Raw genomic sequence first — 72,089 nt, 5'->3', positions numbered from 1 at the left:
AATATAGGCCGGAGCAATTGGGAAAGCTTCAAAAAAAAGGGGTCAGGTTTCAGTTCATCCTCAAAGGGAGAGGAAAGAGCATTTATGACAGGGAGCCATATCGCCAGGGACCCCTGAAAACAGGAGCGTATATTGGAATGACACTGAGGAAACAGACTCACCCTGGAACACACCTCTCTTCCATGAGGTGGTATATGTCATGGGAAGGCATCCTGTCTGTTTCCACATCTATTACAACTTACCAACCGCACTGGAGGCAAAGTGACATTGATTTTGTTGTTTCAGGTTATTAGCTGTTCAGGAGCCCCGGGGGCAGCAGTGCTGCGTGGGCATCACCGTCAAGAGAATGAGCATGTTTGCTCCTAAGGCCCAGGATAGTTAATTCCACTTCTTCTTTCTGTGGAAAAAGCCCCCCACCCTTAGGGGTGTGGCAAGAGCTGACCTGAGGAAGAAGCTTTGCTCAATAGGAAATGAGCTATGATTGTGAAATGAGGAAGCCCTGCTAAGGTTCAGCTTGATGGTTTTGAATTACAAAAAGAAAAGAATGAGTGAAAAGGGAACATAATAGTGGACAATTGGAAAAACCCCAAATATCCATCAATAAGACATGGGTTAAGTGAATCGTGCTGTGGGCATATTGGGAAGCCCATAGGAACAAAGAGGTAGACTAGGGACCTGGAAATACCTCCTAGCTGCACTGTTGAGAGAAACCAGTTGCCAAAAAACAAGTAAATTATATTCCCATGATTTTTAAAAAATCAGTTAAAAACTCTTGAAGGATCATCACAAGTTAACTTTAATCATGGCCTGTGGAGAGGGGAGTGAAGTTTAAGTGAGAGGGGAGGAACTTAAGTGAGATTTTTTTAGTTTTCAAAAATAAATTTCTAAATGGTTTGAATTTTTACATGTAATTTTTTATTTTTATTTTTTGGCCACGCCACCCATGGGATCTTAGTTCCCCGACCCGGGCCCTGGGCAGTGAAAGCGCCAAGTCCCAACCCCTGGACCACTAGGGAACTCTCATGTTCTACATGTTTTAGACCTATTATTAACTTATTTAATCCACCCAATAAGCCTATTTTATAGATAAGGAAACTGAGGCACAGAGCAGTTAAATAGCCCAACCAAGGACATGCAGGTAATACATGGGAGAGCCAGGATTTGAACTGAAGTCACCTGGCTCCAGAATTTGTGCACTAAACCACCTCACTATTATGTCTCTCAGTGGACCATGTTGGGCCATTGGATGTTAACCATAAATGTAATACGATCCCAGTTAAAAAACAAACCATATGTATAGAAAAAAATGGAATTCAAGTCTCTAAAGCTATCCTTTTAAAACACTGATCCAAATATTCACTGGGAATTCCAGCTCAGATGGGATAATTCAGGAACGAATTAAGTGATTTCAGAGCTCAAGGAAAGCCTCGCTTCTCTCCCCTACTCCAAACTGTTGGTTAACATTTCTTAAACAAGGATTAAACGTTTTTACTACCCTATTTGGTTTAACATGCAAATATCTCTGGGCGAGGTATAACTATCTTGGATTTAATTGTCCAAATCTCTGATTTAATACTATTAAGGTGTAAATAGCAACTATACACAAAGATTAGGTTGTGATAGGGAAAGGGAAAAAACAGGCAGGAAGGAGACAGCTTGAGAGCACCACAGAGTTCTTATGTGGAAGGCTGGAGGAGGCAGGTTATCATAAACTAGCTATTGATGACACTGCTTTACATGATACAAGCCTTACGTTTTATTAGCACTTGCCCATGTATTTTACACATTCGATCCTTCCTAGGGCTAGGGAAGATAGATATACCCATTTTACAGAAAAGGAAATCAAGTCTTCGGGACATTGTGGCTTGGTTAATTACCAAGTTGGAGCTGGAACCCAAAACTCATAATTCTCCTTTCAGGACTCTTGAATCACACCTAAATACCTCAGCTACATCACTACCTTGCTCAGGGATAGGCTGGAGCCAGCAGATGAGAGTGAAAAAGTGTAGCAGACAAAAGATCCACGTGTTAAGGGTAGCAATGGGGTCCTGGCCAAGACCCACTGAAGGATGTCCAGGTGGGAAGACAGAGCAGGAGCCCTGGTCAACTAAGAAGCAACATGAGGGTGCCAGATCACAAGGTGGGGGAAAGGCCTGGGGACTGGCACCACGTCAGCTGTGGAGCAGGGCAAGAGTTGACTTCGGCATCCATCTGCCAGGACTTTGCTCCCACTCCATCCCCATTTCTAGATCTTCCTCCAACTCCTTTCACTTCTTCCGTTGCTTCCCTCTCCCACTCCAACTCCAAACTCATATTTGACAGTATTGAAAAATGGGGAAATGCATGATATTTTTTAAAAAGAAAATTGTTCTATCGATGGAGTTGGATTAGTATTCCTATTCATTTGGGTTCCAATTACAAGTCCTACTAATTATTTGAGCTTCTTTCCATTTTATCAGCTAATTAGGATGGGTGAAGCTCTATAAATCAGTTGCTTCACTTCTTAATTAAATCCAATTAATCTATTTACTGCTGCATTCAATCTTGAATTCTTTTCATATTCTCTCTACCTGCTAGTACTACAAGTTTTAATGTTTAAATGATCTCCAGCAGGATTTTGTGTAACTCCCACAGCTTTGACTCTGTGGTCACATCTCCTAAAAAGGCCATTCTAAGGACATAAAGACATGGATATGCTCCCTAAATCCTTGTGATCTGGAGGAGAAGGAAAAATACAAATGAAAATAAATATACTACAATTCCTCCAGGGTAATTGGATGACTCCTGAAACTTCCTGCAGTGTGTGTACTACTGATAGTAGGAGGAGGGGAAAGGCACTGAGAAGGTAAGAAAATTAGCAATTAAAAAGCTATTGTGCATTACAAGGAAGGCATCTCATGATTTTTGTTTTACAGTTTCCACCTTTAATTTTTGCCCTTACTACAGCCCACAGAGTTCTAAAAATCGCCACCAGGGGGCAGGAGTGTGCCAATGTCAGGTGTTTGAAACCGCTGGGTTTGGGTTTCGTAGCAGAGAATTTCCTTAGGAAGGAATTACTGTTCCTACTACACAGGATAAGGAGCTAAGGGAGAGAGAAGTAAAAAGTAGGCAACTCAGCATCATGTGCGTGGCAGAGGTAGGATTTGAACACTGGTTTTGGTAATCCATCCAGCTTTTTTTTTTTAAATAAAATTTATGTATTTATTTATTTATTTTTGGCTGCGTGGGGTCTTCGTTGCTGCGCGCGCAGGCTTTCTCTAGTTGCGGCGAGCGGGGGCTACTCTTTGTTGTGGTGTGCGGGCTTCTCATTGCAGTGGCTTCTCTTGTTGCGGAGCACGGGCTCTAGGCATGCAGGCTTCAGTAGTTGTGGCTCCTGGGATCAGTAGTTGTGGCTCATGGGCTCTAGAGCGCAGGCTCAGTAGTTGTGGGTGCACAGGCTTAGTTGCTCTGTGGCATGTGGGATCTTCCCGGACCAGGGCTCGAATCTCTGTCCCCTGCATTGGCAGGCGGATTCTTAACTGCTGTGCTACCAGGGAAGCCCCCAGCAGGCTCTTTTAGTGCTCACCTGAGTTTGTGGCTTTGATTTCCACATTGTTTTTCCAAAGGTTTACAACCCCCTTTTATTAAAGGCAATAAATTAAGAAAAACTTAAACAATGTTACTGTAACTGCTTCTTTTTTCCTATTTTCTCTCACTTATTCCTAATTTTTGTCATTCACAATTCTTCTTTCATCCCTGGACCTAATGTCAAAGAGAGAGCCTCGTTCCCTTCCACCAACCTTGACTTTTATGTCCCTCAGTTAGGAAATCAGTTCTGTGACAGCTTCTGTTCTGTTGTCTATAATTTACTTTGACGGCTTCAGCAGAACCACAGCGACATAAACATGTGTGAAGTACACTGGATTTACAAGCCTGAGACAGCCAGATGTCCTAAGCAGGAGTGTTTTCTCCAGAGGTGGTGAGCAAAGCTTGTCATGAAATACCTCCCACATTCCTGGTCCAGTTCACACCAGAGGCTTTGTTAACTAGCAAAATGGATGTTAGACATGTTTCCCTTGGTGACATTAGTAGTGACCCAAGAGGTGTGGATTCCCTGGAAATATTGAAGAGCACCCCTGCCATTGCATGGTCAGAGTCACAAGCTGGTGGCCCAAACCCTGTAGAATGGTGTTCTGGGCTTGTCTCCTAAATGGTCCTGTAATCCAGCCACTGACTCAGAAGAGTCTTGGCCCTTTGAGTTTGACAAGATGGCAGTTGAATCCTCACAGGAGACTCATGTTTTATTTGTTTCAAGTGAGATGGAGTTCTTAAAACAACACCCACCTGGGGCTTCATCAAGTCCACAGAACAAGTTTTAAGGCGGGTTTCTAAGCCTGCCTGATAATAACCATTACGTGTGTGTGGCCAGATTTGGGCTGAGACTTGCTTTCATTGTAGCGGCAACACTGTGGGTTGGGAGACCTATGGACCTCATGTGTTATCTACCAGATAGACCCTCATAATTATAAACAGCCCAATTGCCTTGGGTTGGTTCACTATGTTTTGCTTACACCTTGCTTTGGAGAAAATCCCCTCAGGAAATATATCTGCATCTCTTTCCTTCTTGCATGAGGGAAAAGTACAGGGAGGAAGGATTGTCACCTACGTCCCCTCTCCACACATTCACCACTCACTGGAGGAAATAGCTTTCCTTCCTTTCTGTTATTCAGAGGCCTGTTTCCCACAGCTCCTTTTTTTTTTTTTAAACTTTCTCACAGGCAATAGCATGTGTGTTAATAAGCCCCTTGGCAAGTTTTCCTAAGCAGGGTTGTAACACTGGCAATTCACTTTTTGAAAAAACGTTTATCTCAAATGTTTAAAGCAACAATCTCTATTGAAATACAAGATAATATTGAAAAGAAAATAAATGTATTTAATCATTATGGGGTGGCTATTTTTACACTTTTTTTTCTTGGTAAGGAGATGTCTGTGGATTCTAATGGAGTCCTGAAGAGTCAACTCAGGAATTACGACACTGCCCCCTCAACATCTGTCTCCAAATTCACTTCTTTGCTCCAGACTTTCATTATCTATTGTCTACACTGTTATTATTGTCTAGATTGGTTACTATTTTTGTTCCATTCTTCTTTTATTTTATAGAAGTGTAGCAAAGTGCATCAATTTAAAATGTACAGTTCAATGAATATTTACATATGTATACATCTCTGGTGCCCCAGAAGGCTCCCTATGCCCCTTCGTTGTCAATACCCAGCCCCCCAAAGGTTACAACTACTCTGACTTCTATTGATACTACCATAGAGTGTTTCCATCTTGTCTCGAACATAATTGAGTGAAAGAGTATGTACTCTTTGGCATTCAGCTTCTTTGCTCGACACAGGGCAGTGAGATTAATCCACTGTGGCATGTAACAGTAATTCACTCTTTTATATTGCTGTGTGGTATTCCATTATATGAATATATCACAATTTGGTTATCCATCCCTCTGAAGTTGTTGCTAGTGTTTGGCTATTATGAATAAAACTGCTAGAAATGTTCTTGCACTTGTCTTTTGGTGGACTCATTTTCCTTGGAGGTATACTATGAATGGGATTGCTTGGTTGTAGGACAGGCATGCAATTAGCTTTAGCACACACTATCCTACAATTTCCCAAAGTTGCATAAATATACATTCCCACCAGCAATGGAGAGAGTTCAATTGTTCCATATATTCATCAATGACTGTTGTCAGTCTTTTAAATTTGAACCACTGTAGTGAATGGGTATTAGTAAATGATTGCAGATTTAACTGCATTTTGCTTATTTGAACATCTTTTTATGTGCTTATTTGTCCATTTGGATAACCTCTTTTGTGGAATCTTGCTTGTGTCTTTTGCCCATTTAAAAAAAATTAGGTTGTCTTTTTCTTACTTATTTTTAGAAATTCTTTATATATTCTTATAATGGAGCTTTTGTTGACTATATACATTGTGAAAATCTTCTCCAGTACAAGGCTTGATTTTCATTCTCAATAACATCTTTGATAAGCATTCTTAATTTTAATCAATTAGAAGCATCATTTTTTTTCTTTTGTGTATTGCTTTGTGTGTCCTGCCTAAAAAATTCTTGCCTACTCCAAAGTCATGAAGATATGCTCTTATTTTCTTACATAAATTCTATCGTTTCAGTTCTAATGCTCAGGTCTATAATCCATTTCAAATGAAATGTTGCTTATGCTGTCAAATAGAGGATCAAGGTTCTCCTTTTTCTTTTTCTGTAAGAATATCCAGTTGCCGTAGCCCCATTTGTTGACAAGACCATCCTTTCCCCATTGAATTTCAGTGGTGACTTTGTTGTGTATCAAGTGACTCTATATGTGTTGAGTTTATTTCTTAACTTTCTATTCTCTTCTGTGAATGTATTTCTTTGTCTTTATCCCCATACAATGCTGTCTTGTTAATTGTAGCTTTATATTAAGTGTTGAAATCTGGTAGTGTAACTCCTCCAACTTTGATCTTCTTGAATACACCTTGACTCTTCTAGGTCCTTTGCATTTCCATATACATTTTAGAATCTTCCCATCAATTTCTACAAAAAATCTTCCTGGGATTTTGATTGGGATTGAACTGAATCTATAGATCAATTTAGTGAGATTTGACTTCTTAGTAATATGAGCCTTCTAATCCATGAATATTGTATATTTTTCCATTGATACGTTTTCTTTAATTTCTCTTAATATTTTGTAGTTTTCAGTGTAGGGCTTTTGCATATCTTTCATTATATTTATTCCTAAATATTTAGTGTTTTTAAGTTATTATAAATTATATTTTTAAGATTTTCATTTTCTAATTGATCATAAAACATGATCAGTTGTTTTTTGTATATTGATTTTCTATCCAATAACCTTACTTAATTCATTCTTGAATTCTAATCGTATATTTGCAGATTCTTTCAGATTTTCTATGTATATTATCTTGTCATCGGTAAATAATGCCATTTTTATTTCTGATTTTTATGCCTTTTTCCCTTTGCTTTATAGTAATTGCTAGAACCTCTGGTACGATATTGAATTCTGGTGGTAACAGAACCACCAATCAGTCATGTTTCTGATGTTAGGGGGAAGTGCTCAGTATTTAAGCATTAAGTGTGATGATACCTATAGGCTTTTTGGACATAGATACCATTTATTAGATTAATAAGGGTTTCTCTCAATTATTGGTTTGCTTAGTGTTTTATCATTAGCTGTTTATAATTTTGTCAAATGCTTTTTCTACATACTGAGGTGATTCTCCTTTAATCTTTTTTTTGGTGGGGAGGGGAGGCCATGCCATGCAGCATGTGGGATCTTAGTTCTCAGACCAGGGATCAAATCTGTGCCCTCTGCATTAGAAGCTTGGAGTCTTAACCACTGGAACTCCAGGGAAGTCCCTCCTTTAATCTTTAATGCAAAATGTATACTGATTGATTTTAAAATGTTATACTATTCTTGCATTACTGAAACAAATCTGGCATTACTGATCAAGATGTGATATACTTTTTGGATATTGCTGGATTTGGTTTGCTAATATTTTGGTTAGGATATTTATATCTAGGTTCATAAAAGATATTGTCTAATAATTTTCTTTTTTGTAATGTAATTTTTCTTTTGTGACATCAGGATTATCTTAGCATTGTAAAACAGGTTGAAAGTATTCCCTTTTCCCCAACTCTTTGAAAGTATTTGAACAATATTGATATTGTTTCTTTCTTAAATATTTTGAGTAACTCACTGGGGAAGCCATCTGGACATGAAATTTTCTTTGTGAGAAGTTTTTATTTTTTAATTTAATTAATTAATTTTTAATAAATTTATTTATTTATTTTTGGCTGCATTGGGTGTTCGTTGCTGCGCACTGGCTTTCCCTAGTCGCGGTGAGCGGGGGCTACTCTTCATTGCTGTGCGGGGCTTCTCATTGCAGTGGCTTCTCTTGTTGCAGAGCACAGGCTCTAGAGCGCAGGCTCAGTAGTTGTGGCGCAGGGGCTTTGTTGCTCCGTGGCATGTGGGATCTTCTCAGACCAGGGCTCAAACCCATGTCCCCTGCATTGGCAGGCGGATTCTTAACCACTACACCACCAGGGAAGTCCCTGTGATAAGTTTTTAATTACAGATTCAATTTATAGAACTATTCAGATTTTTTCTTTCTTCTTATATCAGTTTTACCTGTATTTTTCAAGGAATTTGCTAATTTCATCTAAATTGTTCAATTTATTGCACAAAGATAGTTATACCATCTTATTATCTTTTTAATGTTGTAGCGTCTGCAGCAATATTCTTATTTTCATTCCTGATATTGATAATTTGTGTTTTTTCCTCTTTATCAGTCTTGCTAGGAATTTTTTTAAATAAACTTTTTACTTTGGAATAATGTTAGATTTACAGAAAAGTTACAAAAATAGTACAGAAAGCGCCCATACCCCTCTCACCCAATTTGTTTCCCCTTGTCAAAACCACGAAACCAACATTGGTATGTTACTACTAGCCAAACTCCAGATTCATATTTTACTAGATTTTTTTTCATTAATTTATGACCTTTGTTCCAGTATCTGTCCTAGGTTACTACATTGTGTTTAGTTATTAGTTTCTTAGTCTTTCCTTGTTTTTCATGACCTTCACGGTTTTGAGGAGTACTCGTCAAGTATTTTGTAGAAAGTTCCTCAAATTGGGTTTGTCTTACGTTTTTCTTATGATTAGACTGAGATTATGGGTTTGTGGAAAGAATTCCATGAGGCGATGTACCTATCTCATCACATCATATCAGGGGTGCATAATATCCACATGACATCCCTGGTGATGTCAACTTTGATTGCCTGGTTAAAGTAATATCTGCCAGGTCTCTCCACTGTAAAGCTGCTATTTTCCCCTCTTCACACTCTATCCCTTGGAAGCCAGTCACTAAGTCCAGCCCACACCCAAAAGCAAGGGGGATGGGAGGAGCCTAAGCTTCACCTCCTAGAGTGAGGAGCGTCTACATGCATTATTTGGACCATTGTGTTGACACAGGAACAGAAACTGCTCTCTCAGAAGCACATTAAATTAAGAAAACTGAAAACACAGAAAAGAGCTTCTATTACACATGTGCCACACCCTTTTGGTAAGTGCCCAAGTATAGCAAGGAGTACCTCAGGCCTATTTTTTTTTTTTTTTTTTTTTTTTTTTTGCGGTACGCGGGCCTCTCACTGTTGGGGCCTCTCCCGTTGCGGAGCAACAGGCTCCGGACATGCAGGCTCAGCGGCCATGGGTCGCGGGCGCAGCTGCTCCGCGGCATGTGGGATCTTCCCGGACCAGGGTACGAACCCGTGTCCCCTGCATCGGCAGGCGGACTCTCAACCACTGCGCCACCAGGGAAGGGAAGCCCCCTGAGGGCTATTTTAATTAGAGTGGTTCAGTACTCAGCTCTCAAGTATACTGAGGAGAGTCAGGAACAGTGGAGGGTCTGGGAAATGGAAGTGAAGAAAAGTAACTACAAGTGAAACCAATGAGAAGAAAAATAGCTTTATCTGTATTTCCAGGGCTAAGTAGTGCTTGGCACATGGCAGGGGCTCAAAAAATACTTGCTGGATGAATGAATGTCTTAGGGTTGTGTGCCCGTTCCCTCATTATAGAATACTGGAGGGCATGGGGAAAAAAAGTAAGGTATTTCTGTGCATTTGGGCTTGAAATAAACCCCAAGCAAATGAATGAATATTCTTAAAAGTTAACAAACCTGAAAGGTCTGCAATGTTGAAATCACAAGGAAGACACTGAGCTGTTAATTCCGTGATTAGGATGTCAGATTTGAGGATGTAGGGGTAGGATGATGAAGATGGGGTTTTTTTAAGCTCCAGTTGACTGATACCAAGAAACCCGTGGGCAATTCACCAGCAGAGCACCCCTTGTCATGCTCAGTAACTTCTAACCTTCCTCTTGCCCTGTCCTCCTCAGTTACTGTCAGTTGGTTTGTGGCAGAGGGGAATTCCAGCCCATTTTAGGGGCACTAAGCGGGAGGTTCCTGCCCTCTACCCCTTAGATGCATCCTGGAAGCCTGATGAGAAGGGTAGATCTGAAACACACCAGTCTCAGAGGGCTACTGGATCAAGAATGGATATGTATGTGTTGGCTAAGACCTTTGCAGACAACAAAAAAAGATCCGTGTATGTGTTCTCACAAATCTGGAAGCTCACAGTTATACACAATAAGATAAAAGGGGGTAACAGAGGGTGAGGCTGCTCCATCATCATCTTTTGCCGTCAGCAAACCAGGCACCTCCGGATCGCGCTGCTTCTTAACGAGGCTGACCGCCCATTCTTCAGGATTTTATTTTCAATTAATATTTTATTTATAAATATTTATAATACTTGCCTAATTCACACAGAGAGATGAACAGAAAGCTCCTGAGAATCATGGAACGTTAGATTTGTAAGTCACTGAAGAAATGATCTAGTTCGGCCTCCTTATTTTGTAAGTGGGGAAGGTGAAGTCCAGGAGGAAAACGCGTGCCTTAAGGGTCACATCGAGTTAGAAGTCAAGTATAAGCTCACAGTTTAAGGCTCTTTGTTACTCCAGTGCTGCTCTTCTACCTTGGGTAACCTCAGAGTAGATTCTATACCCAGACCTAAGACTGTCCTACCTTCCTACCTAACAGAGCTCAGGAACTGACAGTGGAAAGATTTATCATCAAATAGTTGGTTAAAAAAATTTATCTATGTAGAAAAGAGCAGCTTGGAATTGGGAAAATGCAGATGTCCCATGAAAGATAGAAACTGTTAGCCATTGAGAACTCAAAGGAGGAGGGCCATTCAACTAGCAACCCTCCCTCATTTGATACAAGCCTCCAAAGGAAGCTCTACTCAGTTATCACAAAGGAGGTGCTGAGCACTGTCATCCAGCACCAGAAATTAAGGAGAATCTAGAATGTAATATTGAAACCCAGTAATATGAGAACCTAGTAGTTTCGGCTAGCAACTCAAACTTAAATTGTCCTCTGAAAATGAACAAACCTCACGGACATGAAAGTTCAGGTACCAGCTAAGTCTTAACAAACAAGCCATGCACCATCTTGGTTACCATGCAACAGGATCACAACCCCCTAAATGATTCAGTGATTAGAACTATGAACAAAATACAAAAATAAACAGTTCAACATGTTGCAACGGCACAGGGATTTACATTCATGAGGCAAAGAAATCAACATTGGAAAGCTAAGCCCCCCAAAAGAAGTAAAATTTGGTCATGAACTCACAAAAATACATTCAAGAAAACACCTGAAAATGAAAGAAAAGGGGAAGGGGGATGAGTGGGTGCCAACTGGGGAGAAAAAGATGAAATAAATCAGGAAGGGAAAAGATGATAAATTCAGTGATGACCCAACTAGAATACAATGCCAGCCACCAGAGGCTGAGCTTCTCACATAATTAAAGAAGTATCAGCAATATTCTTCCTTTGAAGCCTGAGAAACAAATTGTACCTGTTTACAAGATCTTAAATGCCAAAAGGGGGAGAGTACTCAAGTTAACAGCTATCAAAAAGAAAAAACAAAATCCAGTTGTTTAAAGATTTCACCAATGGTCTGAATAAACTAAAAAAGTACAAGGAAAGATGTTCTGCCTCCTGCGGGAAGTGGGAGAGTTAAAATACCAAGAGAAAACTCAGTAGTCGTAGAAACCCTCCCCACCTCGAAAACCTCAGTAAAATTACCTGCAGCCAAAAGTAAATCAAGCACATTTTAAAAATATTTTGGGGCTTCCTTGGTGGCGCAGTGGTTATGAATCCGCTTGCCAATTCAGGGGACACGGGTTGGAGCACTGGTCTGGGAAGATCCCTCATGCCGCGGAGCAACTAAGCCCGTGCACCACAACTACTGAGCCTGTGCCCTAGAGCCCGCAAGACACAACTACTGAGCCCATGTGCCGCAACCACTGAAGCCCGCGCGCCTAGAGCCCATGCTCCGCAACAAGAGAAGCCACCGCAATGAGAAGCCCGTGCACCGCAACGAAGAGTAGCCCCCACTCGCCACAACTGGAGAAAGCCCACGCGCAGCAACGAAGACCCAACGCAGCCAAAAATAAAATAAATTAAAAAAAAATTGTACTTTCACTCTCTTCAAAACATAGGACCATATTCCAGGGACTGACTTCATAAGTACCAATTTCTTGTTTGTAAACACATTCTTTATGCCAACAGTTCTTTCACCTGGAAATGCAACTGTTTTTACAAATTCAAATATTTTATTCTTCCTCCTTTTAATCTTTTTTTTCTGTAATTAATTTGCCCTATTGAAAATACTTCCACTGAACTATTTCATGCTTTTGTACATTTTGAATTTGTATTGTTGTACTAAGCTTTTTTAACTCCTTTAATGTTTATGAAGTTGTGATATCTCATCCTTTTTCCATTTTTGGACCCTCTTTTTTTTCATGTGTAATTTCTTCATTCATTTATCCCCATACACATGCCAAATGGTATTAAAGTTCACGTGAAACTGGAACTTAGATAAAGACCTATGTCTCTTTGTCTTATCTTCGGCAATTCGTTTCTCTAGATCCATTGAACGGATCCATTCTCTAGATCCTTTAAATAGATTGATTTTCAAAACTACAATGAGGTATCATCTCACACCAGTCAGAATGGCCACCATCAAAAAGTCTACAAATAATAAATGCTGGAGAGGGTGTGGACAAAATGGGACCCTCCTGCACTGTAGGTGGGAATGTAAATTGGTACAGCCAGTAGGGAGAACAGTACGGAGGTTCCTTAAAAAAGTGAAAATAGAGCTATCATACGATCCAGCAATCCCAATACTGGGCATATGTCCAGAAAAAACATAATTCAAAAAGATACATGCACCCCAATATTCATTGCAGCACTATTTACAATAGCCAGGTCATGGAAGCAACCTAAATGTCCATCAACAGATGAATGGATAAAGAAGATGTGGTACATATATACAATGAAATATCACTCAGCCATAAAAAAGAATGAAATAATGAGATTTGCAGCAACATGCATGGATTTAGAGATTATCATATTCAGTGAAGTAAGTCAGACAGAGAAAGACAAATATCATAGGATATCACTTATACGTGGAATCTAAAAAAATGATACAAATGAACTTATTTACAAAACAGAAACAGACTCACAGACTTAGAAAACAAACTTATGGTTACCAAAGGAGAAAAGTTGCAGGGGAGGGATAAATTAGAAGGTTGGGATTAACATATGCACACTGCTATATATAAAATAGATAATCAGCAAGGACCTACTGTATGGCACAGGGAGCTCTACTCAGTATTCTGTAATAACCTGTATGGAAAAGGAATCTGAAAAAGAATAGATATATGTATATGTATAACTGAATCACTTTGCTGTACACCTGAAACTAACACAACATTGTAAATCAACTATACTCCAATATAAAATAAAATTTTTTAAAAATAAAGAGATTGATTTTGCTCAGCAATTTGTCGTGCCTCACTGTATTTTCATTTTCACCCAATCCACATAATATTAAATCTCTTTTCATCGTGATTATTTAAACTATCAATTCCCAGGTTATATTTGTTCCGTTTTCCCATTCATAATGTATTTATTTATTTATCGTATTTATTCGGATGAATGCTTCAGTAAAATTTGTAGCCATTTTTGCAATTAATGACAGTTTTTATTTCAAAACTGAAAAAAGAAAAAAAAGCTTAATTCAATCTCTGTCACAATGCTCCCCACTCCCCAGCAGATCCAGCTGACAGAGCCGAGCCGAGCACCTCCTTCTGCAAACGTACTGCACTGTAGGTTGGTACTTAACACATGTGTAAGGTCTTTTCTCTGGGATAAGATACATATTGCAGAATATCTGATAGTCTTCCATAAATATTGGTCCAGAAGATAATTTAAATACTGTTGGAACTTCTGGTAAAGAAGAGTGAAGTAACAAAACATCACCTTTAGAAACACAGCTGGATGTAACAAAAAAAAGAACTGAGGGTGATGCTAGCAACAAAGATGTCTGTGCCTCTTTCCCTTTGTCTCCACCTACCAGGCAGTCCTTTAGGAAAACTGTAGGAAATGGAGTTGGGGATGCAAAACTCACGTTTCTTTCAAGGGGAAAGCATAGCATGTTTGAAAAGTTAGAAAACTGGAGGGAGTTTCCCTTTCTAATCGACTGTTACGATCAAAGTGGAATTTTTGTTGTTGTTATCTCTCTTTCAAAGGAAGGATGTACTGTGATGTGAAATACAGGCAACAGAGGAAGATAATATTGTTAAAGAAATCTAGTTCAAGAGAGTCAGGGTTGGCTTGAAAAGTTTAAGAGAAATTTCTTGCAGATTCTCAGAATCTTGGGAGAGGTGACAGATTGCAGCTTGACCACAGTCTTTCCCACAGATCTCCAAAAAATGTTATCTATGAGGAGGGTGTGGGGAAGGTACACGGCCAAACCAAATTTCAAAGGGGATAAAATTGGCCTTTTGAAGAATAGAAGAAAAAAATTGGCCACTGAAAAGCAAGGCGAGGGCAGGCTATTTTATTAAGTGGTAAGTTATGTGGTGATAAAAATAAGTATTTATATCGATTATGGTGCTATAAATAGGCAAATATGTAAATATGTGGCAACCTGTTGGCACCGCCTGTGTGCTTCACCCCAGGGGCCAGGATGTTATTTCAGCTAAATCTCATCAAGCATCTCATAGATAGCTAAGAGCGCATAGCAGCAAAATAAAACAGAATCTGATATTTAAATGATTCTTTCTAACACTGCAAAACTTTGGGGTAGAGCCCCACAAATAGAAGAATTTTAAGGGCATTAAGCAGGGGATAAGTATATTTCTTTGGCAGTATCCCTCTATACGTATTAGCTTATCCTTCCTTTTAAGGTCTCCAACCTTATCTATTCTGTTGTTGCTCAAAGATGTCCTTTCTCTGGAGAGAGATTATTTTCTGGATCCTGATTGATTTGAGAAGCAGCTGAGGATGTGCCCTTGCTGCAACATCTCAAGGAAAAGGTGAGCTGGGTTCCCTCGTGGAGGCTGGCGTCCCTGACCTACCCAGAGGAGCTTCCCACTCCCCCCTGCCCTTTTCCCTTTTTTCTTTATTTCTAACTTGCGTTTTGCAGCACTGGTAAGACAACAGGAAGCCCTGGGCTTCCTGTCCAGGGCATTCAACTGAAGGGATGTACTCACCACATTGATAACAGTAGCCGGAAAAGAAAGAAAACACACCCACCCTCCAGAAGGCATGACCCTCCCCCTCACTCTCCGTGCCCTCCCCGTGTGGCTCCCCTTCTCCTCGGAGCCTCACAGGCTCTATCAGGGTTGCACCATGGAGGCCACTCCAGTGTTCAAGCCAATTTTATCCGCATTAAAATTTGGATTGGCCCTGTACCTTCCCCATGCCCACCTCTCTAACAACGTGTTTTGGAGCTCTGTGGGAAAGATTGTTGTCAAACTGCGTTCTGCTAATGCCACTTCTCCAAAGATTTTGAGACTTTGAAACTTCTTCTCTCAGTTTCAGGAACACGTGTGATACGGTTGTCTAAAGTTATTAAGCATGAATCATTGTGACACGGACTCCACTGGTATCAGTACTGCTATGCATGTTCTTAAATGAAAAATGGTTTGTTGGGTTGCCCTTTATAAGCCAAACACCCTTGAAATCAGCAGGGGAGGGGCAGATTATTTGTTACAAACTCAGTGTGTCCAGTGATGAGAGTTAAATATAACCGAAGTTTGGAATCTAGTTTCCATATTTTTCATATGAAGGGTTCTGGAGGTGGGGCGAGTACAAGACTGAGTGCCTGAGGAATGACCACAGGACCAAGAACAGCCAAAATGCTGCCGAGAATGGTCATTGCACTGGCATGACGATGGGACAAATTAAAACGAGAGCCGTGGCTAGACTGTGTGTGAAAGACGTAAGCAGCTCTTGGGAGCAGTCACTGAAGACAGTTTTTAAGGAGCACTGAGAAGTGTAATTTGAGAGAGACTCCATCTGGAATGTCGAGGCCCGTGCATTGCAGCCTTTCCTGGGGCTTAGCTGGCCCGGGTCTACTACTCCTGGTAACTAATGCTAAGACCAAGAACTGCCTGAGCTCTCAGATGTCCTAGACTGAATGGGTCAGTGTCTTAAGAACTCCTAAGTCTCTGAGGGAGTACCATGTCCACTGATGTTTCACCTAACCTTTCTTCCCAGAGAAAACGCATCTATAAAAGTTGGGTTCTGCATTTGAAAAACTTGGTTATCCCAGAAATGCTCTCCTGCCTGGGCAAGATAGTTTCCTGGTCAATCCCTTCCCCTACAATGAACCTTTAAAATCATGGTGAAAACTAGAGTCCTTTTGCCTCAGCCTTTTGTCTTGATGGTTGAGTGGGAAGATGCTGCATGACTGACTGAAGGAGGAAGGAACTGAGATTCCTCTGTTGTAAATTACCTGCAAGCTCTCACCAAACCCTGCTGCTGCCTTCAGAACAGCCTCAGAAGGATGGGTGACCTTCAACTACTCTGGACTTCCTCACCTCTGCACCATATAAACCTTTGCACTTTTGCCATTTTACCAGCAAATGCGTGCTATGCAGTAACAGCTAGCTGCCTACAGATCGCTCTAGATTGACAGTTTGTTAGACTTGATAGAGACGATCAAGTTGTTGAAGCTGCTTTCTCTTCTTCAGCCTAATACTAAATGTCTTTATCACAGTTCTCTGTGACCGTGGGCAAATCTGAACTGCTCTCAGCCTAGGGTTTTCCCAATTTAAGTGAAATATTCCACATAAAGCACTTAGCACAAAATAAAGGCTTGGTAATTGTTGATGAGGATGGAGTAGAAGACGCTGGTTAGTGGGGAGCATTTTTCTTTTTTTTTTTTAATGTCTGAAACATTTATATTAACATATTTCCATACAAATAACCCAAAGAAAGTTTAGTATTAGTTGGTTTTTGGTTTGTTTGTTCTTTTATACTGCAGGTTATTAGTCATCAATCTTATACACATCAGTGTATACATGTCAATCCCAATCTCCCAATTCATCACACCACCACCACCACCCCCCACCGCGGTTTTGCCCCCTTGGTGTCCATATGTTTGTTCTCTACATCTGTGTCTCAAATTCTGCCCTGCAAACCAGTTTCATCTGTACCATTTTTCTAGGTTCCACATACATGCGTTAATATATATTTGTTTTTCTCTTTCTGACTTACTTCACTCTGTATGACAGTCTCTAGATCCATCCACGCCTCAACAAATGACACCAATTTCGTTCCTTTTTATGGCTGAGTAATATTCCATTGTATATATGTACCACAACTTCTTTATCCATTCGTCTGTTGATGGGCATTTAGGTTGCTTCCATGACCTGGCTATCGTAAATAGTGCTGCAATGAACATTGGGGTGCATGTGTCTTTCTGAATTATGGTTTTCTCTGGGTATATGCCCAGTAGTGGGATTGCTGGATCATATGGTAATTCTATTTTTAGTTTTTTAAGGAACCTCCATACTGTTCTCCATAGTGGCTGTATCAATTTACATTCCCACCAATCTTTTTCTTTTCTTTATAACACTTTTTCTCTACCTGTTGTGTTTCCTTTGGCCCCATGCCATCGCAACCACAACATTATTTTAGAGACGGTCCAAGGCTGGAATCTCCTCCCTCTCTAATTTGGGTTACATTTAAATATACTACTTGTAATATGATGAGGTGCCCATCCATAGGAATCAGAGGGACAACCATCTCTGGGCGATTTGCCTTTATACCTCCAGTTGCATTCGTAGCTGTCTGTGGCGCCCGGATACAAGTACCAGCATTTCTCTGGCTCAGTATTACTGAATAAACAACCAACTCACCCAGGGCCCCAGAAGGAACCAGATAGGTGAATGTAAGAATTGCATCTAAACAAGGATAACTCTAGGAGGATTTATAAAGGGACTGTTTACAAAGGGGTGGGCAGAGAAAGGCAAACCACAAGGGATAACGCAATCACACAGGGCTGGTGATGCCAGAGTTGTTCCCTATCCCTAGGCCCAGAAAGAAAGAACCCGTGAAGTAAGTGGTTCCTAGAAGCCCAAGGCAGAGGTGTGTGTGGAAAGGGCCACCTTGAGAGGCATGTGAGCTTTGGTTGTGAGTGCAGCTGGTTTGAGACAAATCCAGATGGAGGGGTCAGGTGAATGAAGACTCTGACCTCACTTTCTTCCTTCTCTCCAATCTACCAAGGCTCCTTCTCAGCTAAATACAATAGGAAGCCAGAGGGAGCCCACTGAGGTCAGCCTCCCAGAGCAGGATAGAGAAGGGTAGAGAATGGATCTAGAGAAGCAAATGGAAGAAATCTGGCACATCACATAGATAAAAGTGGGCCATGCATGGACCAGCAGTGCCCAAAGACAACCAGTGATGTGAACCAAGGATTATAGTTGATCCAATTTCTCGCAACTAGGGTCCTTGAAAAAATCAGTGGACCCCTAATAACTTATTTTGGGCATCTAGAAAAGCCTTAAGATTTTGTTTTGTGATGGGATTTTCAAAATCGACACTATTGTTACTTATGCTAACAGTCCAAACTCTGACATTATTTATCTTTGATTCTGAATATTCTCCTGTCTGAATACTCTGGCTTGTGGCATCCGGGGGTGGCCCCCACTTCCCACCCACCCACTGAGGAAGAATCGCTTGGTGCTCCATCTGGCTGTATGGGAGAACTTAGGCAGACACCATGCTGGTCTCCCCAGGGAACTCTGGGGACAGGCTCTGTGGGTCCTCCCCCTCTGGCACCCGCAGAGCGGACATCAGAGTGTACTCTTCTCCTGCAGGTGGAGGTAGAGGTGGGAAAAGCAGAACAAAGGTGCAGAATTTGCTGGAGAAACCACAGCTCAGCACTGGAGGCAGAAATCCTCCTGCTCTTACCTTTCTTCTTACTACACGGAAATAAACTTGGAAAACAGCCTTTGGACCCTAGTGATGAACTAGCAGACTAAGAAAAGCTTACAGCCTTCTGAAGTTCCTGCCACAGGCAGGGGTAGGGTTCTGTCCTAATGTCTTCTCAGTTTGCTCCATCCTGCAAGGCTGGCGCCTGAATACAGGTACAATGGGTGGCGAGCTACATGGTATGACTGGAGGGGCTTCAAAAGGCCTGCCCGACCCCAAGCTATCTCCCTTGCTGGCCTGAGGATCTGTCTGAAGTTTTCATCACTTGAGTCACTTTTTTATGCAAAGAATTTGCTTCAAGAAGTCCTCTGCTAAAATGTACACGCTACTTAAAAGGGTGTGGCTCACATTTGTCTTTCTCTTTTGTCTTCTCAACATCTAACTTCCCTTCCTGTTTTGAGAACTTCACCCCTCATGAGTATTTATAGGAAGCAGAGCCCATTTTCTATTGCCAGGGCAGGGGCACAGGAGCTGAGGTCAACAAGCCGGGTCCATTTGCTCCAGACTGTGCATGTGGAGCTGATGACACAGGAGAGCAGAATCTGGGAGAGCACTTACTCGGCAGTGGGTGACAGCAGCGGCGGTAAGCCTTGTGCCAGGGGCCCTGTCCCGAGCTGTCAGTGGCAGCAGTGCAGACGGTGGTGTCCAGCAGTAGGGAGAGGCTACAGTCCTGTTCCCACCATTATTGTTTTTGGTGTGATTTGGGCTGAGGTCCCCACTGCTGTGTAGCATCTCCTGTTCCTGCCCATTTTTAAAGTCTTTTCCTCCGCCTTCCCAGAGAGTCTAGAGCTTCCCAGTATCCTTCTACTAAATCCCCATGCTGCTTAAATCACACAGAGTCATCCTTAGGTGCAGGAAGCTAAGAACACTGGCTGACACAGGGGGTGAAACATTAACTCAAGAGAAGCCTTCCATGTACCAGCCACAGATAGATTAATTTGTCTAATTAGCTAATTGTCACCTTGGGAAACAGCAGGACCCCAGGAAAGAGTGTTTGTTGATGGCGGAGGAGAGTCTGTTCTTACGGGCATTAGCTGATGGGCTTGCCCAGAAGGACACTGGGCAGACGCTTCGAGGGACAGATATCCAAGGGACTAGGCTGGGGCAGTGCATGATGGAGAGAGATACGATGACAGAAAAGATGATGCCACAATAAGAGCAATAGCTAACACGGGCTGACATTAATGCTATTGACTGTGGAAGCTGGCTGAAAGGGCCTTGTTTACACTTGTAGAGCATTCCAGGGAAGTTACTGCTTTGCCAAAGAGAGACCACTGATTTTATCACTTTGGTTTGCCTAAACGTTTCTGTTGACACTTAGCCTTCAGGGTAACAGTAATCAGCCTGTGGGATTTCTATCCCCTCCCCGTCCCCACACCACCCCTGCCTTAGGCCCTTTATGATTTAGTAAGCAGGGATAAAAAGGCAAGGACAGAGTAAATTCTCAACTACCAAAAGGGCTGTGTCTTTATGATCTTTTCCCCAGAGAGGAGCACAGAAATCGTTCACTGAGGGGAGGGAAGGAGAAAGGAAACTAGGAATGTAGTGGGTACAGACACTGAACATCTGCTAAGAGGTTGTTTGTGGGTTTTGTGGACAGTAGGGGCAGTTCACAAGTTAGTAGAATTCTCTCCTTTCTGCAGTCCTCTTTACTTTCCCTTAGAACAAGGACTGTGCCCAGCGTTCAGTGACTGCCTGAATAAACTCAGGGCCCTCAGTTATTGTTCTCTTAACTTTTCCACGGAAGGGTCAGGTTTGCCTGCTGGAGTCTCCAGGCGGGGACCAGGGCCCCCAGAGAGGACTCTGCCGCAGGCCCACTCTGGCCGCAGCGGTGATGCAAGCCAAGGCAGGAGGCGAGAGGTCCCATCTCAGACTACCCAGCTTGGCTCTGAAAGACTTGTCCTTGGGGAACCCTCAGAACACTGACTCTCGCCATCCATAGGATGTGCTCTTGGAGTGGTTGTTGCCGTAGGGTAGCACGGAACGATTTCCCTTTCTCACCTGTTCCATGGATGTCACCAAGGGAAGGGCACAAAAATAATCTAAGTGAAACTACCAAAAAGAAAAAAGTAAGGAAAGAAAAAAACACAAGCTGCATTTGATTTAAAAAATATTTATAAGAAACATTTTTTATTTTCATAGAATGTCACTTAATAAATATTTTACCAGGATGATTGGGGATGCATCACAATGATAGAGGAAGAACTTGGGACAACTAAGGGATGGAAACATTTTAAACTTTAATTTAAACCTCAGTCCTTCAGACTTGTCCTCTGCACCAGCTCTTGAAACCTGGCAGAGAAAGTGTCCTTACGTGTACAGACCAAGTTTCTAACGTTGGCGCGTAGCCAGGTCAGTATATGGAGGACCAGTGGCAGCGGTTCTTGATTACCTGAAGCAGAGGCTTCCTGAAAGTGAGGAAGATGACAGTGCAGGCCACCAGCAGGGTGAGGCAGCTGGGAAGAATGAGCACGAGGTACAGCAGGCCCATGTCTACCCGCTCCCACTTACAGACCTGAGGAACGCCTCCGGGCAGCTCCGTCAGGCGAATGATCCTGGAGGAGAGGTTGCAAGTGACCATGGCCAAGTCGGCGACAGTGTGCAGGCGCTGCAGGGCCCCCCAGTCCTCCACCCCACAGCAGTCATATGGATTCTGACTGAGGTAGATGGTCCGCAGACTTCCCATGAGCTGCTCAGACACAGCCCTCTGAGGAAGGGCCGTGAGCAAGTTTCTGCGGAGATCCAGGGTCTGCAGGACCAGGCTGCCCCTGAACCTTGGGAAACTGGTCAAGGCATTTCCCGACAGATCCAAGTCCCTCAGATTCCCAAACCCAGAGAAGTCCAACTCCTTGAAGCCGGAACTGAGGCCCACGTTCCTGAGAGACAGGACCTGTAACGTGGGGGCAATGTCCCAGAGAGGGGCGATGCTCCCATTCAGAAGCCCCCAGTTACCAGACAGGTCTAAGTGGGTGAGGGCCATGCCCTGGAACGAGCAGTCTTGTAGTGCCCCCAGCCCACAGCCCTCCAGAGACAGGCTCCTCAAAGATGCCACATTTCTGAAATCCACACAGCCGGGGGTGCCCCCGGGGTCTAAGTCCCCCGGCCGGGGACAAAGTGAGATCTGATTGTGGCTCATGTCGATTGTAGCGAGGTTACTGGCATCAGCAAAAAGGCCAGTGGGGACACCCAGGAGCTGGTTGGAGCTCAGGTTGAAGGACCGGAGGCTCCTCAGGCAGCCAGGGAGCCCCGGAGCCAAGTGCACCTCCGACAGCTGGTTCTGGCTCAGGTCCAGCTCGGTGAGCGCTCCTGGCGGCTCGTGCTCCCGGATGTGGAGCGTCATCAGGCAATTCTGGTTGAGGTTCAGGTGGGAGAGGGAAGGCATTTTCTTCAGGAAACCGTCTGGCAGATACTGGAACTGGTTCTGGCTCATATCCAGGAAGCGGAGATCAGAGAGGTCACTGGAAGAGAACTCTTCCCAGAGGTTGACGGTGCTGATGTTGGTCACGTTGCCGTCCATGAAGAGGAACTGGGCCACCATCTCCTGCGGCGACGAGGTGTTGTACAGGTCCCTGTAGAAGCCCATGTTGTTGTCCCGCAGCAGGAGGGTGTGCAACTTGCTGCACTGAGGCAGGAGGGGGAAAAACAGCAGCCGATTGTGAGAGAGGTCCAGCGTCTCTAGCTCAAAGGTGGCCTCTCCCCCCGATGCCAGGAACCACTCCAGGACGTTGTAGCTGACGTTGAGGGACCGCAGCTGGGTGAGGGCGAAGTCCACAATGCAAGGAAGGTTGTTATAGGCCAGGTTGAGGTGTCTCAGCTCAGGCAAGCCATCGAAAGCACCACCCTCAATCTCAAAGATGTAGTTCCTCTGCAAATCCAGCTCCCTGAGGCGGCCCAGGCCCTCAAAGACAGAGTCATCCAGCCTCATGATGGTGTTCCTGGCCAGGGACACGGACTCCAGCGAAGAGAGGTTCTGTAGCATGAGGGCCGCCATGTCTTCCGTCAGGGAGTTCCCTGACAAGTCCAGCCTGCGCAGACCCCGCAGGCCGTGGAGAGCAGCTGCTGTCTCCTTGTAGCTCTCGGAGAGTGAGTTGTCAGGCAGTGCCAGGCTGCACAGGCGAGCCTGCTCCTGGAAGGCGCCACGGCTGATGTGCTCCAGGTGGCAGCTGTGCAGACTGAGGCTCTCCAGGAGAGGGTAACGCTGCAGCGAGTGGTTCCACAGGGTCTTGAGAGGGTTGGCATCCAGGAGGAGTGTCTGGGAGGATGGCGGGAGATTGCTGGGCACTGAAGCAAGGTTCTGCCCTCGACAGTCAGCGACTCCATCCAGCTAGGTCCAAAAACACACGTCAGCAGGGCGGGGGCCTCTGAGGTGAGGGTTTATGTACAGAAACTTAGTTCACTCATCAGACTGTTCACTAAGGCTCCAGGCCTCACTCAACACACACAGCATATTAGAGAAGATCTGAGAACCTGTCCATCGGGTGCTGAGTGCTGACCACTGTATTGCAGTTTGGTGTTAACTACAGAGAGGAACTGAGGATCAGGTCTCTACTTGGGTTTGAATCCCACCTCTGCCATTTATTCCCTATGTGACCTTGAGCAAATAATTTAGTCTAAATCTATTGTTTCCTCAGAAAAATGGAGATAAAGTTAGCACCTACTTCAGACGATTGTAGTGAGATTAGGCAAGAGGCTGCACAGTGCCTGGCACACAGTGGACGCTATTAATGCAAATGGTCACTATTGCATTGTTATCGCTATGATCATAACACTGTGTGTTTAACAGGGACGCTGCCCAAGAACCAGCAGCACTGTGGCATCTTCATTTTACCTGAAGGAATTTTGCCTGGGAGGCTCCTCTGTGCTCTCGATTGATAAATATTACAGCTCGAGAGAACGTGAGAGTTCATCACCAGCCTGAATCATACAGAGAAGTAAAGGGGTCTGGAGAGGACAGGTGAAGAGCCAGTGACAGAGGTGGGACCGGAGCCCAGAGCTCTTATTGCCCAATCCAGTGCTTTTCCTGAACGCCATTCTACCGCGACTGTGTGGCGAAGCTGCCAGGACGGATGGGTCTGGTCTCACTGCAGGAATCACACAAGCCTCAGGATACTTTCCTTCAGCCCACTTTCTACAAGATTGGGAAAAGCAATCATCCACAGGGTATCCCTTCGGTGTCCAGGAAAAAAGTTTTAAGTGATGAGATGGAAGAGCAATGGCATTTCTTTCCACAGATTGGTCAGTACAACAAGGTCAGTGATTGCCTAAAATTGTGGGCCCAGTCCCACGGGGCAAGCAGAGTAGTGGAACAGGGGAGAAAACTCCTGAGAGAGAGGAAGAAGCACAGCTTTGGAAAAGATGACAGACTCAAGTCTGAATCTTGGCTCTGACACTTATTAGCTTTGGTCTCTGGGCAAGGAATTAACCTCTTGGAACCCCAAGTTCTTTATCTGATTATTAAAATAAAACTTCTCATAATTAAAAATTGATACACTATAGAAATAATGAAAATTAAACTATTCAGTAACCTCAGCCTCTCCTTCAAAGAAACGTTGTTAACCTTTTGTTACATCTCCTCTGGACTCTTTTCCAAAGACATTCTCTAACTTAAAAAAATTTTTCTTTGCAATATGGGTGGACCTAGAGATTATCATACTAAGTGAAGTAAGCCAGACAGAGAAAGACAAGTATCATATGATATGGCTTATACGTGGAATCTTTAAAAAAAAAAAAAAAGGATACAAATGAATTTATATACAAAACATAAATAGACCCGCAGACATAGAAAACAAACTTACGGTTACCATTAGGGAGGGATAAATCAGCAATTTGGGATTAACATATACACACTACTGTATATAAAATAGATAACCAACAAGGACCTACTGTATAGCACAGGGAACTATACTCAATATTTTGTAATAACCCGTACAGGAAAAGAATCTGAAAAAGAATATATATATACACACACACACACACACACACATATGAATCATTTTGCTGTATACCTGAAACTAACACAACATTGTAAATCAACTATACTTCAATTTTAAAAATAAAATAAAAAACATTTTAAAATGAGACTGTACTCTACAAACCATTCAGTAAGTGACTTCCTCCCCTCCCCCATTAATAATATGTGATAGATATATTGCCTTGGCAATAAAAGTAAATTTGATCACATTCTTTTAGGCAACTGTATATTAGTTCATTGCATGAACAGCACAGTGGCTAAGAGCCAGATCTCTACCATCAGCCCATCTTGATTCTGCTTTTTATCAAATGGGTGAGCTTGGGCTGGTACCTAACCAGTTGGGACCTTCATTACACCACCTGTAAAATGTAAATTATACTTGTAATTTTCCCTTGGGTTTTTTTTTTTTTTTTTTTAGGATTCAGTGTGATTGCTTATGTAAAGCACTTAACATAGAACCTGTCACATAAATGCTTAATAAATGTTTGCTGGAACAATTATTAGCATGCTCTAATTAGTTAATCTCCTATCGTTGAGCATTTGAGTTATATCTAATTTCCAGATGAATATTAGAATGAATTTTTCTAGTTCTTTCTACACCTCCCCTCCCCCCAAAAAAAGTCTTTGGAGTTTTGATTGGGATTGCATTATAATCACAGAGTAATTTGGGGGAGAACTGACATCTTTACAAAATTGAATCTCCCCATACAGAAACAAGATGTATTTCTTTATTTGAGTAAGTGTTGGTCTTCCCCCCGTGAGGACTGGAGAGTGCTGTGGTTAGGGGCTTTCCTCAAGCTGTGAGACCCTGTTTCACCAGAGTTGCTGCAGTTGCTGGGGACATGTCTCTGCAATTCCTGCAGCCCCACTGACGTGTTGCAAAAAGTCCACGTGGCCATCAGAGCCCAAGAAAGCTTACCACATACACTTCGTGATAATGTTGCATGGCTAATGCAAGGAGGGGCTTTGGAGAGTTGCTGGACTTTCAAACTCTCAACCCTCAATTCAAAAGAGCACTGGAAAGCCACTCTTTGATCTCACTGGTAGCCCAGTCCCTACTCCTGCCCACCAGGCTGCAGAGGGTCAGGCAGGGAGTCTAGCCTGAACCCTGCAAGCTGTCAAAGAACTTGCGCTTTATTCCCTCCTCTTCTTATGCCTGGTAACTCCTGAATTAGCTACTGTGAAGTTAATCTTTCATTGTCTCTGTAAGGGAATAATGGACGTCTGTATGGCAGAGACTAACAACAATAATAACAGTAGGGCTTCCCTGGTGGTGCAGTGATTGAGAGTCCGCCTGCCGATGCAGGGGACGTGGGTTCGTGCCCCGGTCCGGGAAGATCCCACATGCCGCCGAGCAACTGGGCCCGTGCGCCATGGCCGCTGAGCCTGCGCGTTCCGGAGCCTGTGCTCCGCAACGGGAGAGGCCACAACAGTGAGAGGCCCGCGTACCGCAAAAAAAAAAAAAAAAGAATAATAACAGTAGATAAAACACATAGCACTTACTACACACAAGGCACTGTTCTGAGTGCTTTACATACATTAACTCATTTAGTCATCATTGCAGCCCAGTGTTATGGTATTATTGGTTGGTACTATTATTACCTACATATTTTACAGATGAGGAAACTGAAGCACAGATTGGCCCAATGTCACCAGCTAGTAAGTGGTGGGGCTGGGATTTAAACCTGGTCTGGCTCACAATCCCTACCCCCTACCGGAGTCTACTTCAGCGCAGTGGTTAGAGGTTACTAAAAGTGGTCAAGAACCACGACCAGCTGGGCTTTTAAGATTCATCGGCTTTAAGAACACATTTTTGAATGTTATTAACCCTGACATCCATTTTGTCTTCCCAGTGCCCAGTATATAACACGGCTCAAGGAATATTCATTAAATGTATGTTGCTCAACTTTTAATGCCACTAAGTTATAGGCAAAGGAGAAAATTTCCAGAGAGTGCTCAGTTATTAGGAGCCAAGTCTGCTTCCACATATAGGCTGAAAGCCCTGGAGAGGGTGAACCGTAAAAGCTCAGGTATCTCTCCCTGGATTGCTGTAAGCCTGAGCGTTGTCAAGGACGTTGCTGTGCAGGGCAGCCTGGGCAGCGTGCTCTTCAGTACAGCTGGTTAAGCATTTGCCATGGGCTCACACACAGACTCTGAGTCAGGGCTTCTTCAACTTTAATATTCCCCCCCACCAAGAGATTCTGATACCATTAGTGGAGCTCCATCATCCAGATTCTTAACAAGGTGTTCTTGTTCCAGGTGGCTGACCTTGGCCTGTCTCTGGGATCACCTGTCCTTAGCAGGTATGAGAAAGGTGGGGCAGGGCCTTTCCCAGGCATCATCTTTACCTTTGATTAAAGAGCAGCTTGCACATGGCATCGTGGTAAGTAGGTACAGAGTGATTCAGACTCATTCATTCCCTTCCCTCCTTGACTGACAATCCATCAGCTTTCCAAATGGACCCAACCTCGTCAGGACAGGAGCAACAGACAACTTGGAGTGCCCAGGAAAACTCACCAACTCACAGCCCCCTTGGGAAGTGGCCATGACATTTCCACTTCGATTCCTCCATTCCACTGTCAAGAAGTGAAAACCCAGGCAGAGCCAGAGGGGCAGTAACTCCATCTCAAGTGCAGCACTGTGGACAGAGGGCAAGGAAGAAGCGGGTAAGAGAAGGATATCCCAGAGGGATGCTATGCGCTCCCGGGAGAAAGAGCCAGTTCTCAGTATGTCCGCTGTTGGAGGCCCACGGCTACAGGGAGGTGGAAACCCACAGATTATTCAAATACCTCAACTTAGCCAACACATTTAACCTCTCACTCAACTGTCAACAAGAACTCATTTTCATTTTGCTTCTACCATTTGATGGGCAGGTGGCTGAACCTGAAACTCCCAAGAGTCCAGCAACAGAAGAGAGAAGCAAATCATTTGAGGAACTGGGTCTCAGGTCACCTAGAGTTTGCCATGTTTCATAGTTCTCTTGAAATGTTCCTCTCAAAGCTCAAGTCTGCCATGCATCACCTGAGCTCAATAAATTGCTGAATGAATGAATAGCGAACTGGGATTGAAACATTACTTGTAGCCTCTGGTCTCATAGAGTTACTAATTGCTGCGTCAACATGAGGCTTTTAGAAAAGAGTAGACCTCACTGATTAACTCATTTGAATAGAGACCTTTGAAAAAAGGATTTTGATATTTTGCCTGCATGAGGGAAAATGCTGAGGGAAAAATGAAAAAGCAATCTTCAGATATAATAAGGGTTATGGATGAAGTGTGGTTACCGGCTCTCTTACCTGGCCGGTGAGCACACAACTGGAGTCATGAGAAGGCATAAAATTATACATAGACCAATAGAATTTTAGAACTAAGAGAAACCATAATGGAAATGTAATATACCCTCCACTGCCACATTTTTACAGGGCCAAAGATAAAAAGGCCACAGGTAGTAAGGGCTTATTCAAGGTTCCAGATCGACTTAGTGGCAGGGCTGGAAGTAGCCCCCAGAACCCCCACCCCCAAGCTCTAGGATGAGTAGCCAGGGTAATTTCTCTCCCAGTAGGCGCTGTTGAATTGACTACCCTCTTGTTGGGAGAGTTTATAGCCCAGTGGCATCCCCTCCTAGCTCTGCATTCCTCAGAATCAGAGGCAAGAGCCTGGTCCCAGCATTTTGCCTGCCCCGTCCTCTCCTTGACATCCCCCCAGGAAGGACCACAGGAAGGACCACAGGGTCTGCCCTTGAATTGTCTCCTGGGCCAGCAGTTCCAGTGCTTACATGGACTCCTCACCTATTCCATGGGACCCACAGACATTTCTGCCTGACACATCTAGCCATCTTGGGCCCCTTCCTCTTTCCCTTTCTTTGAATAAGTTTACACATCTCTAAGGCTAATTTTAACTTTCTGGTCAGATTTGAATACTCACCAGTGAAAGACTAACAGAAAATCTAAGTGAATCCAGGTAAGTCAGCTTTAACTTTCACTTCAGGTCAGGCCAGCTTTCCTTACCACAGAGGGAACCTCCAATTCAGAATTCAGCCATATTTGCCAGACACTGGGAGTCCCCTTCCCAGGCTCTCCTTCTACTTCTGCACCTGTGCAGGAATTATTACCTCATGGCACGTACAGGGCACAGATGGCAAAAACAGGGCCATATGGGCTCCTGTCCTCAGTGAACTCCCAATACACACACACACACACACACACACACACACACACACACACACACACACACACGGTAGGATCACTGCCCACCTTGAGATAAGGTTGCCAGACTTAGCAAATTACAAGATGCTGTTGGAATGCCAGATAAACAAAAAACAACTTCTTAGTGTAAATATGTCCCATGCAATATTTGGGACATACTTATACTAAAAAAAATTCATTATTTGTCCAACATTCAAATTTCACTGGGTTTGAATTGAGGAGAGACAGAAAGATGGGAACCATGGACTTACTCCCTTCGTCCTTCATCTCCTCTGTCAGGCTTGGGATGGTACATGCTGCTGTGACACTGAGCCTTTTAGAACAGTCAACCCTGTATATTGATATTGAGTTTAGGTGTGTTCAGGTCTAGAGTGCAGACTGGAATGCTCGATGGGTCTGGTGTCCGTTATGCCCAGAGTGTAATTTTAATTTCTGGGTCAACAAGAAAAGTTTTGCAATTTTAAAGCATATTTTCTCCTTTCTCCTAAACTCAGTCAAACAGTCCAGAAAAACTCTTGCTGTGCCCTCTGGGCACTCCATCTCTCATGAGACAGCCTGAGAAAATTATGGGATTTGGAACCAGACAGACCAGGATTTGAATTCTGGCTCCAGTATTTGTTATTTGTCCTTGAGCAATTCACATAAATTCTCCGAGACTCAGATAATCCTGTTATAAAACAGAGATAATAATAACTACTCAGAATTTTTATGAGAATCAAATAGTATATACATAAGTGCTTCAACTATGAAGATACTTAATAACAATTATTATTTATGATAATGAGCTGTGAGCCATTATGACCAGTGAGCTGGATGAGTGATTGTTACTCCTATGTGTAATCTCCAAGGTAATTGAACAGCCACAGAAAAAAGGGAAAAGAATGAATAATTTGGTGGAAGAATGAGTAAATCATTCTACCAACTAAATGTGTGAAAGTTACGTGGGAAGGTTGGACTACAAATTCTGCATTAATAAATTCCAGAAAAAACTTATTTGAATAGAAAAAAAAAAAAGGCTAATCCCAGTAACAGATGACTGTGCTGGCTGAGAGCAGTTTGTCCTCAGAGCCATAGTTTACCCTGCCCCACCCAGCTCTGGTTTGCAGGGACTGATTTCTGAAGGCTCTGGGTGTCAGCTGGCCTCCGGCTGGTTTGGTCAATGGGGAGCACTACTGGGAGGTTAGAGAAGTCCTTGAGTTTCTTCTGGTGACTCCCAGGCTCTGGTAGTCTTCCCAGTATCCTCCCCCTACCTTGGGGAGGTGGCAGCTTCCCAAAGTTGCTAATCTCTGGATTAACTCTCTGTACTCCAGTTGGCTTCTCACCCTCTTTCATCACGTGTAGCCAATTTCCTGCATTAAATTTCCTCTGTTTTAAATAATCTGTGTGTTCCTGTTTCCTGGTTGGAGCCTGACGGATACAATGATGTAAGTGAGAACGGGCTTGGAACAATACAAAACAAAAAGGTATGTAATGACTCTGAAAAGCAATAAGAGACTTTCAAAATAATAACCGTTTAGGTTGAGAAACACTCTTCCTGGGGTGTGTGGCTACAGAAGCCCTCCTCAGAGCCACGGCATGGTGAAGAGTACAAGATAAACAGTTGGGATGCCAAGTCTCATTGGAAAATCCCATGAGCTCCCTCCTGTGTGCACAGGACTGCTTCCCTCCCCCCACACTTACCCTCAGCTGGGTGAGGACCACTCAACAGTGTCTCCAGATGTATGAGAGCGTCTACGCTTGAGTGTGCTTTTTAAAAAGTAACCATCCCACTTTACTCCTATCTGTCTGATATCTTCTGAAAAATACATCCATTTTTTAAGCCAAATGTTTCTCATCTTAGATACATTTTTGGCGGAGAAAGGGAAGTGAATGAAGAACAATTATGATGGAGAGCACACATGACAGTATGACATTAACAATTTAAATGGGGTCACCTGGAACCTCCCCTTGTTATAATTAGAAGGGCTTGGACCAAGGGTGCCTATTTCATGGGCTGTGAACCACTGTGGGAGCCACAGAGTAATACAAAAGAACTGCAAATCAACCCATTTTCCAAGTAGGGTCTGAAAAAGTACCATGTTTCCTCCTGGTCTAGGTGACCACTGGGAAAATAACCCATAGAAGACCTGAGATCCTGACATGAGAAGCAGATGGCATTAACAGAATCTGCTTGTATCTGTTCTTCTTAAACCAGATAAAGAGGTTGAAGAGTTCTTTCCAAGTGTGGAAGCAGAAAATAGTTCCTTAAGTCCCATTCTTTTTTTTTGCAGTACGCGGGCCTCTCACTGTTGTGGCCTCTCCCGTTGCGGAGCAACAGGCTCCGGACGCGCAGGCTCAGCGGCCATGGCTCACGGGCCAGCTGCTCGGCGGCATGTGGGATCTTCCCGGGCCGGGGCACAAACCCGTGTCCCCTGCATCGGTAGGCAGACTCTCAACCACTGCGCCACCAGGGAAGCCCTGACAAACACACATGTACACTATTTTTTTTCACATGGATGTAGGTTTTCCTGTATTAATATTCCTTATTAATATTTTTTTAAAATATTAATATCCCTTATTCTTTTAAGGGTTATTAATTCCAAATAGCTTTCTGTTGTCATGGAATGTCTTTATCAGCGGATAGTAAAACACAACCATCAGGGAAGGGCTGATCTACAGGTATTTTTGTCCATAAAAAGGTATCCTCACACTCAAAGTTTGGGAATACTAAGGAGTAACTCTGACCTGAGTTTTGGTTTTGCTTTGTTGGTATTTTCTGATTCATTTTCAGGAAAGGATGCTGGATTTCTAGTATTCGGGGGCACCCTGAACATCACCTCCTCACTCCCTCTCACTGCTACTACTACAGCAGCTGCCTCCAGAGCTGGGACTGCAACCTCTTTGCTAATGCCACTATTAGCAAGTGCTAAGAGTGTTATCCATACATTAGCATGTAACTGAGAATTTTCTCTGCAAAATAATCAGATAAGCTTAAAAAGCTTTAAAGATGGGAGGGAGGGAGACGCAAGAGGGAAGAGATATGGGAACATATGTATATGTATAACTGATTCACTTTGTTATAAAGCAGAAACTAACACACCATTGTAAAGCAATTATACCCCAATAAAGATGTTTAAAAAAAAAAAAAGCTTTAAAGAAATAGGTCTTGCAGGTGAAAGTGGGGAACTCTCAGTGTTAGAAACAAATATTTATAGACTGGTTTCGGGTGGGGCAGGGGGGAGGGGATGAGGGGCAGAATCTCTAGAAGCAGAGTTTGCACAAGTATGGAGTGTAAACGTGTGATGGTGACATCACTGAACACAAAAGGCACGGGTGCTAGGTAGAGGACTCCACAGAAAGGGAGTCCGCCTTTGTTTAAAAATAAAAGAGCAGATCCCACTTGGGACCCTGGGAGAAAGGGAAGGGCAGCTGGTCACAGACCACAGAAAACAGATAATAAAGAACAGAAACCCCAGTCTATGACCACTTCAAATAATTCCTGCTACCAAGAGGTATTTGAATGCCTCAGGCAAGCAGCCCTGGTCTCTGATTCTTAGCAAAAAAAAAAAAAAGAGTGATCTCAAGTGTCACCAAATGGTTATACTTAGCATCTCCCATGACGAGGCCACCTGCATCCTGAGTCTCCAGGTGTGGTGCCTTGGGAAACACAAAGTCCCATATTGGTAGTACCCTTGCCAAAAATTGTTTGCCCTGAACCAGTCATAATGAAAGATTCAGACTGTTAAGATGTCCTACAAGACAACTGGCTTGGACTCTTCAAAATAAAGTCAGTCTTGAAAAACAAAGAAAGGCAGGGGAGGGGAGAGGTCTGATTACAAGTGACTAAGAAACATAATAACCAAATCCCATGCATGTACCTTGAGTTGATTTTGGATTTTAAAAAATCTCTAAAAGAAAATTTTGAGACAATTGGGGAAATTTACATGTGTACAAAGTGATGTCTTTTTAGGTGATATTATGTACAAATGATATTACCAGATTATTGCTAATTTTCTTAGGTATGATAATGATGTTGTGGTTATGCAGATAAATGCCTTATTGTTAGGAAATGCATGCTGAAGTATTTAGGGGTGAAATTTCATGATGTCTACAATTTATGTAACCTTCTTTCAAATGGCTCAACAAAGATAGAGAGAGAGTGAGAAGGACAGAGAGAGGGAGAGAGAGAGAGAGAGAATTAAAGCTAATTATTACCAACTGAAAAATTTAGCACTGTACTTTCTTTTAACTTTCCCGTAAATTTGAAAATTTTCAAAATGAAAAAATAATGGGAAAAATAAAATAAATGTTGGCGTTCCTAAAGGGAGAGGGATTATGGTAATCTTTTATCCCCAAATTTCCAGGAATGTACATTTTTCAAACTTTCTTCTCAGAAAGGTACTCAGGAAACAGTTGTTAAATTTAAAATGCATTACACATAAACCTTTAAAATATCCTGAAAATTCTAACATTTTGACATTCAAACTAGAGCTTCCAGACAGCATCTCTCACACCTGAAAGGGGCACAGAAGTGTTAGATCACGTGGCCTGACTGTGGTTCAGGAAACACAGTTGATGTACTACGGTAATTTCCACTGTCCAGGTCAATTGCTCTGTCCACCAGACCCACAGTCCCTCTGGAGGGGCAGCCCTCAGGAGAAGCTTATGACCTCACCACTACCTGGACCTCCACCAGGCTGACAGAACCTTCAGGAAGCACCTGACATGGGGAGGTCACTCCTTACTTGTGGCCGTCACCCTATGAGTGATCTCAGCGCAGAGAGACAAGGGAGAGAATTAGGGAATTAGCAGTGGAAATTGGAGCCAAGAGGCACAGAGAGAGGAGGTGGAGTTGAATTTTTGAGGGATTTGCCACGAGGAAGCAAAAGCAGAAGCTAGACGACAAGGCATATGGAAAGAAAGGAATGAGATAGTCAACAGAGGGCAAAGATCAGAGAAGATGGACTAGGAAGAATGACAAGAGGGTGGACTGCAAAGGCTGGGAGAGAGGGTGGGGAGATGGGCTCAAGGCTGCCCCTCTGGTTCCCGGTGGTTCTTGGAAAATGGCTGGGCTCATTTCCAAGCTCCATGGTTTTTCATGATAGCACCTCACCACCGTCACCACCCCCATCGGCTGGCCCAAAAGTTGCATCTTAGCAACAAAAAGAACCTAACTAAAACAGGACATGCGCTCTTTGATAAGCTTGAACACAAAGACAAAACAGAACGTAATATTTCAAAGGAGCACATTCAAGCATTATGATGCTACCTGAAAATTAGAAAGTAGCTGAAATCTGAATGCAAGAATGTATTTTTCAAAGTGCACCCTACAGGCAAGAATCACAAGGGATGGTAAAACTAAAGAGTGAAAATTTGTTAGGAAACAAGATATTAATATAGTCTTAAAGTATCTTATTAATATAAGTTACTTGTTAATTTTTTTTTTTGCGGTATGCGGGCCTCTCACTGTTGTGGCCTCTCCCGTTGCGGAGCACAGGCTCCGGACGTGCAGGCTCAGTGGCCATGGCTCACGGGCCCAGCCGCCCCGCGGCGTGTGGGATCTTCCCGGACCGGGGCACAAACCCGTGTCCGCTGCATCGGCAGGTGGACTCTCAACCACTGCGCCACCAGGGAAGCCCTATCCTTGTTCTTATAAAATACACACTGAATTATTTAGAGGTAAAGGGTGTGATGTCTGCAACATTACTAAAGTTCCAATTTCTCCTCATCCTCACCAACACTTGTCATTTTCTGTCGTTTTTATTATAGCCATCCTAGCAGGTGTGAAGTGCTATCTCTTTGTTGCTTTGATTTGCATTTCCCTGATGACTAGTAATGTTGCACATTTTTCATGTGTTTATTGGCCATTTCTATATCTTCTTTGGAGAAATGTACAAAATGTGTACTTTCGCATCCAAAGATTTTTAAATTTTGATTTTGGAATTACACGTAAAAGAAAATGCAGAATAGTTATAAAAGTAAAGAACCAGTTGTATTTTTGGTCAAACATTCCTATATTTTGCAAAGAATATTGACTCATTAAAAAAGAACTTGCAGGGCTTCCCTGGTGGTGCAGTGGTTGCGAGTCTGCCTGCCGGTGCAGGACACACGGGTTCATGCCCCGGTCTGGGAGGATCCCGCATGCCGCGGAGCGGCTGGGCCTGTGAGCCATGGCCGCTGGGCCTGCACGTCCGGAGCCTGTGCTCCGCAACGGGAGAGGCCACAGCAGTGAGAGGCCCGCATACTGCAAAAAAAAAAAAAGAACTTGCAAATTGAGGATTGGAACAAGAGAGCATTTAGAACTGAGATGTGTGAATTCAGACCTCATAATTTGCTTCTCTGGCTTCCTCTCTTAATAATGAATTTGTTAACAGAAATAGACTCACATAGAAAATAAACGTATGGTTACCATAAGAGGAAAAGGGTGGGGGAGGGATACATTAGGAGTTTAGGATTAACAAACACACACTACTATATATAAAATAGATAGCCAACAAGGACCTACTGTGTAGCACAGGGAACTGTATTCAGTATCTTGTAATAACCTATAATGGAAAAGAACATGAAAAAGAATAGAAGATAGGTATGTGTATAACTGAACCACTTTGCTGTACACCTGAAACTAACACAACAGAGTTAATCAACTATACTTCAAGTTTTAAAAAATAATGAATTTGTTAAAATATAGGCAATACAATGGCTTTTGAGTGCCCCCCGAAATTGTCTCATATAGGAGAGATGCAAATTGGCACACTTTTTCTGAAGGACAATTTAACACGATTTATCAAAGACCTTGAAAACATTATTTTATACAATAATTCCACTTCTAGGGATTTATACTTAGGAATTACAGTGTAGGTAAAAATATTTTTACAGATATATTCATTGCTGTATTCAGTGATAATACTGCAAATATTCAGTGATAAAAATAAAAAGGTGGAAATCATCTAAAAGTCCAACAATGAAAGGATTGGCTAAATACATTATGATACAGCTATACAATAGGTATAATGTGTGGCAATTAAAAATGCTTCAGTAGCAATATATTCAACACAGAAAGATGTCAGGAAGCTGCTCACTAAACAGGCAGCTGCCACCCCAGGTGTGTTAAAGCACAGGCAGGTGGAGAGCCTCCCAGGGATGAGGATACTATAATGATGACAAAAACTATTTTTTGAACTTTGTTATAAAAGTTGTCTTAATACAGTAATAACCTTGCAACACAGGCATTATGATTCCCATTTTACTGGGGAGGATATTGAGGCCAAGAAGTTGGTGATGTACTCAAGATAAGAGCGAGGCTTTGAACCTGTTCCATGTGTCCCCCTTACCCTGGGCTCTTCCTTTACCTTTGCAGCCACCTTTCCAGGGGCTGGGCTAAGAATATGCAACCCCAGATCTAAAACCCCTGGACTCTGAAAAGTAAAAGTAGTGTGTATAATAAAACTTATTTTAGTTATTAGTCAGTGATATTTTTTCTTCCATTGACTCCAAACATAATCCTTTTAAGCACACTCACAATCAACTCAATTCTAAGTAACTATAAGAAATTCTCTATTTCAGTGATATTTATTAGGCTCTGATTATGATGTATATTTTCATTTTTACCTAATAATAGAATAGATTGTTTCTATTCTTTAAAAGCTTATCTTAATATAGTAATTGAAGTTGATGGCTGGCAAATTAGAAAATACAAAGAAGCAAAGATACAGATGTGGACAAAGTAAATATCAGGTACAATTCTCCCCACTGTTGAGATGCTGACATGTATGTACCCTTTCAAGTATTTTCTACACACATGCAGATGCATGCATATTTTTTTAACAAATATACTACACATTCTGTTTTGTATTTTCCCTATTGTACTATTGGGGCCCCTTTGCATTTGCTTCCAGGACTTGGATCCCCCTTTAAACCTGGACAAAGAAATGAGGAGTTGCATCATTTGAATTTGTTGGAATGCTCCTTGAATATGTGGTCCTAAGAATTTATGTGAGGAAGGACAGTTCTGTGGCACGTGACTCTTAGCAACTGCACTTTCATTCAAATTTTGTAACTGACCACCCTTTTGAGAAGAACTGCAGCATTCTGAAGGGACTATCCACCAGTATTTCGGAGGTGAGAACACTCAGGCCAGAGAAATGAAGTGACACGGACAAGGTGCCACAGAGAATGCAATGCCATGGTTTCCAAGTACCAATTTAAAACCCAGATCTCTTTTTCCTACTCGGAGCCTAGCACACCTGGTCAGCCAGGCTCCACAAAGGCTCTTGTGAGAAAAGTCTTCGTCTGGGAAAGGCTGAGGCTCTGCCTCCACCTGGAGGGAGGCTGGAGGCCACAGCAGCTCTTCTTCCTTTGGGCTCTTCCTATAGCAAAGCCAGGCAGCCAGGGTGTGGAGCGCTGCCTGAGTGCTACCCTGCTGACTTTGTCTCCTCGGGGCTACAAATGAGTCAACCAGCTTCCCTGTGTGGTCAAGGTCAGCCCTTTAGAACCAACAGAAGTCAAGTCACTCTGTCCCGTTCCATAGACACAGGCTGCATCTGGCCACAGGTCTTAAAAGATGCAAATCTACTCCCACGGGGGTGATAACACCTTGTTCTTACGCGGCTGGTGGTGTCTCCTTTGTATAGAGAGACATACATACTCTCTGTGGATAGGCACCCAACCAATAACGCATTCGTTTCAAACTTGTTGTTTCTGTTCAGTATATAGGTTTGTTCTCTCTGATCATTTCACTCCTGTGGTGGCTCTGGTTGCCAATAACAGCTGCCTTGCTGACCTCACAGGGTTGTGTCAAGACTGAATTAGAGGGCTTCCCTGGTGGCGCTGTGGTTAAGAACCCGCCTGCCAATGCAGGGGACACGGGCTCGAGACCTGGTCCGGGAAGATCCCACATGCCGCGGAGCAACTAAGCCCGCGTGCCACAACTTCGAGCTTGCGCTCTAGAGCCCGCGAGCCACAACTACTGAGCCCGTGTGCCTAGAGCCCCTGCTCTGCAACAAGAGAAGCCACCGCAATGAGAAGCCCACGCACCGCAATGAAGAGTAACCCTCACTTGCCACAACTAGAAAAAGCCCATGCACAGCAACAAAGACCCAATTCAGCCAAAAATAAAATAAATAAGAAAATGAATTAAAAAAAAAAAAGAATGAGAGAATGTGTGTGAAAAGGCTTTGTCAATAAGGAAATGTTGTGGATTACACTAGTAAGATAAGGCAGTGTCAGGCTAAAGGGAAGGCAGAGCTCCTCTGTGCAAACAGGGAGCTGGTGTTAACTAAGACAGAGGAACTGCAGTACCTTCTCCCTTCCATGTGTGAGCCTTGGGATATTCAGAGGAGACAACACCGAGAGTCTGTGGGAGATTATGGATGGAAGGAGTTATAGGTGATAACTGAGATTTATTGCCCAGAGTGGAAATGTATCACTCCCACCCAACCAGCCGACCCTGGTTCCCTTGAGAAAGAGGGCAACTGAGGAATGAAATGATATAGATTCCTGATAACTGATCAGCTCAACTGGGATAGTACTCAAGCTCCCAGATTGTCTTCTAGGCTCTTAACTGTAGTATCTAATGTTTATTGAGTGCTCACCTTGGGATAGGTGCTAGGCCAGGTGCTCTACATATAATAATCCTCACAAAATCCTAGCAAGTAAATGTTATCATCCTCATCTTACACTTGGTAAATTGAGGCTCACAAAGGTCTGGGCCACATAGCTAGAGATGTTAGAGCTGCAATTCAAACTTAGTCTGTGAAGCCAGCCAAACTCAGTGTCAATTCCACAAGCCCCAGCCATCCTGGGATACTGGCTATCCCTGACTAAATCACACATGTTTCCTCTGTGGGAAAGGTCCTTTTTCTGGTATTCTCCAACTGCTGAACTCTTATTCATCCTTCAAGGCCCAGGACATGTGCCACGTCCTCGTCATATCCTCATAGTTCAGATGCGCAATAATTCAATAATCCAAATAACATGCTACTATAGTATAGTTATAATGCCTATGGAAGTCTTACATGTAAAAAAATATTTTATTTTTATGTTTATGAAAAGAATGTGAGTGGTAATTGGGTATTAATAGTAATTTGACTTTTCCCCCAATTTTTATTATGAAAATTTTTAACATACAGAAAAGTTGAAAAAATTTAACAGTGATCACTGGTATACCCACTACCTAGATTCTACTATTAATAGTTTACTATATTTGTTTTTAATCTCATATCTATCCATCTACCTATCCTTCTATCCATCTTTCAAGCCATCTTATTTTTTGATGCATTTCAAAACAGATTAGAGTCATACGTACACCTCCCCCTAAATACTTCAGAATGCATATCAAGTGATTTTTAAAAATCAATTAATTAATTTATTTATTTTTGGCTGCTTTGGGTCTTCGTTGCTGTGTGTTCTTTCTCTAGTTGTGGTGACTGGGGGAGACTCTTCGTTGCAGTGCACGGGCTTCTCATTGCAGTGGCTTCTCTCGTTGCAGGGCATGGGCTCTAGGCACGCGGGCTTCCATAGTTGTGACACACGGGCTCAGTAGTTGTGGCTCGCGGGCTCTAGAGCGCAGGCTCAGTAGTTGTGGCGCACGGGCTTAGTTGCTCCACAGCATGTAGGATCTTCCCGGACCAGGGCTCAAACCCATGTCCCCTGCACTGGCAGGTGGATTCTTAACCACTGTGCCACCAGGCAAGCCCTTCTCTAACACTTATTTGAGTTCACAGAGGAATGGGAGTAATGTGATATTTTTAACGCCCTCCCCCAAATAATGATTTTTAGGGAGTTGTTGGATAAAGCCAAAACAACTGGATTATAATTTAGTGTTACTGGTTAATAATAATAATAATAATAATAGCACTTGAGGTTGCAAAGGCTTCTTATAGATATTTGATCTCATGTAATACTTGCAACAGTTCTACATAGTAGGAATTATTACCTCCATTTATTATTGTGGTAAAATAGACATATAATTTACCATTTTAACCCTTTTTGAGAGCACAATTCAGCAGAATTAAATACACTCACACTGTTTTGCAATCTCACCATTATCCTTCTCTAGAAGTTTTCCATTATCCCAAACTGAAATTCTTTCCCATCAAACAATAACTCCCCATTCTTCCCTCCCCTCAGCCCCTGGTAACCACTATTCCCTTTCTATACATTTGCCTATTCTAGGTACCACATATAAGTGGAATCATATAATATCTGTCCTTTCCTGCCTGGATTATTTCATTTAGGATAATGGTTTCAAGGTCCCTCTCTGTTATAGCATGCGTCCGAAATTCATTCCTTTTTATGACTGAATAATATATAGACCACATTTTGTTTCTCCATTCATCCATCAATGGACATTTGGGTTGTTTCTACCTTTTGGTCATTGTGAATAATACTGTTATGAACATTGGTGCACAAATATCTATGTTAGAGTCCTTGCTTATTGTCCCCATTTTACAGATAAGAAAGCCAAAATTCAAAAAGGCCAAAATGAATATCTTAAGTCTCATGGCTTATAGAAAGTGAAGCCAAAACCAGAGCTGAGTTCTGGCCTCGGTAGGAGGTGCTGGATGCGCACCTGTATGGGAGGAATATATGTTGGATGAATGTTCAGCTGGGTTGCACAGGTAAGTAGTTGTTGGTAAACAGGTATCCCATGAGCCCCACCCCAGCTGCCTGGCCCCTCTCTTGTAACTCCCAGTTCCCTCTCCCCCATGATCCAGCAACCAAGGAGGTAACATCTGACCCAGCAGGGGCCCCCAGGACCCTGCTTCTAAGGACAATGTCCATTCTGTTTGGTCTGTGCCCGTTCCATGTGGTGTTTGATATCCTGAATAGCACCCCTGAGTGTTCAGAGGGCTATGGTCTTCTCTGGGGATGAGGTACCCTGTCAATGCCATGGGGTGTACCTATGACAGAGATGAGGGCCTTTGGAGGTTCTGTAAAAAGAGCTAGAAAGCCTAGAAAAAACTGGGGATTTAGAAGGAAATAAGAAGACAGTAACATTAGTGAAAATGGAAACTTCAGTTTAGGGACCCGAGGAAGGGTACAAGAACCTAGAAAAAGAAAAAGGCCATCAGGAGAGTCCCACGAGGAAGCCTCAGGGTGTCAGGCTGGGCAGTGATAGGGAGACCATTAACATGTCTGAGGGTGAAGGAGGTGGCCCAGGGCCAGGCATGGAAAGACCCACTTGCCACGGACCCTACAGGCTGAGGAAGAGAGCTCAGCCTTTCCCTTTGGTGGGACCACTGGGGGAGACACTGGAAAGGCAGGAGAGACCTGAGGGATCATGGCTGGGCCTAATAAGGAGCAAAAATAGAGATGATCAGGAGGGGCCAGTGTCCAGCCTGACATCTAAAATAGAATGATATGAAGTTATTGGGGAGTATGATGTGCACCCCAAGATGAGCCCCTGAGCAGCATTGTGGGTGCTGGGTTGCCTCAGACACTTAGGTCCTGCTTAAGAGAGCCAGGGTGGAAAGACAGAGAGCCCCAAGTGCTACCTTGTGAAGAAAAATCCCCTCCCGATTCTTTTCCTTCTTGGAGGGGCCAACAGAAAGTTTCTTGGGGCACACAGCACAGCACTTGAGCAAGGTGACCTTGTGGGCTGAGGTTGGAGGTGGGGAGTCCCTGTGTCCTCACAGCGTTTTGTGGCCACGTTTAGCACCAGCCCTGCTCGTCATGCCCACCTCGCTAGTGAGAACCACTACAGGGTTCTACTTCCTCTTTTATGCCCTTTCTTCAGCCTGAAATCACTCACGCATCAAAATGAGAAGACACGTGTGGTTTGGTCTCAGCCGCTGACTCCACGCACTCTGGAAATCAGTTGGTTTTGCCTACCCACATTCATTTCTCCTTCTGGTAACAGCTCCTCAATTCCCCTTTGAGGAGACCACCACTTCCTTTCTTTTCTCTCTTCCTTTTATTTTAAAAAATGTTTTACTTGTGGTAAAATACACTAACATAAAATTTACCACCTTAACCATTTTTAAGTGTAGAAATCATTAGTGTTAAGTATATTTACACTGTTGTGCGACCAACCCCCTTCCATTCTTCAAAAGTCTGTGTTCTTTCGGGTCTAGCCTCAACTCATGCTCCAAGATGAGCCCTATGATCAAGGCTGGGCCCATCAGAGCCTCCTAATTCCTTAACCACAGTGATTGGTTTATAACAGGTACAGCACAGATGCCAAGCCCATGAGAATCAACCTAAACATTTTTGCTAGGACTATTAGAAAAGAGGCTTTCCTCTCCCTGCTTCAGATGCCAAACTGGTGGGAATTAAGCTGAGAGCTGCAGGCAGCCATCTTTGTCAACAGCTTTAGGATCTGCCTGATAATGAAGCCTACACAAAGGAAAGCAAAGGTGAGGAATGGAGATAGATGGATGCCTGGCAATGTTTGAGCACCCAGATCCAGCCATGCCTGAAGCTATTCCCCATAGACTTTTTGGTCATTTGAAACAATAAATCCTCTTTTTTTCCCCCCCTGAAACCAAGCTCAGTTAGGTTTTTGTCATGTGAAACTAAACGACCCCTAAACTCAAGTTGACAGTTGCTTGTGACGCTTGATAAGATCAGTAGCCTTTTTCCCTCTCCTCACCTCTCTGAGCTTTCAGAGACCAGCATCTAACGTAGCCCAGAACCCCCCACATATTGAACACATAACATTCGTTTGACGATGAGGTTGAGAAGAATAATTTTGGGGGAAATGAGAATAATAGAGAAAAATATTTGTCGCTAATGTGCAGATACATCAGTGAGCATCCCTGACCATACATGCATGTCCTAGAAAGATAATGTTTTTCAGTCATGGGGGAAAGCCCACCCTCCCCTAATGTATGTGGTTACAGTGTGGATCTGAGCATGATGTGAGGTACACCTAGTGTTCCATCCAAGAATCTAGCTCACACTTTGTGATATGGATGCACGCTACAGCCAGAACACAAATTACAATCAGTACTAGCATCACTCTTTCGAAAGAATCAAAAAGACTAGAGACAGACAGGTCAATGTATCCCTAACACAGGCCCCGGGACAATTACCAGGAGCCTGCTCTCTGTTTGGGACCCTCCTGTTCTTGGATGATGGGTTTAAGGACTCTATGGGATCAGGTTCACATGGGTTTTCATGAAGTTCCCATGAGGGCACCCATTAGATGAGATCACCCTCTTTGTGAAAGAGGTTTTGATTTTTGTTGAACCTAAAGACGGGAGTTGAGGTTACCCCCCACCCCCCGGGGCCCATGATTCTATAATCCCCTCTAGGAACTCTCAAACATACATGTACAAACCTATGTGGTATGTGAGGAAAATAAATAAGTCTCAGGGCTATAAAACCCAGTAAACCATCAACCTCCACAGAAAGAGTCTATGCAGCACAGCCAGTAGGTGATGGGGACACAGGAGACCTCAGAAGGCCAACTCTACACACTCTGAATGATTCTGCTGTCCAGACTCCTAATAGGCTGTTCCCGTCATGGAAGAAACCTCCCGTGGAGTCCCTTCACTCCCACCTGGAAGTGCGCCACCCTGGACCAGCCCTATCCAGGGGCTCCATTCCTAGGACCTTGCCTCAGCCTCCTGGAGTCCCAGCCACCGTTGGACACGTGGTCACCTCCCCTCAGGGATGTGGTGAGCTGGCAGCCCATTCTGTGGGCGGCACACAGTCCCCTCGGTGGCTCCTTACTTCTGTCAGCTCCTGAGGGCAGGGGGATATATGCTGAATCCTCCAGAATCTAGCCCACATGGAGAAGCTGCGTGGGCCACAGAAGAACACTGTACAAGGGGATCAGAGGCCTGGACTCTAGTCAGGCTGTGGGTTCAAGTAACAGAACCTGGGGAATCTCCCAAGGATACACACTCTGTGGGGAAGGGGCTTTGTCTTCTTCACAGCTCTAGCCCCACCCAACACCTTGAACTCCAACTCGCCTGCACATGGAAGATATCCATAAATATGTTGTTGTTAATGAGTTGCAGGGTCTTCATCTATGAAATCGTGGTTCTCAGTCCACGTTGTTGGGCAGGAAAGGCAGGCTGAGTGTTCACAGAGCAGTCTCACTACATCCAGTCATCCAGCCCAGGGAGGGAGCATTACTGTTCCCGTTTCGCAGACAAAGAAACCGAGGCTCAGGAATTCCGCCCCCAGAGTCAGGAATCAAACCCAGGTCTGACTCTGAAGCCCTCACTGTTTCCACTACACCACGCCACCTCTAAGTCTCCCAGAGGGAGGTATTTCCACCTCCACCCAGAGCTGTAGCCCCCAAACAGAACTGGTGGAGCTTGGATGCAGCAAGCCACAACTTCCCCGTCAGCCCCGAGCTGTGGGCCACGGACGCTGACCTCCTGCCTTCCCACTCTTCCGAGCCGCCCGCCTCTGGAGGGACCGCGGCTGCCCCTCAGGAAATACTCACGGCTCCCGCAGGCCCAGGCGGCTCCGCGGGGCGCATCCTCTCCCGGGGCTCTGGCCTCCTCCTCGACAGCAGCCGAACGCGGGGTTGAACTGCCTGCTCTCTCTGGGGCATCAGATTATTTTAGCACTTGCGGAAGGAACTGACGGAAACTGAAGTCACATGGAGAACGAGCAGCTCAGCAACTCAGCACTCACAGAGAGCAGGCATCTTAGAGGGAACTGTCGCCGCGGGTGGGTGGCAGGGGGGATGGGAGAGGGCGGGCGGGAGGGCGGGAGGCAGTGGCCCCCGGACTACCCACTGGATTAGTCGCGAAAGAGGTCACATATTTTTATGGTCTCCCAGCAGTGCTAACCAAGGCTCCCCAGGGCTTCTGGCCTTCGAGATTTTGAGGGGGTAGGGAACTGGGGGCCCTGCCTACGAGCTCTGCTGACCCAGAAACTCCTCTTCAAGGTTATGTCCAAGGGTCAAGCTAGGGCAAACTTTGAGACTGGGTAGGATACACGTTTCCCAATTGGGAGAGAGTCATCCGCTCAGCTAGTCTTTACTTGACTCCAGCAAATCAAAAAAAGAAAAAGAAATGGAAATTGCTTTGTGGTGCCACGAACTGCTTGATCGTAGGCAGCATGGATGAATTTTTTTGTGCCCGATGTGTACAAAATTCCCTGCTAGCTCTTGCCAAGGATGCAAAAGGATAATTGAATTCATAGTAGCCACCATGAAAGAGGTGTGCCAGGCACTACACTAAGCGCTTTCTATGCATTATCTCATAGCTCCTCTTCTCCAAAAACTTACCATCTAGGACTTCCCTGGTGGCGCAGTGGTTAAAAGTCAGCCTGCCAATGCAGGGGACACGGGTTCAAGCCCTGGTCGGGGAAGATCCTACATGCCTAGGAGCAACGAAGCTCAAGGGCCACAACCACTGAGCCTGCGTGCCACAACTACTGAAGCCCACATGCCTAGAGCCCGTGCTCCGCAACAAGAGAAGCCACCGCAATGAGAAGCCTGCACACGGCAACAAAGGGTAGACCCTGCTTGCTGCAATTAGAGAAAGCCTGGGCGCAGCAACGACAACTCAACGCAGCCAAAAATAAATAAATAAATAAAAAATAAATTTAATTAAAAAAATAAAAACAAACAAAAAACCCAAAAGCTTACCATCCAGTGGAGAAGGCAAAATATTTACAGTGTCTGCTGCATTCGGAAAGAGTAATACAAACAAGCATACTCCGCGAGTCAGAGCTAGGATCTCCAGTTCTGCTCTTTCCCATCAGATCTGGAGAGTTGAAGCATCCTCGAGGGCTCGCTCGCATCTCTTGTAGCCTGTAGATTTGTGATTCTGTATTGCGTTATTACCATTAGCATGTTCATCCTAAGAGAACAGGAGCACGTCCTTCCTGCCCCAAACATCCAGTAAATCGTCTCTGCTCCCTAAAATATTCATTCGTAACGGTAATAATGATAACACCAATGGAAAAAAACTGAACAAAAGTCAAATTGTCACAAACCAAGGTTATCTTTTAGGCCTTTTCTTCTCATGGTATACACATTTTCTACTCTCATGTCCTTTGTGTCTACTAATTTGTTGATTATTCCCAAACTGTAATTTCTAGCTCCAACATTCTCTCCCAAGAGAGAAGATCCAAACATATTTTTAACTGTTCACTGGTCAATGACAGAGCGGCCAGAACACAATGTGTCCTAAACTGAACTCATCCTTTGGCCTAGCTGGTCTCTCCCCGCATCTGGCTGTCACTATTTTTGGCATGCCTCCAGCCCTCCCAGGCTCCACCTCTCATATTCCCTGCTGATGCTAACTCAGAAACGTTTCTTGAACCCGAACCTACTGTTAATCCCTGATGCCACTGCCCTGGATCTAGACCTCATCAACTCATGTCTGGATCATTTCAGTAGCCTCCTTAAACCGGGCTCCCTGCCTCCAAAGATTCCACCCAGCAGCCATGGGCAGCCTTCTAAAATATATATTGAGTCATCTCACTCCCTGCTACAGCCCTTTCATGGCTTGCCACTGCCTCTTACATGGATCAGCAGTTTAAAACCAGGTTCAGCAGGTTCAGGGTTCCTAAGGACTGTCTGGTGGGACCCCGGGCATTACATCCCCTCCTTATCCCAAGCAATTCCACTTGTAAATGTTTTATTTTATTATTATTATTATTTTAACATTTGTTTATTTATTTGGATGTGTCAGGTCTTAGTTGGGGCTCGCAGACTCTTTAGTTGTGGCATGCGAACTCTTAGTTGTGGCATGCATGTGGGACCTAGTTCCTGGACCAGGGAACGAACCCAGACCCCCTGCATTGGGAGCAGGAGTCTTAGCCACTGCACCACCAGGGAAGTCCCCACTTTTAAATGTCTTATACATTAAGGTTCTCCTACGGAATTTTTTTTTTAACATCTTCATTGGAGTATAATTGCTTTACAATGGTGTGTTAGTTTCTGCTGTATAACAAAGTGAGTCAGCTATACGTATACATATAATCCTATATCTCCCCTCTCTCGCATCTCCCTCCCACCCTCCCTATCCCACTCCTCTAGGTGGACACAAAACATCAAGCTGATCTCCCTGTGCTATATGGCTGCTTCCTACTAGCTATCGATTTTACATGTGGTAGTGTACATATGTCCATACCACTCTCTCACTTTGTCACAGCTTACCATTCCCCCTCCCCATATCCTCAAGTCCATTCTCTAGTAGGTCTGTGTCTTTATTCCTGTCTTACCCCTAGGTTCTTCATGACATTTTTTTTCTTAAACTCCATATATATGTGTTAGCATACGGTATTTGTCTTTCTCTTTCTGACTTACTTCACAATGTATGACAGACTCTAGGTCTATCCACCTCATTACAAATAGCTGAATTTCATTTCTTTTTATGGCTGAGTAATATTCCATTGTATATATGTGCCACATCTTCTTTATCCATTCATCCGATGATGGACACTTAGGCTGTTTCCATCTCTGGGCTATTGTAAATAGAGCTGCAATGAACATTTTGGTACATGACTCTTTTTGGATTACGGTTTTCTCAGGGTATATGCCCAGTAGTGGGATTGCTGGGTCATATGGTAGTTCTATTTGTAGTTATTTAAGGAACCTCCATACTGTTCTCCACAGTGGCTGTATCAATTTACATTCCCACCAACAGTGCAAGAGTGTTCCCTTTTCTCCACACCCTCTCCAGCATTTATTGTTTCTAGATTTTTTGATGATGGCCATCCTGATCGGTGTGAGGTAATACCTCATTGTAGTTTTGATTTGCATTTCTCTCATGATTAATGATGTTGAGCATCCTTTCATGTGTTTGTTGGCAATCTGTATATCTTCTTTGGAGAAACGTCTATTTAGATCTTCTGCCCATTTTTTGATTGGGTTGTTTGGTTTTTTTTGATACTGAGCTGCATGAGCTGCCTGTATATTTTGGAGATTAATCCTTTGTCAGTTGCTTTGTTTGCAAATATTTTCTCCCATTCTGAGGGTTGTCTTTCGTCTTGTTTATGGTTTTCTTTCCTGTGCAAAAGCTTGTAAGTTTCATTAGGTCCCATTTGTTTATTTTTGTTTCCATTACTCTAGGAGGTGGATCCAAAACAATCTTGCTGTGATTTATGTCAAAGAGTGTTCTTCCTGTATTTTCCTCTAAGAGTTTTATAGTGTCCAGTCTTACATTTAGGTCTCTAATCCATTTTGAGTTTATTTTTGTGTATGGTGTTAGGGAGTGTTCTAATTTCATTCTTTTACATGTAGCTGTCCAGTTTTCCCAGCATCACTTATTGAAGAGGATGGCTTTTCTCCATTGTATACTCTTGCCTCCTTTACCAAAGATAAGGTGACCATATGTGTGTGGGTTTATGTCTGGGCTTTCTATCCTTTTCCACTGATTTGTATTTCTGTTTTTGTGCCAGTACCATACTGTCTTGATTACTGTGGCTTTGTAGTATAGTTTGAAGGCAGGGAGCCTGATTCCTCCAGCTCCATTTTTCTTTCTCAAGATTGCTTTGGCTCTTTGGGGTCTTTTGTGTTTCCATACAAATTGTGAAATTTTTTGTTCTAGTTCTGTGAAAAATGCCATTGGTAGTTTGATAGGGATTGCAATGAATCTGTAGATTGCTTTCGGTAGTATAGTCATTTTCACAGTGTTGATTCTTCCAATCCAAGAACATGGTATATCTCTCCATCTGTTGGTATCATCTTTAATTTCTTTCATCAGTGTCTTATAGTTTTCTGCACACAGGTCTTTTGTCTCCCTAGATAGGTTTATTCCTAGGTGTTTTATTCTTTTGTTGTAATGGTAAATGGGAGTGTTTCCTTAATTTCTCTTTCAGAGTTTTCATCATTGTTATATAGGAATGCAAGAGATTTCTGTGCATTAATTTTGTATCCTGCTACTTTACCAAATTCACTGATTAGCTCTAGTAGTTTTCTGGTAGCATCTTTAGGATTCTCTATGTATAGTATCATGTCATCTGCAAACAGTGACAGTTTTACTTCTTTTCCGATTTGGATTCCTTTGATTTCTTTTTCTTCTCTGATTGCTATGGCTAAAACTTCCAAAACTATGCTGAATAACAGTGGTGAGAGTGGGCAGCCTTGTCTTGTTCATGATCTTAGTGGAAATGGTTTCAGTTTTTCACCATTGAGGATGATGTTGGCTGTCCATTTGTCATATATGTCCTTTATTATGTTGAGGTAAGTTCCCTCTTTGCCTACTTTCTGGAGGGTTTTTATCATAAATGGGTGTTGAATTTTGTCAAAAGCTTTCTCTGCATCTATTGAGACGATCATATGGTTTTTCTCCTTCAATTTGTTAATATGGTTTATCACATTGATTGATTTGCATATATTGAAGAAACCTTTCATTCCTGGGATAAACCCCACTTGATCATGGTGTATGATCCTTTTAATGTGCTGTTGGATTCTGTTTGCTAATATTTTGTTGAGGATTTTTGCATCTATGTTCATCAGTGATATTGGCCTGTAGTTTTCTTTTGTTGTGACATCTTTGTCTGGTTTTCGTATCAGGGTGATGGTGGCCTCATAGAATGAGTTTGGGAGTGTTCCTCCCTGTGCTATATTTTGGAAGAGTTTGAGAAGGACAGGTGTTAGCTCTTCTCTAAATGTTCGATAGAAGTCGCCTGTGAAGCCATCTGGTCCTGGGCTTTTGTTTGTTGGAAGATTTTTAATCACAGTTTCAATTTCAGTGCTTGTGATTGGTCTGTTTATATTTTCTATTTCTTCCTGGTCCAGTCTCAAAAGGTTGTGCTTTTCTAAGAATTTGTCCATTTCTTCCAGGTTGTCCATTTTATTGGTATATAGTTGCTTGTAGTAGTCTCTCATGATCCTTTGTATTTCTGCAGTGTCAGTTGTTACTTCTTTTTATTTCTAATTCTATTGATTTGAGTCTTCTCCCTTCTTTTCTTGATGAGTCTGGCTAATGGTTTATCAATTTTGTTTATCTTCTCAAAGAACCAGCTTTTAGTTTTATTGATCTTTGCTATTGTTTCCTTCATTTCTTTTTCATTTATTTCTGATCTGATCTTTATGATTTCTTTCCTTCTGCTAACTTTGGGGGGGGTTTTTTTTGTTCTTCTTTCTCTAATTGCTTTAGGTGTAAAGTTGGGTTGTCTATTTGAGATGTTTCTTGTTTCTTGAGGTAGGATTGTATTGTTATAAACTTCCCTCTTAGAACTGGTATGCTGCATCCCACAGGTTTTGGGTCGTCGTGTTTTCATTGTCATTTGTTTCTAAGTATTTTTTGATTTCCTCTTTGATTTCTTCAGTGGTCTCTTGGTTATTTAGTAGTGTACTGTTTAGCATCCATGTGTTTGTATTTTTTACAGATTTTGTCCTGTAATTGATATCTAGTCTTATACCTTTGTGGTTGGAAAAGATACTTGATGCAATTTCAGTTTTCCTAAATTTACCGAGGCTTGATTTGTGACCCAAGATATGATCTATCCTTAGAATTTCTTTTGAGAGAAGCAGCTGCTACCTCTCAAAAGAACTTAGAAAACCAATGATCCTGATGGTGTTAAAGACAAGCCAGTTTGTTCAGATAACACCACTGCTCTCCCTCTAGTTCAGTAGCAAGCTGGCTCAGCAGGGAGGACCTGTAAGACTTCCAGGTGAAACCAATGCTGATTTGCAGCTGGAAACAGAACGATTTACATGCCAGCAAGGCTGTAACCCTGACTGCACAGCTCAGGATTCTCCAACGTGGATGGGTGCTCTGGGCCACCTCCCAACCATGCTGTTTCCTCCAGAACACAGCCCATCGTGCACCCAGCCCTGCCCTGGCCAAGCACATACCTCCATGGGATGGTGAAAGTCTGGGGGACCATGTACCTTTTTCTTTGAGCCTGCTCCACTTGCTGTGAGTTTGTACCCATTCCCTGCTCAACCACAACAAAGACAAGTTCAGTGTCTAGCAGCACACAGGTTCTCGAGGAGATCTGAGGTGAAAGCAAGGAGCTAGGCATTTCCCAGCTGGAGGAGAAAGTCCAGATGCCTCATTCAGCCCAATCTTGTCTCCAGCTTCTCTTCACTGTTACCTTCCATACTTCAACACATGTTCCACAGTGGGTTTCAACCCTAAACATAGAGCAAATGCTCCCCACTCTGTGCTCCCTCCATCAGAGGGTTCTCTTGCTTGGAACGACCTCCCAGACGCCCCCCAACCCTCCCCATCTCAAAGGCACAGTTTGAGCTCCCCTCCTCTGTGAAGCCTTCATCTCTTCCTCTGAACACACGATTCCAAGTGTCTACAGTATCCACTGGCCTCATGATATCTCTTGTATTGTGGTCTAACTTAGGATTTCTGTCTTGTTTCCTGAACTACACTATAAGCTTCTTGAGAGAAGGGGTCATGGTTATTCCAAAAAGTATACTGCCCAAAGCACGGAAAGGGGTTCAGTAAATATTTGCTTAAAGAAGGAAAGAGGGAAGAGAAGGAAAGAAGAAAGGAAGGCAATACACCTACCTTGTCGATGATTCTCTAGGCACTGCCTTCTGACGGTTTTTTTTCCCCCTTTCTTTCTTAAACTAAGCTTTATAATAGTTTGTCACTGGTAGAACTTCTCAGTCTCCCAAAGAGATCAAAGGAACTCTGGCTTCTTCTCTCCCCTCCCACTGGTTTTTCAGATGATAACCAGATACTATTCAAGGCTTGGGGGTGGAGAGACCTACAGCAGAGACTGGGAAGAGAGACACATCTGAGTCAGGGCAAAGTGTGCAAAGGACTCAGTGGGAGAAATGGGGACCAGCTTCCTTCTTGCAGATGGGTCTGCGGGAGAAGAGTACAATCCATTGTACCCAGCAATGGAGTTGCAGGGTCTACCTCTGAAACTGGCAGCTCACCCAGGCCCAAGATTTTGGTCACCTCACTCTCACACGTGGTGTTTCCCACTCTGCCTTGGGTTCTCCACTCCTGGCCACAGACAGCGCAGCCCCTCCATCCTGGCCCTTCACCTTGGTGGCTGGGCCTGGCCAAGCAGTGAACTAGTGCCTCCCCCACTTCTCCTGGCCTCGGCACATGACAAGGAGGGGATTTCCTTTGGGGCCTTAACTGGAGATTATTCTCTTGCCCCATGTCAGCTGGCTGCTGGGGGAGAGTCTTCAGTAGTTTCATTTCCCTCATTTGGGATGTAGTTTTTAAGAACCAAAAACCAAAAACGGAAAGAGGAGAGGGCACCACCCACACTGGTACCACTCAAACCCTCATGACGCCAGTCCTGGAAAAGCTTAGGGGTCAATGCAAAGACTGAGGGCAAGTGAGGCTGGCTTGGCTGAAGGTCCTTCCTGGCATGTTTACTCCTCTTCTCTAACTATCTGAGTGAGGGGGCGGATCTCCAATCCTGAGGTCACTTCCTCTTGCTCCTTGTTGCCCAAGCAGGTGGGGACTTAAGCAGTTCACAAAGCTCTCCCAGGATAATGAGTCCATGGCCTCCCTCAGCCACTAATTCCAGTGACTGATGTCTGGGGGACACTGCCTCTTCCTTTTCTGGAAACACTGACCATATCAACATTTGATAAAGATTTCACGTTGTACAAAGATAACAAAATGCTTACGGAAGTATAATGTCAGTGTCAGGGCAGAGGCGGCAGTAGGACATCAAGGGAGAGGGGCACCCACAACTAACCATGGTTCAGTTCAGGGCAGAATGGAAGGAAATCATGGAAAAACAGGAATGAGGTGCTGGGAGAGTCATGGGAGGAAGAGAGCTCAACTGGTGGAGACTTCCAGGAAAGCTTTCGGGAAGAGGTGGCCTCTGAACTGATCCTCGTGTGATGGGACTGGGCATGAAGTCAGACTGAAGAAGAGATAAAGATGATGATGATTTAGAGGATGAGATAAAGCCAGGTCAAGGAGGAGACACTGTAGGAGTGATGATGGTATCTCTTTGCATCTTGCACCTTGTTCATGGTTCTGTCCAGTGCTGCCCAAGGGGCTTCATCATTTACAAGTCACAGTTCTGCCCTTCCCCTGGGGCAGTGAGTCCTGGCTGGCTGGGACTATAGTTTATTCACATTTGTATGTATCCCCAGCAATACCTAATCTAGCATCTAGTATGTGTTCAGTGAAGGTTTCTTAAATGAATGAAGGTTAGAGCCGTCGGAGAGGTGGAGGACTTGGGAAAAGTCACTTGCTGGTCATCGAGAAATTGTTTTTCATGATTGACAAATCTAAATCCCATTCCTTACCATGGGCTCATGGCCTGCATGATCTGGTCTCCTCTCTGCTCTCTTGGATTTCATACCCTACCACTTTCCTCATCACTTATTCCACTCAAAGCATGAAGTCATCTTTTCAGCCCATTTAAACCAAGCAGGCTTCTGTCTCAGGGCTGTTGCCATTTTCTCTTTCCTAGGTCCAGAGTGCTCTCCTCCTCACCCAGATATCCACACAGTTCACTCCCTAACTTCCCTGAGGCCTCTGCTCAAATGTCACCTCCTCCAAGAGGCTTTCCCTGATCGCACCATCTAAAGTGGCACACACACACCCCCGTCACTTTTCCTTTACTTTACATTTTCTTCACAACATTTTTTTATTCATGTCACTGCCTGATATCTATTATATATTTACTTGCTAATTGTCTGCCACCCCAACTAGACTGTGTGCTCCTAAGGAAGAGAAATTTGTTTATTAGCTGTTGTATCCCAGTGGCTGTAACTGACACATACAGGGGCTTATAAATTTATGTGGGCTACATGAATGAGTGAATGAATGATTTTTTTTAAAAAAAAACAGCTGCAGCAGAGTCATGGGGTCAGGAGCCAGGTTGCCACGTGTTGGTTAGTTAGTGACTGGGGGTATGAAAATAAACCCAGGGAGGGACAAATGATCTTTCAAGAATTAACGTCGTGATGTAAAATAGATAGCTAGTGGGAAGCAGCCGCATAGCGCAGGGAGATCAGCTCAGTGCTTTGTGACCACCTAGAGGGGTGGGATAGGGAGGGTGGGAGGGAGACGCAAGAGGGGAGGGGATATGGGGATATATGTATATGTATAGCGGATTCACTTTTTTATACAGCAGAAACTAACACACCATTGTAAAGCAATTATACTCCAATAAGATGTTAAAAAAAAAAGAAAAAGAATTAACATCATGCATAGAAAATAAACTTGTTACCAAAGGGGAAAGGATGCAGGAGGGATAAATTAGGAGTTTGGGATCAACATATATGCACTGCTACATATAAAGTAGATAAACCACAAGAGCACAGGTAACTATATTCAATATCTTGTAATAATCTATAATGGAAAAGAATCGAAAAAGAATAGGTAGATATAATGTGGCAATTAAAAAATGATATAAATGAACTTATTTACAAAACAGAAACGGACTCACAGACATAGAAAACAAACTTATAGTTACCAAAGGGGATCCAGGGGTTGGGGGCAGGTGTGGAGAGAGATAAATTAGGAGTCTGAGATTCACATATACAAACTACTATATATAAAATAGGTGAACAACAAGGACCTAATGTATAGCACAGGGAGCTATACTCAATATCTTGTAATAACCTATAATGGAAAAGAATCTGGAAAAGAAGATATATATAAAACTGAATCACTGTGCTGTACATCTGAGAATACCATGACATTGTAAATCAACTATATTTCAATAAAAATAAATTTAATTTAATTTAAAAAGAATTAAGGTCATGAAGGGAAGGATCGGTATGTGAACACCTTTTGTAAAATGAGATGTGCCATATAAATATATCTCTTTCCTTGGCAGAACAGGCCAGGGGGAGATGAGTGAAGATGGGATCAAGTCTCTAAGTGGGGGTTAGCCTTGGCAAAGTGGCAAGCCCTCTGCACGTGGCAGATATCAAGGCAATGTGACAGGGAGAAGGAAAGACTGACCCGAAAGGACTGTTGATCATTTTTTTTTTTTTAGCTTTTCAATGAAAAGTTTATTAGAAGGGCACTTACAGGGGAGAGAGAAGGAGAGAGAGGGCACAGTTCTTTAACAATACGGGTACATAAAATGTTCATTGCAGCTCTATTTACAATAACCAGGACATGGAAGCAACCTAAGTATCCATCAACAGATGAATGGATAAAGAAGATGTGGCACATATATACAATGGAATATTACTCAGCCATAAAAAGGGACGAAACTCAGTTATTTGTAGTGAGGTGGATGGACCTAGAGACTGTCATACAGAGTGAAATAAGTCAGAAAGAGAAAAACAAATACGTATGCTAACACATATATATGGAATCTAAAAAAAAAAAAGAAAGAAAGAAAAAATAATGATCAGAAGAACCTAGGGGCAAGATGGGAATAAAGATGCAGACCTACTAGAGAATGGACTTGAGGATACGGGGAGGGGGAAGGGTAAGCTGGGACAAAGTGAGATAGTGGCAAGGACATATGTACACTACCAAACGTAAAATAGATAGCTAGTGGGAAGCAGCCGCATAGCACAGGGAGATCAGCTCGGTGCTTTGTGACCACCTAGAGGGGTGGGATAGGGAGGGTGGGAGGGAGGGAGATGCAAGAGGGAAGAGATATGGGGACATATGTATATGTATAACTGATTCACTTTGTTTTAAAGCAGAAACTAACACACCATTGTAAAGCAATTAGACTCCAATAAAGATGTTAAAAACAACAACAACAATAGGGGTACAATGCTTATTAAACAGGTGCTCTGCCCTTAAGATAAAAGTTAGAAAAATCTAAAACACTATAAATACGTACATGCTTTTTACAAAGGTATTAAAAGGTCAGGCTGGCTGAGAAGGGAAGGGAGTCAACATCTTCCGCGTTCTTTTTCCCCACCCAAACAGGAGTCCTGCCCAGAACAGCCTAGTTGCAACAGCAGCACTGAGGGTGAATGAAGGCTTCCTGGAGGAAGATGACTCCATCCCTCTGTACAGTTCTCACCCCTAGGAAGGGAGAGAGGCTTGGTTCAGAGGCCCCCGTGTAAGGGCCTGTATTCGACTCCAAGCTGCCTGTGATCACATGCTGCCACGTGGGGAGCCAGCCTGGGTCGGTGGTTCCAGGTGCTGAGCCCAAAAGCCACTGCACCCTCTACCAGTATTCGAAACTGGCTGTGCCCCATCTCCTCCCAACCACTGTCCTTGGGAGGAGAGCCTTTTCCAACTTTCCTCAAAAAATTAAATAGTTATCTGTCTTGGATGGTTTTAAGAAATTATTACACAAATATAAAAACACCAGAATGCTCGAGCATACGTTACTTTAGCATAAAAAAAAAATTACAGGATCACCTGAGAGAATTTCTCAATCCAGTTTATACAACAGGCGAGTTTTTCCATGTGATAGCTGTGCTTCTGAAAGGCTGCCTGTTGATCATCGTTAGCTGTTGATCATCCTCATTTGTAAGGACCCACTTGTAAAACAGCGGGCAATGTGTGAGGGACCTGGTCTGCACAATTGCATAACAGCACTGGGCAGTCCAGGCCTGGTGGAGGAGAGAGGTATCTTGACACAAGACCTACAGTCATAGCTACCTTCCACCCAGGCATGTACACTGTCCCTCAACAACTCCATTTAAGTAGGTACTAATGGCCTCAACTTACAGAAGAGAAAATTGGGCTCAGATTGATCACGTACTGTGGGCCTTTTGCCCAAGGCCACATAGTGGAAGCTTGTTTTTAGTAACAGTTACTGGTTTTGTTTTTAAAAGTTTCTGGGGCTTCCCTGGTGGCGCAGTCGTTGAGAGTCCGCCTGCCGATGCAGGGGACATGGGTTCGTGTCCCGATCCAGGAAGATCCCACATGCTGCAGAGCGGCTGGGCCCGTGAGCCATGGCCACTGAGACTGCGCGTCCAGAGCCTGCGCTCCGTAACGGGAGAGGCCACAACAGTGAGAGACCCGCGTACCACAAAAATAAATAAATAAATACATAAATAAATAAAATAAAACGTTTCTGATTATAAAAGTATTATCTAGATGCTGGAAGCCTAAAAAGAAGAAAATCTGCCACAGAGACAACTCACTGTTAACATTATGGTGTATTGCAGGCCCAGCTTTTTTTTATGCATGTGCTATATGCTTTTTATAAAAACAATGTTGAGATCAGATTCCATGTGCTCTTTTGTAAGTTTACATACATAATCTGTAACATTGGAATCCTACGTCCCTAAATGTCCATGGATGTGATTTTGATTCGTTCTATGCTATTCTGCCACTTAGATGTGAATAGTTAATTATCCAGGTCTTTTTTTTTTTTTTTTGTGGTACGCGGGCCTCTCACTGCTATGGCCTCTCCCATTGCGGACCGCAGGCTCCAGACACGCAGGCTCAGCGGCCATGGCTCACGGGCCCAGCCGCTCCACGGCATGTGGGATCTTCCCGGACCCGGGGCACGAACCCGTGTCCCCTGCATCGGCAGGCGGACTCTAAACCACTGCACCACCAGGGAAGCCCCAATCCAGGTCGATTTTGTGTGGCATTACAGTACAGGTCCAAAATTCCTTATCATAAAATGTTGGGACCAGAAGTGTTTCAAAAATCACAATTTTTCATGGTTACATGGTACATATACCATATATTACATAATTCCTCCAACAGGATCTAGAACTATACCCTAAGTCAACACATTAATATTTTGGCAACCAACATAAATATTCACATTAAATGGGGAAAAGATAAAGTGAACAAAATAGGCTTTTGTCAGTTCACAGGTTTTGCAACCAAATGAGTTTGTGTCAAACTCACCAAAAAAGCCTTTAGTTTTCAGAGTTTTTTGGGGTTCAGAATTGTGGACTTCAAATCAGGATTTGAAGTTGGCTGGTCCCACATCCTGGCCATGCTTCCCAACAGCTGTGGCATGCTAGAGTGGCAGCAGAATGAAAAGCATAACCGCAAGGCAAGGTTCTGGCTGCTCAGGAGGCAAAAGAAGCCAACAGGTGGCGGTGAGATTCCTGGAACAGAGAGGGGCTGCAGGCCTGGAGGTCAGCTGTAGTAGCAGGGTCCTCAGGAGTGAGGGAGTGCCTGGGGGAGGAGGAGGTGTCAGTGACTGAGACCGGAGAGGCCTTGGCAGTAGGGCAAGGTGCAAACTGCCACAAAGCAGAGGTCAAAAGCCCCTCAATTCATTCCGCATCACCTACCCTCAGAAGTTCTACACATCCAGGATAAGACCTCCAAAGTGTCCTCCTGGGCCTCCTGAGACCCTGGGAGGGAGGAAAAAAGGGTGGAAGGCGCGGAAGCGGCAGCTGTGGGAGAAGGAGCACAACCTTGTTGATTTCATAGAGGCCGAGGGCAGTGGGCCCGTTTCTCTTTCCTGTTCCCTGTCAAGTGTGGTTTGCTGTCAGGTGGTAGCAGACTGAGCCACAGGCAAGGGAGGGAGGGGGGAGAGGCCCCTGGAGAGCGAGAGGCCCTGAATCTGGAAGGTTATTTGCTCGAGCTGCTTTCAGCGGGCGAGCAGAATGAATGGTGGGGACTGGGGTTCTGGGTGGTGCAAGGCACTCTGGGAAGTGTGGGTTTTAATTGGCAGTTGGGTAATTTAGCCACAAGCTGGGGGCAGGGCGGGGTCGACAGGGTCAGGGGAGGCTGATAAGATGGAAACAGGGAGGAGTGATCTTTTTTTTTTCCTCACACCATCAGACCAGAGGAAGATTGACCTATCAGACCAATTATTATCAGCCTGGCAATGAGATCAAGTCTGAATTTAGACCCTTCACCACTCTGAAGGAGACTCTTCCTATTTATTGCTTCCTGTCTTAACTACCAACATTGGTCACACCAATGATGCAATTCCCATAGACATCTGGCAAATTCCCTAGAACAGGAGTCTATTCTTCTCTGCCAGGTTATCATCACCACCTTATCGGGGATTTCACTAAAGACTCACCTCCTCAAAACGTGCCCCAATTAATCCTCCCCTATTAATGTACTACCTCTACTTAGGTAAAGTGCCACTAATTCTCCCAGAAATCAGATTCCTGATAACTAAATTACCCAAAACACAGCAGAAAGCTGTCTCAAAACCCAGGCACCTCATCCATGGGATAAGCTGATATTATCATAAATCATAAATATTTAGAGCCATGAGAACAACGGGTGATAGCAGAGAGAGTAGGAAAAAAAGACGCACATAGGGCTTCCCTGGTGGCGCAGTGGTTGAGAGTCCGCCTGACGATGCAGGGGACGCGGGTTCGTGCCCCGGTCCGGGAGGATCCCACATGCCGCGGAGTGGCTGGGTCCGTGAGCCATGGCCACTGAGCCTGTGCATCCGGAGCCTGTGCTCCGCAACGGGAGAGGCCACAACAGTGAGAGGCCCGCGTACCGCAAAAAAAAAAAAAAAAAAAAAAGATGCACATAAGGACATGCTCTTATAACTGCTTTTTAGTGCTCTCTGATAGCATCACCTTGCCTTTTAATATAGAGCAGACAGCCCTGCATGAGTCTATAACCCATGACAGCTCCTCTGTATCACAGTGAACCCCAGCCATTGATGCCCATAAGAAGGCTCTAAGTCATCAAGAACAGACTTATATAAAGAATTCTTACAGCTCAATAATAAAAAGACAATAATCCAATTAAAAAATAGGCAAAGGATATGAACATACATTTCTCCAGAAGATAAACAAACGCCCAATAAGCAAATGAGAAGATGCTCAACAGCTTTTGTCATCAGGGAAATGTAGCTCATAACCACAATCAGATACCACTTCACACCCACAAAGATGGCTAAAAGACAGATGACAAGTACTGGGGAAGTTGGAGAGAAATTGGCACCCTCACACACCACTGATAGGAATGTAAACTGGTGCAGAAACTTTGGAAAACAGCTTGGCAGTTCCTCATGGCGTTTCCATACAAATCAGCTATTTCATTCCTAGGTACCCACCACCCCACCCCGCAAATGCAAACATATGTCCACAAAAAAACCTCTAAACAAATGTTCATAGCAGCGGTATTCATGATAGCCAACAAGTGGGAATAACCAAATATCCATTGAGGGAATAAATGAGTAAACAAAATGCGGTATATCCATAGGATGGAATGCTACTCAGCCATAAAAAAGAATGAAGTACCAGTTCATGCTAAAACATGAATGAACCTTGAAAACATTATACTAAGTGAAAGAAGCCAATCATAAAACACCACAGAATAGAACCAATTATATGGTTCTATTTATACGAAATGACCAGAATAGGCAAATCTGTAGAAATAGAAAGATAAGTGGTTACCTAGGTCTGGGGATTTGGGGAAAGTTGGAGAGAGAATGCTAATGGGTATGGAGTTTCCTTTTGAAGTGATGATAATGTCCTAAAATTGATTGTGGTGATGGTTGCACAACTCTGTTAATATGCTTTTAAAAAGACATTGAATCATACACTTAATATGTGTTTAGTATATGAGTTGTATCTCAACAAAGCTTTTATATAAAAAATAAAACTAGAAAAAAAAACCAGAATCTGTAGACTTAGGTTCTTTTATAAGAATCTTGTATGATTTAAGAATTTTTTTAGAGAATTCCCTGGCAGTACCGTGGTTAGCCTCGGCGCTTTCGTTGCCATGGCCCAGATTCAGTCTCTGATTGGGGAACTGAGATCCCGCAAGCTGTGCAGTGTGGCCAAAAAATAAAAAAAATCAGAATTTAAAAAATTAATGCTTACATTGATACTGTCCAGTTATCTGGAAAATACATTTATGTAAAACATCTTGTTTCCTAACCACTGCACTCTAAAGCAGACGGGATATAGGAGCAACTATCAACATCTTAATGCTTGAAAAGATTATACTAAGTGACAGAGGGACATAAAAATTTGACCATACTCTCTTGAATTTGTGCAGAGTTTCTCTTTGTAGATGTTGAATGTTTCACATCTATATTTAGCTTTTCAAAGTAAAAAGATTTCAATGTTATTGAACTCTCCCTTTAACACCTGTTCAAATGTTTTTAAATGTTTTGAAGATTTTGAAGTTATAGGATGTTTGTGTGTGTCTGTGTGGTACGTGGGCCTCTCACTGTTGTGGCCTCTGCCACCGTGGAGCAGAGGCTCCGGACGCGCAGGCCCAGCGGCCATGGCTCACGGGCCCAGCCACTCCGCAGCACGCAGGATCCTCCTGGACCGGGGCACGAACCCACGTCCCCCGCATCGGCAAGCGGACCCTCAACCACTGCGCCACCAGGGAAGCCCTAGATTTCTTATTTAAAATACAATCATCTAGGAATTCCCTGGTTGTCCAGTGGTTAGGACTCTGCGCTTCCACTGCCAGGGTCCAGGTTTAATCCCTGGTTGGGGAACTAAGATCCCACAAGCCACATTGCCAAAAAAAAAGATCATGAATATATATTAATTATATTACTGTTTTATGTTAAACAATTATATTGTAAGTATAATATAAAGATAAATATAAGTATAAAAATACTAATACATTTATATAATTTAAATATACAAATTAATTGTATAATATTATATTTCAGAAAACTCTGGGCAGCTGGTATTCCTTGTTAAAGAGAAAGGGGTCCTCATCCCTTTGAGAGCAGAAATGGCTGCCTTCTTCTGTTTGGGGAAAAGAGGATTACGTACCTAGGACTTGGTTCTGTAATAGTCAATATTTGCTGGGTTGTTATTGAGGGGTGCTTAGTATCCAAACCCCCTTCCTGTTAGGCGAGCCTTTTCTTGCATGGTCTTGGTAGGAAACAGAGCCCTTTCCCTAGGAAATTAGAATACGATTGCACAATCCAGGCTCCACCATCTGAATCTGTGCCAAGAACCATGGGTCTGGAGCAAGTGATGCAAAGAAGCTGACTGCTCCAGAGGTGGCGGCAGCAGCTCCTGATGTCTGGAGCAGTAGTGGCAACAGTGCCAGGGACAGGATTTTGCAGCCACAGTGATGCAGCCTTCCAACCAGGCTGTCCCCATGGCATGACCATGGCAGTGGTTACAGCTGCCCACCTCCCCCTGGTGCTGCCCACTTGCTCATCTGGATCTCCAGCCACATTCACATCCACCTACAATCATTCCAAGAACTCCTTTCCTGCTCAAGTGAGCCAGAATCAGCTTCTGTTGCTTGCAGTCAAGAACCCCGACTCATTCTCCAAATGGGAAAAAGAAAATACAAAAAAACTCTTGAAGTTGAAAAAGGTGATGGGCAAAGGAGGAGAAGCAGGGGGATAAAGGAGGTATTGGGATTTGGAAAGGTAAATAAGCTTTTTCCCGGAATTAGCATAAAGCAGTGACAGCAACAAGCCTTATTAGAGTAAGACAGTACCTGCAACTGTGAGCAAAGCTGCCGGACTCCCAGGAAACCAGAATTGCAATTCAGTTGGCACAAGTCAGAAATTATAGTCCACTACCCTAGGAGGATTTCACTCAAGTGATAGAGTGACAGAATTATTTTCAGAGACAGTAGTTCTGATATTCTGAGATGATGTTTTTTGGTTGGTGTACTTTAGTATAAGTTAGACCCGGAAACACGTAAAAGAACAGGAGTTAAATGTTAGCCCAAAACTTGATAATAATATAGGAAGAACTAAAATATTTGAAGTAAGTCAAAATTATTAGTGAAAAAATTAATAAGCAATAAATTTTTATAGGTGAAATAATGTCAGACCAAACATAAAAATAAGAATTGAGAGAACTGGTTTATGTTTATGTGTGATAGAAATTCTTATAGTTTGGGTTATAATTACTACTTAAGCTATCCTGAAATTACAATTCTATATAACTTTAATAACAAATATTATAATTGGCATTATTAATAAGAAATAATACTTTCTAAGTACATAGTGGTTTATAGATTAAATTTAGTAACACTGAATTTAAGGTCATTTCAATGAAATGATACTTTTTCCATCTTAGGATACCTTCAATCATACGGATTGGCTGAATATAATTAATAGAAAGTTTGTAAAATAAACAGATTCATAAAGGCTTTGTTCCATGCTAGGCACAAACTGGATGATCATCAACAGAAATGAGCTGCTCAGTAGTTGTGTGGTCTCTCTGTGCCTCAGTTTCCTCATTCTATGAAGTAGCTACTTCGTAGAATTGTTCTGAAAGGACTAGTTAATACCGTAAGCTCTTAGAACAGGGTCTGAGTATATTAAGAACTCAGTAAGCGTTAGTTGTTTTTATCGTGATTATTGGTTTTTTTATTACTTGGGGTAAAGTCAGATGTATTCTCAATGGCTATGGAAAGGAAAGCAGACTTGGGCAGCAATTTAGTTGAAACAAGATGACTTAAAAAACCCAAAAGGCAAGGCATTCCCACAACTGACCTAAATTTAGAAAAAACAAAAATAAAAAGAGCAGAACTGTTTAAAGGAGGATCCACAGGAAATAACCTTTCTGCTCAGAAACCCATCACCAACCTCAAGTGGCCCCCAGAGGTGTGCCACCCTTATCCTTCTGCCAGCCAAGTCTGTAATGAGTGCAAAGTGGTCCACAGGCGGGCGGAAACAAAGGTGTTTAAGAAAAGCCTCTCTGTGTGACTTGTGAGGGGAGAGGATGAAGACATCCTGGGAGGTAACCAAGGAACCCTGTTAGGTAACCCGAGGAAGGGCTTTAGTAAGGAAAACTCCACAACCAAGAGGGTGTTTCATGGTAGGTCACAAGGATTGAAAGATGAGGGTGGAAGAAGAGGAGAGATGCAAGAAGCCTGCTGCGGTGGGAATTATCACAGCTCCTACAACCAGATGCAGGAAGTGGCGCACAGCCTCTCCACATCACAAAAGCGGCATGGAGATGGGAAGATGCTGGTGGGAAGAGCGCTTCCTCAGGCCGGTGGGAAGTCTACACAGCTCAAACCAGCCCGGGTGATAAGCTCTTTTAAACCCGACACAGAATGTGGCCTCTGGAGTCTGACTCTGGCACCGGTGTCCATGCTCTACCACCTGCCAGGTGGGTGAACTTGAACAAGATATTAGCTTCCCTGGGCCTCAGCTTCCTCATAGGAAAGATGCCTTTCACACAGCAAGAGCTCAATAGACTTTAGCTCGTATTATTGCTTGCTGACAATTTCATCTTCCAAAGAGTAGAGGAAGTAATAAGGGGAACTGCCACTCTAAGCCTAAATTTGGCCAAAAGGAGGAATTGGTTGGCAGAGTGGAAGTGACAGGAACCTTGGGAGAGAGCAACTGTGTCTTCTTGAAGTTTGTGATAGTGAGAGAAATGGTAGGACAGAAATGGTTAGATGTGTTCCCCAGATTTTAACAATTAGAAGAAGATACCACGTCTTGAAACTTTAGAAAGATGCTCAGGAATTTGGTACCTTAAGAACATCTTCCTTACCTGTGAAATTTCAAGTCAGTGAAAAAAGGGGAAGGGACTTAAAGAAATCATACAGTTACATATATATTTGTTTATTTGATTGTAAGAGAAAGTAAGCCTAAGATGGACATGGTGGAGCAGAGCCACTGATGAGCCCAAGAAGGTGGAACAAATGCCTAACGTGCTTTTGAGAAGGTGAAAGCCTCACATGCATTGAGACCTGTAAAGGGCTTCATAAGTTATATTCAAAGCAAAAAAGGGATACACTATTTGTGGTCAATGTCATGCTGGTGGGTGACAAAGAGAAAGCAGAACTCAATTTGTATTTTGCTTCTGTTTTCTCTGTCACAGGGAATGTTCTTAGAACAGAAAAGCCCAGAGGAAAGTTAACCCGAGGTGGGAGGGAAAATTGCAAAAGACAACCCCAGTGTTTCTATATGAATTCCAAGAATCTGACGAGAGAAATTATTTTCCAGGGCTTCCCTGGTGGCGCAGTGGTTGAGAGTCCGCCTGCCGATGCAGGGGACGCGGGTTCGTGCCCCGGTCCGGGAAGATCCCACATGCCGCGGAGCGGCTGGCCCCGTGAGCCATGGCCGCTGAGCCTGCGCGTCCGGAGCCTGTGCTCCGCAACGGGAGAGGCCACAACAGTGAGAGGCCCGTGTACCGCAAAAAAAAAAAAAAAAAAAGAGAGAGAAATTATTTTCCAGACTGCGGGGAGACTTGCAGGTGAATTATCCTTGAGGCATTGTCTAAATGACAGACCTCTGGAGACAGACACATTACAATTTTCAAAACAGTGAGAAAATTCACTTCTACACATCACAAGCCATTGTATTTATTGCCAGTCCCAGGATCAAAATGGATTATTAATGAGATGGCTTATGGGCACCTCAAAGAGGCAGTCGTCACTAGGGGGCCAGAGAGTATTTCCATCCCTGCCATTTTGTCCCCAAGGAGGTTTTCAATGCCAACATTTCAAATGAATGATACTAACATTGATGAATTTTCATCAGGAATGTGTTTTCTGGAACAAACACCATGAAATCAATTTAATTCCTTGATCATCTTTCTATGACACTCATTTGAAACATTTCCATTTTTCTTTTTATTCAACTGAAATGTTTTTCACTAGGATCAAGTCTTTTTCATTTAAATCTTTAAATTTAGTTTTGTCTCATTTCTTGGTTTCTTTATCTGTATCAGATCTGTATCAAATTTTACTAAAGTTTCTGCCATGTTCAGTGACATTGTGATTGTTCCATCATCCCCCATCCATTTCCTTATTCCTGGTGAGTACCCCAACTTTGGTCTGGTAACCGTATATCCACTAGGCAATCCAGGGGATTTGAGGAAAGCTAACTCCACCCCCAGCTTAAAAAGGACCAGGGCTCAAGCCAGGGCTCATCTGCAAAATCCCAACTCCAGTGAACTGTTATTATTGCAGGGGTAGGATGTGACCTAATTCAGGCTAGTGAGGTTGGAAAATAACTTTTGGTGGGGTGTTCTGGGAAAGCAGTTCTCTTCTCTTCCATTGACTAGTGTGATATGAAGCTGTGAAGCTGGGAAGCACTGCAGCCATTTCATTGCCATGAGGGAAGCCTGGCTGAGGGCTAAGCCACCATATAGAGGAGGACAGGACCTATAGGTCTCCATGGAAACTGAACTGAAGCCCTGATCAAACTACATCTGAAACAGCTATTTATGGACTTCACAGCTATACAAGCCATTAAATCTCCCCCCCACTCCCCCTTTTTAGCCAATTTAGTTGAACTTTCTGTTCCTTGCAACTGAAAATGCCTTAGCTGATACGCCCACTGTGGATTTTCTTTATGGCTCTTGTTTCTATCAAGTCCAGATTTTCTGACTCAAATTTTACAGGCCTTAATTTTGTCTAGAAGATTTTTAATTTTTAGCTAAAACACATTTTTAAATGTTTCGGTATAAGCGGTGTTTTTGGTTTTATTTTCTGTTGATTGTGTCTACCAGAGATATTCATTATGAATTAGATAAAAGATTAAAGATAGTTTATATTTATTTCTTGACTAATCCATGAGGATACTGCAAACAATGAGTTAGTACAAAGGAGAGAGAGAGAGATTGCTGCAGGCATAATGTAAGAACCTAAATGTATGCTTTATTCAAAGGGGATTTGGATATGGTATTTGGGGTTGGGGTTAGAAGACTAAGTAGCTATTCAGAACTTCAGCACCCCCTAAGCCTGAGACCATGATTTTATGAAGGTTAAACTACACAGTGAAACATCTGGGGAAGGATTTGTTACTAGGTGGGCAGTACCACTGGTAGTTCTGGTTCAGGACTTCTGCTGGACAATGTCTTTGTGTGATTAGAAGAGATACACAGCCCACATGTAAAACAGAGGCGAGATTTCTGCCTCCACTCCTCCCCTCTGCTCAGTGTTCTTTTGCAGGGATCCAGCACAACTATATGGTGTGGTCCTCAGCTTGTCAGAGGCTTTGGTCCCTGGGCCACATGATTAGGAGCACCAGCTGAGGGATCCAAAGTCTCAGAGTCATCAGACTGCTCCTCAAAGGGTTATACACTGAGGACAAAGCAATGACTGGCTGAGTAAGCTGGCTCAGGACTGTGTAGCCTCTAAAGAGCTGGGCAAAGATGAAGAGACCTAAGCATTGGTCTGACAGTCCTAAAAGTGAGTCCAGAGCTGCAGGATGAGATCAGCCAAGGAGAGAGTCTATGTTAGCAGCAACCAAGGAAGGCATGCTCTGCCTGGAAGATGACTCCTATCATCCCAGGCCCCTTATCTGCATGTTTCTTATCAGTCTCTGCCCCAACTCAGTCCTCTGTGCCCTCTGCATCTAGATCAAAATGAAAACATTCCCTGCCTCTACAAGAGCTGGGAAGTGCCCTGGTAACCAGGATCCTTGCAAGAGTTGTGAAGCAAGGCAATGTCATTCTCTGTAACACCATGGGAACCCCAGATGGCTGGTGGGTCCACAAGGGAATCTTAATCTTCTTTATGCTACACACCACTCTTATTGTCTGGAAAAGCCTGTGGACTCCTCAGAATCACGTGTGTCTGTGTGTTTAACATTTTTAAAAATTGAGGTATAGTTGACTTACAATGTTGTGTTAGTTTCTGGAATACAGCAAAGTGATTCAGTTTTTTATATATATATATATGTATATATATATATATGTATATGTATATATACATGCATTCTTTTTTATATTCTTTTCCATTATGGTTTATCACAGGATGCTGAATATAGTTCCCTGTGCTATACAGTAGGACCTTGTTGATTATCCATTCTATGTATAATAGTTTGCATCTGCCAACCCCAAACTCCCAATCCATCCCCCTCCACCTCCCCTCCCCCTTGGCAATCACAGGTCTGTTCTCTACGTCTGTGAGTCTATCTCTGTTTCACAGGTAGGTCATTTGTGTAATATTTTAGCTCAGAATCATGTTTTTAAATGTAGGAAATAAAATAAATAGTGTTATAAAGGAAATAAATATATTGAAATAGAATCCTATTTACAGACCGCTTGGGTCCATGGACCCTAGTTTGGAATCCAAAAAAAAAAAAGAGGAAATAATACTATTGAAGGTGTTTGTTTTCAGAAGGGTTAACTGAAGTGGAAAATGGAAAGCTAATTTAAGTTTTATTTATGTTCAAATTTTATTTCATTGTTAAACATTAAGAATTTCCTGGTCAGCTCTATTTCAGCCAGCCCATTTCCATCTCTCATATGCCAATATTAACCTCAAAATTTAAGTTTCCCTTAGTGACTTAAAATTCCTTAATTTCTGTATTTAAGTCATTTTTGGAATTGATCTTTACTTTCAAATTATACCACCTCTTAGGGTAATGAACTTCACAAGTGTACAATCCTCTCCATGAAGTAATACTTCATTTTATTTATTTAATATATCTGCATGTCAGGATGTGCTCCCAGTACTAATATCCTGTTCTGCAATCTAATGTATAAGTTATTCATTTAAGGATTTTATGCCCAAGCATCAGGTTGTGATTCGTCCCCACGTGACTCTTCTAACTCTCACTCCTAGCCCCTTGATCACATTGGTTCCACTCCTTTAGACTTTTCCTACTTTGCTTGTATTTCTCTTGAGGCGTAGCAATCACAAACAAATGTAATTTTCCAAGTGTGAACATATTATGAGTATCAGACAGGATCCCAGAAGCGAAGACTTGGCACATGCAAATCAGGCAATTCGAGGAGGGTTTAATAGAAGGACTAGTAAAAAGATGTGGTAGTACAGGAACCCAGGACTTGCCACAAAGGGCTGTTAACATCCCTAGGACTGAAGGGAGGCCACAATGATCAGAATCCAGAAGGCGAGAAGGTCCAAAAGTGACATGGAGAGGACATTTGACCTAGGGAAGCAGCCACCCTGAAGAAACCCTGATAGGAGGGAACCAGGGAAATAAATACCCCAACTGCTCTCTCCTCTCTGCCTCTAATCTCTTGTCAGGGCTCCCAGTTAAGGATCCCACCTAGAAGACAAAGGACACAGAAACGGTTGATGTAGTCAATACAGGTCCACTGCCCTGAGCATAGAGCAGGATAGATAAAGTGTGGAGAGTGGATCCAGAAAGTCAAACGGAATGAATCCGGCACACTGTAGTTCTACACAAGGGTGGAATGAATCATTTTAACTGGTTTTTTTTCCTTTTATACTTTTCCAATATGTTGGGGCAACAGTAGCATCTCCGCACAATACGTTCTTAAAGAGCCTTTAATGCCTCTCATTCTTTGTCTTGCAACTTGTCATACTATAAACAGAATTTAGGTTATTGTTTCCTAAATATGTTACCAGCCACTTGCTTATACTGAAACCTAAACCTAACAGTCAATTTTCTTATCGATAACGTGGTTTCACACAATTTCCCTACAGAATTATTCCCATCAATTTGACTTTTTATTCTAAAAAAATTAATATCAGTCTCACTCTTTGTCCATTATTTTTATACCCTCCTCCAGATAATTTACACAAGCATTTTAAAGTACAATCTGGAATAATTGGGATTCTTTTAATTATTAATGATAAAAACCTAACTCAAACTGGCTTAAGCAAAAAGGGGAATTTATTGATTCATATACTCAAAAAGTCTGATTTAAGGCAAACCTGAATCCAAGTGCTCAAATAATGCTTTCAAAAATCTGTCTCTCCAGGTCTCACCCCCATCTTCCTCCATGTGGCTACCCCATCAGGCAGAATCTTCCCAGGTGGCATCTAGAATGGCTACTGGCGGTTCCAGGCCAACATCCTACTAGTTTAGCAATCCCAGCAGAAAGAGGGCCTCTTTCAAAATAGCCCAGCAAAAGTCCCAGGACTGAGTCTCCTTGGTATGACCTGGGGTCAACTGCTTCTCCCCTCACCATTCACTGTGGCTGGGTGATAGAACGTACTGATGTTTGTGGACTGGGTCATATGCTTACTCTTGAATTTCCATCAAAACTATATGAATTAAATGTGGAGAAGGAGTGGCATCCTAAAGAAAATCAGTGCTTTTATCAGAAGAAGAGGGATGGAGCCTGGGCAGATAAGAAATAATGACCATCCTCTTTACAAGTTTAATGTTGATTCCTTGGAAATACTGCAAGTTACACTTCACCCAGAGAAGCCCACTGATCTCCACCCCTTATTCCTGGTCCCTAAGCCAGCTTCCAACCTACCAGAAAACAGCACTCACATGATCCCAGGTATGTGTAATTGCTTTTAGAATGTAAAAAGGTTTTTGAATATGTAAATAGGTTACATATAACAAACACATGCATATTTCCCCATGGCAGAGCTTTGGTAGAATAAAATTCCCTCTTAACAGCCTGGTTGTCTTTTCCTGTAGTTGATTATGTTTCTTGAGTTTACTAAAATAACCAGTAGACTTGTGGAGTTGAATCACAGTGTTGGTGAAATAGAAAGAGCCCCGGATAGAGAGGGATAAGACCCACATTTCAGATCCAGCTCTGTTGCTAACAATGGGCCCCAGTCTGTTCATTAGTGAAATGAGGTTGGGCGAGACCTCTAAGGTCTACTCTAGTCATTAAGAAATTAGAATTCTATTCTGAGAACTGAATCATCAGAGAAGCAGTGAGATAGGAATGCCACTTATTTAGGGAAGAGAAGTTAAGGTCCTCAGGCTGCAGCTATGGGCCAAAGATGAGAGGAAGAATTGTGGTTCAAGTTTTATAGATTTAAGTGTATGTGCATGAAAAGATACAGTCAACAGTACAAAAAGGAAAACCATTGAATGGTAGAACATATTTGCAAATCATGTATCTGATAAGGATACTATCCAAAATACACAAAGAACTCCTACAACTGTACAACAAAAAACCAAATAGCCCGACTTAAAAATGGGCAAAGGACTTGAATAGACATTCCTCCAAAGGAGACATACAAATGACCAAGAAGAATATGAAAATGTGCTCTACATCACTAATCATCAGGGAAATGCAAATCAAAACCATGTAACATCTCACATCCATTAAGATGGCTTTATCAAAAAATAAACAGAAAACAAGTGTTGGCAAGGGTATGAAGATACTGAAACCCTTGTACTCTGTAGGTGGGAATGTAAAATGGTACAGTCATTATGGAAAACAGGCAGTTTGTCAAAAAATTAAAAATAGAATTACCATATGATCCAGCAATACCACTCTGGATATACAGGAAAAATAATTGAAAGCACGGTCTCTAAGAGATATCTGTACACCTTTGTTCTTAACAGCATTATTCACAATAGCCAAAAGTGGTAGCATCCCAAGTGTCCATGGGGACAGCTGAATGGATAAGCAAAATGTGGTATAGACATACAATGGAGTATTATTCAACCTTAAAAAGGAAGGAAATTCTGACACATGCTACAATATAGATGAACCCAGAAGACATTGTGCTAAGTGAGATAAGCCAGCCACAGAAAGACAAATACTATATGATTTCACTTATATGAGGTATTTAAAGTAGTCAAACTCATAGAAACAGAAAGTAGAATGGTGGTTACCAGGGACTGAAGGGAGGGGAAAAAGTGGAGTTGTTTACCGGGTACTAAGTTTCATATTTGCATGATGAAAAAGTTCTGGTAATGGATGGTGGTGATGGCTGCATAAAAATGTGAATATACATAACTACTGAACTGTACACTTTAAAATGGTTAAGATGGTAAATTTTATGTTATGTGTATTTTGCTACAATTGAACCTTTTTTAAAAAGAAGTTTGAAGCTAGAAGGAACCTTAGAGATCTTCTAGTTCAAACCCTTTATTATACAGATAGGAAAACTGAGGCACCTTGAGTGTTAAATGATTTATACAAGAACAGAACACAGTAATAGAGATGGAACCTCCATCCATCCCGGCCCTGCCTTTTCTTTTTCTGATCAATTGTGACTTTAAAATACACATCATTTGACATTTGTATAGTGCTATGATACAGCAACCACACAGATTTCTTTCTGGTCACAAAATGGAAAAAACACAATGAAGGGGTCAACACCTAATCCACGGGGTAATCTTAGCATCACCAATAGTAGGACAACCAGACATGTCTCCCAATGTGAGGCAACGTGAAGTCCCAACATCATCGAGGGTATATCCTTGCTAAAAATGTTTAACTTGAATATAATCAAGCCCTAAAATCTAACTTACCATTTATAGGAAATAAAGGGCATAGAAGAACCAGCTAGAAGAACATTACAACAAGGAAGCAGTCGGATAAATCCAGAAGATGGGATGCTCCCTTCCACTTCTCAGCTTGGATTGAGTATTAGACAATATCAGGAAATTATAATTAATTTTGTTGGGTATTATGTTTTGATTTCAGCTCTGCAGGAAAGTATTTTTTGTGGTTTAAAAATTTTTTAAATTTGGGGCTTCCCTGGTGGCACAGTGGTTGAGAGTCCGCCTGCCGATGCAGGGGACACGG

At 43.0% G+C, this 72,089-nt stretch overlaps 1 protein-coding gene across 2 annotated transcripts; it reads right to left on the bottom strand.

Annotated features, from left to right (window-relative positions):
• Positions 1-20,992: 20,992 nt before the first annotated feature.
• NRROS (negative regulator of reactive oxygen species) lies at positions 20,993-51,479 on the bottom strand. 2 transcript variants are annotated; one of them, XM_029214365.1, is made up of 3 exons: positions 44,448-44,568; positions 27,384-27,504; positions 20,993-23,219 (listed from the first exon to the last, which is right to left on the bottom strand). In XM_029214365.1, exons 2-3 carry the CDS (start codon positions 27,489-27,491, stop codon positions 21,249-21,251), a joined length of 2,079 nt encoding a protein of 692 aa, XP_029070198.1. In that variant the 5' UTR covers positions 27,492-27,504; positions 44,448-44,568; the 3' UTR covers positions 20,993-21,248. The 2 variants fall into 2 exon arrangements, with proteins under 2 accessions (XP_029070198.1, XP_029070199.1); XM_029214366.1 differs by lacking the exon at positions 44,448-44,568 and adding an exon at positions 51,439-51,479 and having other exon boundaries at positions 21,009-23,219.
• Between the last annotated feature and the right edge of the window lie 20,610 nt (positions 51,480-72,089).

Source organism: Monodon monoceros, unplaced genomic scaffold (genome assembly GCF_005190385.1).
Source record: "Monodon monoceros isolate NGI ecotype Baffin Bay Population unplaced genomic scaffold, NGI_Narwhal_1 Super_Scaffold_11, whole genome shotgun sequence".
NCBI lineage: Eukaryota > Metazoa > Chordata > Mammalia > Artiodactyla > Monodontidae > Monodon > Monodon monoceros.
This window is presented reverse-complemented; position numbering and strand designations above follow the sequence as displayed.

Coding starts and splice junctions, on each gene's coding strand:
- NRROS (XM_029214366.1), bottom strand. CDS start 27,491: ATGGAGTTACTGCCCCTCTGGCTCTGCCTGGGTTTTCACTTCTTGACA. Junction 23,220..27,383: donor CCCAAGGGGGCTGTGAGTTG/GTGAGTTTTCCT, acceptor TTTTGGACCTAG/CTGGATGGAGTCGCTGACTG.